We start from the raw sequence: 72,089 nt of genomic DNA, 5'->3' as shown, positions 1-72,089 counted from the left end.
GTTGACTCCTTGCCCTTCTCTGCTATTTTCTGTGGAAAAGAAGAAAATGCAGACAGTTACAAAAGATTAAAAGTATCGAGGAAACCAAGAACCTGAGCTTACAGAAGTAATGACTTATGAGGCTTCTCTGGCATAATCCATTATCATAGTTGAAGAAAAGTGTGTGTATGTGTGTGTGTATATAGATATCAGCCTCAAAGCAGCTTGCAGTAGACTTGGTGTGGCAACCTACAACCTCACTGCTCTTCTTTTATTTAATTGACATTCAACCAACCTGGGAACATTGGTTGCTTGTTCTCCAAATACAAGTTTACTCATCTAATAAATTGGAAGATGAAAAATTCGTTCCTTTGTTTGTGTTAAAATTCCCTATCTAAGCTTACAAATCTGATGACTTCTTTTCTTTGGTAATATGTTACTTTGGGACTGTATAGACCTCTCTGCCATGTGATCTCTGATATTTCTGTTATTTTTGCTGAGACATTAGATGTGGTGGAATGGCAGAATAGGATGTGTAAACTAGCCTCAAGAAGTTGAAAAAAAAAAATTTTGGCGGAGTTGAGTGCAGGGTTAAACTGGGTATTTGATGTACTTCCTTACTCCACTAGTACAGCCTTTTTTTTTTCTCACAGAAATATAGTAGCTTAGGTTTTTGACAGTGTATGATATCACTAAATTCGTACTACTTTTTACTTAGGACTTTATAGTGTTTTTGGCTACAAAGCCTTTCCCAGGTTCTCCAAATAGTATATGAACTTCCTAGAGGACAGAAATCCCTGGTTTGCAGTCATCCAGGCCAATTTCAGATGCCAAAATTTATCAGGCAGCAGAGCAAACATCAGTAAAAATGACAACCGACAGATGAACGAAATTCTCGATTTGCTTTGATCATGAAAAAGTCACTTTGTTAATATCTGGCTTCGTGGTTTTACATTCAGGAAATGAAATGAAGTACATATGCACCTTTCTGTGTTTCAGAATGTTTCTATGGAGTAGAAGCTGTTTGTTTTGATGGTTGAACTGGTTTGCAAGTGTATGGATTTCAGAATTTTATGTACTGCCAAAGTTTGTATTCTATTTACTTTGAACATTAATTGATAGAGCAAAAAAGTTCCGCACACATAATAGGCGAAGTTTTTTTGTCACGCAGGGTGAAAAGATAATCTTTTTATCTATGGTGATTTGACACTATAATTGGACTCTTAGAGCAGTGGGTTTCATCATTAACATTCACCCCCTATTGATGAAGGTCCAAAATGCTCTTCCTTGATTGAATCATATGAAATTCTTTTTCAGATGCTGAAGTAAAACAGACGCATCAAGTACTTAAACAATAACAACAAACAACATTCAAAGCCTCATCCCAACTTAATGGGGTTGGCAAAAAGATTAATGGGTTATGGCTAATTATAATAAGTGCTAGTTGTCAACTTGATACACCACTATAAATCAACCACATGCTTATAATGAAAGACTATAATAGATACTGGTTGTCTTCCTGACGTACCATATAGATCGGTCAAACTAAAGCATCATATATGCATTATGTTTGCCACCAAGACAATTCATCATCCAACCTACCTTTATGAAAGGAACAACTCGAACACACAACTTTGCATTGAAAACTACGTAATCAACACACAATTCTCCATGAAAAACTAGATAAACAACCCACAACTCGAGCGATCAAGCACTTACTATGTACAAATGTAGAAGCACATAGGCTTGATTGGGTACCAAGGGTACCTGAAGTGAATGTAATAGTTTACCACCTCAGAGGTTCATGTGGGACCCAGTGCAGTGTGAGAACTATCTAGGTCTGTAGACCCACTCCAGAACGAGGAGCATATCAAATCAAATGACAGGAAACAGTATCCAGGGTATTAATGTAATATAGCTAATCGGTTGAATGGGTAAGTTTAATTACTTAACATACACCTAAGATACTTTTGGGAGGATGTACTCCCAAAATGAAAGACACTTCATGTTGCCACCTCATCCTTTAACCTAAATTTTCCATCTCAAAGCTGGCATAAGCCCAATGCGACAATTGGCATGGTTCCTTATCTGGGCCCACTCCAGAACAAGGGGCATACCAATTGTGAGTTCTTTGCCTCTGACCTGTTGTTTTTAGACATGAGAGGGTAAAGTTTTCATCCTCCCACAGATTCTAGGTAACCGGTCTTTCAAGTTTCAACCGCATGGAAAGAATATGTGGTCGAATTGGAATCCGAACCGGTCCAAAAAGAGTGAAAGACAAGAAAACCCAATAGTCTTTCCTTTGCCACGTGGCAAATTCCAGTTACCAGAGATTCAACAGATGAAGGTAGAGATTTGGGCACATCCTACGGCTCCTAGCTTCAAGATTGCCACAACCGTTGGATCTATGATCTATTCCACTGGTTGATTGAAACTAGGAGATTCCCAATGGCTGGTTAGGATCATGTGAATCATCCAGATCTGCTAACTAGATCCTGGTAGAATGTTCTTACATGAAGAAAAAGAATTACAGAAAGTCACTTTCTTCCTAAAATAGAAACTGCATAAGGAATTCAGCAGAGATGAAGAAAGGGATAGAAAAAGGTTTTGGAACTTTGTAAGATCTGAAATAAGAAAAAATTGAAGAATGATATTAATATTATTTCCAGAAGAAAAGGATTTAAGAAATTGTGAAACTATTCTTTCAATTCCTAGCAGTAGTAATCTAGATATGAAATGGAAATGCCTCCTTCCATTTCTTCTTACTCTTTTAGTTCCATTCAGTTTCCATTCTGATCTGGAACTAAAGAATCAGAAGCAGGATAAGAAAATTGAGAAACTATTCTGCTTCACTTGCATCTCTTTATGTTCTTGATAAAAACAAAAATCCCCCAAATCTAGATTTCTGATCTTGATTTCTCCACCAAAAACTAGAACAGATCAATATTCAAGAAGATTAAAATCCAAGAATCAAGATCATGTATGTAAGAAAGTGGGAAAGATGATAATCTATAGCTTACATTTGAAAGGATCTTTTCTGATACTTCAGCTTCAGTTGCCATTACTCATGGAGTCTGAACTTCGTTGCAGAGTGACTTTCTCTTGATAATGAACTTCCAAAGTAAGCTTGAAAATGGTGTAGCTCTATAATTTGCAGAGTATATTGAAATGTTTGATTCCCCAATTAGGTCTCTATACTAATCTAGTGATGGATGTGTATATTCAAAAAAAGTAGGCTTGAAGTGACAAAATGCCATTTTTTTTCCCTTTTCTTTTTGGCTTTTGGTTTGGGTATTGTCCAGATAAGAAATCGGTTGATGGGTAAGAGTTCCTTGTGGAATAATAAAACCTTTAACCTCAAAACAAATATTATTGGACCAAAAACTCTTTTAATCATTATGCCAAAATATATGACAACATAAGGAGGTAAATTTCTGATTTACATTCTTTTTGTTTCTGAGTTGGGTTGTATGAGTACAAGAAATTGGTATCCGAGTTAACCCAATTTCGACCTTATTCCCTTTCTGATCTGATTCAATTCTAACACTCGAAAAAACAGCTTCCAAGGTCTTGTTTTGATAAATCATTTGAGCCCTGATACATTTTCGGTTCCACAAAACTAGACTAGAGTCAACCCGATTTTGCCCAAACCCTAGAAACCCTATATTGCTTTTTTTTTCTAGAATGATAGGAATTAGGATCGAGCTCGATTGATTTCAATTCAAATCGACCAATTTGATTGATCCGATTTCAATTTTTTTTAAATCCATGTTTGGATAAAAGATTGAGAGATTTTTTTTTTTCTTTTTGATAAAAAAAAAAAAATAGAGATTGGAGTTTTACTTTAGGGCTATACTTTTGGCCTTTATGGATGAAGCTCCCATTGACAAAGACAGTATTGCCATCAGCATTTTGAAAATGGTCCTCCAAAAAATAGGCATCTTTATAAGGTATATTCCTTTTGTCTCACAATGATACTTTTGTTTGATGTTTTTCACTATCCCAAAATGTTTGCTGATTTAAAACCTAATATATGAAGTTTTTTGGATTACTATAATTGTTTCTCTCTATTAGATAAAGCTAAACCAATGGTGGTAATGTTGGAACTAGGATTTGAATTAGTGGATGATTATTGTATTTAAAACAATCTTCTTAACACATGTACTTTTTTAAAAAAGATAGTTTTTTTTTAGGAAAGAAAGAACGATACCCACTAGTGTGTGTCTACGTCTAACCATAGGTCTTGTCAATATATAACAAGGGTATTTCTGTCTTCTTAGCTGGATTAGTATTATCTTTTTTTGTTTTTCTTTTTCTGATAGAGTATTAGTGTTATCATTACCTACTTGTAAAAATGTCATATCAGGAGTAAAGGTTAATTTTCTTTCTTTGTGAACTTTAGAGTATTTTCCAAGGGGGTAAGACACAAGAATTGATTAGTTTCTAAAAACAAAAGGCTATATTCAAACATGATAATGATGATGATGATTACAATATTGGAAGACTTTGAAGTTAAACATTGAAGGGTAGTTAATGGAAGAATATTTTTTTCATCTGAAAAATGTTAACAATATATCATAGGATCGAGATGGATCTATACGCTATCCTCGTATATTGACATCATTTATATTAGAAATGGAAATGTCGCTTTTGACGGATGTTGGAGTGTATAATATTAATGATAAAAGAGAGACTATGTGAGAGGTTATATATTTTACATCGCTGTTCTATTTCTCACATATAATATGAAATATGGCTCTCGCACATGTGTCATATTAATCTTTTCCCACTATATAAATTTGAAATGGAAAAGGGGGAGGAACACAAAATCTTACTCTTAAAGTGAAAAGATTATTGATAGCTGACATTCACAAACTTTTCTCATATCTTGAAAAAAATCCACATAGAATGGACATTTCCTCTGTTTTTGTTTGCCTTTTATTCTCTTTTCCTTTCTGTACCTTTCTTCTTTCCTTTTTCACTAACAAAGATTTTTCCGTGTTAGGTACTTCATCCACCACCTGTGGATGATAGTTTGGTGATGCTGTACATTCCTTGACGGAATGATCTAAATTGAGTTACAAGTTTTTGGGTTTTATAAAATGGATCTTTTCTTAAATGTGTTGTTAATATCAATTCAAACACGAAGGGCCTATATACCTCCTACATGATGATGCCTTTAGATCTGTGGGTGAATCCTTCATCGTGGCTTAAGGAAAACTTTCTCAGATTAAAAAAATGGTCTTTTGCATCTTAGTTTACTCATATGAGATTTTGACAACAATAAAGGTTCATACTCTATTTTGTGTCCCCTCATTGTTATTTCACAAAATAGAATCTTTTTAAGGGGGAAAAAAGGACCAAGTTCCTCTTCTTCCATCATGACCCATCATCTTCTATTATTGTTAGATGGGTCCGGATCACATTCACGTACGAGAATAGTTCTCGTCGCCTTATGATCCACGAGACTGAGTGGAGTCCATGTGTGGATCATAGGGCATACAAGAATAGTTCTTATATGTGAGTGTGATCTGGACTCGTTAGATGGGCCTTTATAAGGGTGTCAATTTGTAACCAAAATCGAATACCAAATCCAAAATTTAGCCTAATTAACCGAATCAAATCAATTCGATTCAAATTAAATTTGAGTATATGAATATTCATGTTGGTTCAGTTCGGTTACAGTTTAGGGTATAAAAACCGTCGGTTCAATCCGAACCAAAATGAATTGGTATTGATTTGAGTATATGAGTATTCATATATATTTTTTTTTTTGGGTGCTAAGTATTTTTTGCAATTTGTTGCACATATTCATATGCTAAGATAGTTTTGGAGTTAACAATGACCATAATGTCCATAACTTGAGCCCATTATGGTTTTTGGTCCATCACAATTATGGTCCAAGAGTGGAACCATTTATATAACCGAGTTACAAAACCATATTATAGAACCGAATTAGAACCAAAACCGAGCCGAACTGAATTAAATCTGCTTGAGTGTCCAAATATGGAACCATGTAGGTTCTCGGTTCAGTTTCAGTTTACCTCATTATCCCTCTTAACCGAACCAAAACCGAAGCGAAAAACCAAAACCGAGCCGATTGACGCTCAAGGGCAGTCTTAATAAATAGGGAGGGGGAGGGGAGGGAGGGGGAGGGGACTACGACCATTGACAGGGAATCTTTTTACCTTTTCCTTCAATGTAATTTGTGAAATTCATTGCAAATATGTTTGAAATGAAATGGACATTGTCCATTCTTCTTGCTTGGGGCAGTGTTATAGAATTAGAAGTGCAGCAAAGATGTGTTATTAAATTGTTCAAAGCAGGAGTTTCATTGTGTCCTACAAGTGTTTGTAAAATTGTTCAATAACCAATGACCAACGCAGTAGTGAGGTCAGAGGTATTTGTAGAAACGCAACCCTAAAGCGATGCAGAAGATAATGGAAAAACAAAACAAACAATACACACGGATTTTAAGAGGTTCGGCAAGGTTGCCTACGTCCCCGGTGATATGAGATATTGATTCATTATCAATGGAGAATAGGGTTACAGCGCTCGTCCTCACATCTCTCAGTATTGCTTGCATTACAAAGAAAGAAACCCTCGCTACAAATATAGCGAAAAAAACCCTAATCCGCCGTTCTGCCTGTCTAGGTGCTGCACCAGTATTCCTTGGATTAAACTGCAACAGAATACAAGACATCATACACTAACAGACATGGTGGTTGAAACATTGCTCAATAATAGCTTCATGACTAATGACTATAGTATAAATCTCTTTGTCTGTCTTGGCCGCCCCATTCATATATGCTCGGAGAGGCAGCCTTTCACACCCAAGTACCCAACTGCAAGTTGGTTTTATTTTGTTGCAGTTGCAGATTTCTTCCTCATATATTCCTTTACAAAGAAAATTTTTGATTAAACTTAAAATCATGAAAAAGCTTTAGATTTGGTCTGTGGGTTATGACTATAAGGTGCAAAGCCATCGTCCTGTACACTGGTCTCTCTTTGTGTCATTTCATCAGTAAGTGAGATTGCAGAAGTAGAACAGAGCCACTGAGAGGTTAGTCATAATTAAGACAGAGAATTGAGAAAGCCAATGACAGCCCATGAGGGAAATGGATCAAACATGAGTAATGACAAACCACATCATATCAGAGAGAGTTCATATCTTAATAATAAATATAGAAAGAAAGGGTTCTACGTAAGTAGTTTCCCTTAGCTAATAAGTGGAGATAGAGATAGAACTGGGAAGACTCTAAGAGAGGCGTCAGCTCCAACGTGGCAATTCGTCAGTAGATTCCTTATTTCTCTTCATGGGTCATGGCTGATGGGGACGAGGGGATGGTGTAGTAGCTATCACCGTCGTGGTCAGGGTAGGCCAATGGATGCCAACAACGACAACGCCACCGCCACGCCGCCCTCCTAGTCCATACTCATCGATAGGACCCTTTACCCATCTCTTTCTGTCTCTCTTTCTTTCTCTGGAGTCTGGATTCTGGACGTCCCATAGGAAGATGTCGATGTGATGATGCAAGAATAGTGACTTTACTTTGCTGTCTCCGTCACAGAGGGTGTTTGGTGGGGGAGGGATCCAGAATTCCAGATTCAAAAATCAAATTAAACCTCAAAATTGCTGGTTGTTGCGTATTCCCATTTGTCTTTGCTTGTTAATCATTCTGCTGGTGGACTACAAGGGAAAGCCCCAACAATCTTTCTACATTTCCAAGCTATAGGAGTGAACTGATGAAGCCTCTAACCAACCATTCAAACCAGATTTCTCTGTCCAACCCCATAGGATTTGCTGCTCATACGATCACCTAGTTGTATAAGTCAGCATCTAACATCTATCATACTTTCTGCCGTTACAAGGATAAAAAGGTTTATATTTGAAAATAAAAAGGACAAATGTTGAATGCTGTGACTCGTACAACCAAGTGGGTTATGGATATGTCCTAAAAAAGCCCAGTTGACACATTTCAAATGGGGACATATAGACACACTTACGTAGGGCAAGGGTGATGTGGTTGGGCCAAGGATATCAACCCAATTGGCATTTGCTCATATGCTAAGAATTCAGTCCAAGTGGTAAAGTAGAGCTCTAGAAGGTCTTGAAATATGGGGAAATGCATGGTAGTTTTTAAGTACTCCAATTATTATATGTGTGTTGGAATTAAAAAATCGACCATTGGTTGGGACTTGGGAGAAACAAGCAAAATTAAGAGAAGCTGAAGAGGGGCTTCGGGAGGAACTCTCTGATGCTAAAATCAGTATTTCAGGTAACAATAATAAGTTCGGTATTGAAAGAGTACTAGTGAGAGAGATTGGTTCAACCTACCTACCCCTTGTTCTTCTTTCTTCTCTCACAAGATAGATGTGGTGAAGCCCTAGTCCCCATAAGAGGTGTGAAATGACTTGCTTGCCCTTGAGGACAATTATCTTGAGGCGGTGGAGATCGAGTCCAAGCCTTGTCAGTGGCTTCTTGAGTACCACGTGTCATATGCCTATTGGTGGGGTGATTTTGGATATGCATGAACCGATAAAAAGATGTGGGGAGCACTGGATCAATTCAAAGTATGAAACTCAACAAGTAGCTTATTTAAACTGTCCATTGTATATCCAATAATTGGAATAAAGGATAAACATGCATGTTTCTACCAAAAAAAAAAAGATGCATGCGCATGCCCATGGATTGATAACCAAGTGATGTGGTCTCCTGGACCAAGTGGGAGAATGTTTGCAATCTCTATACGTGATACAATTATCACTGTAATTAATACACACATAGAGCTATCCATGTTCTGGCTTTATAAAATGAAATCCATATAAGAGAAATCTATATCTTTGAGGCACTAAGGAATATTGTGTGTTATATTCTCTTAAGGTTTTGATTAATTGTTTTCCTTTATAGGTTAGGAGGCCTAAAGTTATTAATATGAGGCTGGTCTCTTCTCTAACAATATTTTTACTAATATAGAGGCTTTTGATCACTCTTACACTACCGACCGGTTGGGAAGGGAAGAAGTGTCAACTTCTTTCTTGCGTTTTTCTTGTGGACAGTAGTCTTCATCACTTTAAGTATGCAACACCTTTGATTACTATCTTACAATCGTGTTTCTAATCTTGATATGATCAAGTCTGAGGAAGCTATCCCCCAAGATACGTTTAAGAAAGAATCTCCTTAATGAGCAGATCTACCTGTTTAGTCCTAATAGGTTACTTGTTTCCACTCCCCCACCCCCTCCCCCCCAAAAAAGAAAAGAAAAGAAAAATCTAATGCCCTACCCTGCCCCCCATTATAGTCTCTCTGCATTTTTTTGGTAGTCTCATATTTTTTAATTAATTGTTTCTAATGGTAATCTGAGATTTTTCAAATCCTTATTTTGTCACTTCACAAATACGGATTGGTCTTAAATTTGGTATGTGAGTAAGGGATTTTGAATTCTACTTGTCCAATAAATTCAACTGCCCCGCTGCTCTACTATATGACTAAGGCTCTCTTTGGTATGATTTCTATTTGTATTTATTAAATATTTATGGACCACAAATAGTATTCGTTTGGTTACTATTTATAAAATATATTATATAATGAAAAAGTGGGTTTCAGGTTTCACCTTCAGCTTTGAGTTTCGAGCGAGAGGTGATAGGATTTGGGGTTTTTTTATTGGAAAAGTATAAAACATACTGAAGTTACCTATTTATCTTTGATTTTGAGTAGTTTAGGACACATACTCATTTAAGGTAGTGCAAAAATCAATATAAATGATTTATTGCCACAAATCACAAATAGCTTGAGAGTAATTTGTGATTTTTGATTTATTCTAATTTATTATAAACATAAATAAGTGCTATAAATTATACCAAACACTTGTAAAAATAGAAATAAGTCAAATAAATACAAATATAAATGAAATCAAAGAGAGCCTTACTACATCCCTATTAAGAGCATTGTTTCCTTATCCATATAGTAAACCTTCAAAATTTTCAACAATTGGCTCTTCATAAAAGGATTCAATGCCAACCAGTGTGGTTTAGGGGTGCAAGTTTGGCCCTGACGGCCTGAACCCGCCCTTGGCCCGCCCTCATCCCAAATAAGTACCAACCAAAAATTTTGGCCCTGAGGGCCGGCCAACCCTGAAATTTCTGACTCTGAGTTAGAGTCAAGGCCAGTGTTATCAATTCGGCCGAATAATTTGCGAATTATTCGGCCGAACCGAATTTTTCCGAATTTTATCAAAAAATCAGACCGAATCCGAATTAAAAATAAAATTCTTTAAAATTCGCGATTTTCTCAAAAGTAAATATAAATCGCGAATAATTCGGACCGAATCTGAATTAAACCGAATTATTTGGTCCATTTAAACATTACCCATAAGTTTTTTGACCGAATCCTTAAATTAATCAATCGAATTATTCCGAATAATTCTCCGCCGAATAATTCCCGAATCCGAATTTGCTAACTTTTGGTTCTCCCTTGATTGTTTTACCAACGAGCTAAACAGATTGAAACCCGTGATTGATTCAACTGATTAATAAACTTGTTGAGCTCAAACAACCAAACGATTAATAATCAAGTGGTTCCCATGGGGTCTGATCATGAGTCATCAGACACCACCCTTGAGGACGGCTGGATCCCCCGAGAGGACATCCCCCATGGGGGATCTGATCTAAATCCGAGAGGAGAGTATCCATTGAACCAGTCAAGGCTGGCAGCTTGAGCTCCAAGTGGTCCAAATCTCTCCCCTCCTGCGAATGGTCTATGCGTTGACCACACCGCCATATCATTTACACCTGTTGACCATTTTCTGTGGTATAGAATATAAGAATTGAAAATTCCCAACATGCAACCATCGACGAGTCTAAATTCTCAGCGGCAAGTGACAGTAAGCATCCACTGACTGGGAGGCCTGGCATGCACTCTCAGCCAATTGGATGCTCACTGCTGTTCACGGCCTCTTCTCAAAGGATCTAGGCACAACCATCGCCGTTACAACTTAAAATAAAATCTTATATAGCTGAAGTTCATCCATGGTCTCATAAAGACTTCCAGGGCAGTGATTATCAGAGATCATTTGTGAATGATGCCATTCTTCATATTGCCGGTGGTGCGGCCTAGGACATTCTACCAACACTAGCTAGTGGCGTGGGAATAACAAGGGAGGGCGGAGAGAGGTGTCTCTTTCATACTGAATACAAACAAGTATTGTGAGGACATTGCCATGAATTTGGCACACCAACTATTACAATGTGTAACAGCTGGTGAATCTCTCAACACTAAGCTTAGAAATGAAAGTTCATAATTCTCATGAAAGTTGCAGTAAGAATATGTATTATCTGAACTGGAAAACAGTATTTAACCCATTGAAAAGAGGACCAAAACTATCAGAAAGCAAAACAATGCAAAATACAAAAGATTTTCATGTCCTCTAGGTAGACCCATGCATTATCATCAAGTTTTGCTGCACACCGGTACCAATAGTTGCTTTGAGTTTCTAGGCTCTAGCACCCCCCCCCCCAAAAAAAAGCTCTTTTTTAATAATTAAGGCTAATTACTTAAATTTTGTTACCATATTTACTATTTAGTAATGATAGTTTTTAGATGAAATTTTTATTTTACATTTCATCATTTAGAGGAACATTAAGAGCATAGTACTTCCCAGGGCCCACTCCAGTGTCCTTCAGATGACCTGTTCCGGGAAAAAAGTCCCCGAATTTGTGGGAAAAGAGCTAACAGAAATGAGACGAAGGAGGAGATGAGCGGGAGGGGCTTTTTCTATATGTATAAGAGTGCAGATTAAGGTCTTCTGCTGCTCAGATGCGAACTCTTCTCCAGCGTTTGACCAAATCAGATTGGATAAGTATGGATGTGAATTTGAAATCTTTACATCAAAATCATAAAATTATTTAATAGATAACCTACTCTTCAAATGTCCCACTCTAAATGGGTCTAGGCCCAACTCCACACCTTTAAGGCCCAATTAGTAATCTCAGGCAACAGAGAATTCCACAAGCCCATGATCGTTGCCATTTTTTCACAAAATTCAACCCAACCCAATCCTTGTGGTTCAACCCAACCCATACCCACCCTGATTGGCCATTAAGGGCTGGGTATACCTTGATCTGACCCTGACCTAAAAATATGAAATAACTAAAAAATAAAAAATATTAATAATAAAAAAGAATAAAAAAACATAAGGTCACAAATTATTTCCATAAGGAGAAATCTTAAAGCAAACATTCAAATAATACAAATAACTCCAACTATTATGGTAAACAAAAGGAATCATCTTAAGAAAGCAAAATCCAAAAAATTCCACTATTTGTCATGACAAATAAAGAGATCATTCTAATAAGCAAACAATCCAAGATCTCAAATTAGATGTCATGTTAAACAAAGAGGAGAACATTATTAGTGATTTCTCAAACGAGCAGAGTGATGTTGTTAAGGGACGAAGGCGTACACAATGTGCATCTTCAGTGGGACATTGAAACCCTAACGTCTGAGAATGATAGCGAATCGATTATTAAACAAAAACTTTTGCACAGAAGGAAAGCAAGAGAGATGGTGAGAGGATATATTATGGGTTTTTTAGTATGATGTCAAACAACATTAAAATTAGTTAAAATCAAGGTTAACATTAGGGTCACAACCAGGTCATAAGCAGGGTCAACATCAGGGCAAAAAAACCAAGGCTAGGGCGGGCCAAAATTGGGTAAAAAAATCAGGGTTGGGTTCAGGTGGGTTGGGCAGGCCAATGACATCAACCCTTACCCCTTGACCTTGACTCAGGGTCAAAAATTTCAGGTTGGGCTCCCTCAGGGCCAAAATATTTTGTCGGTCCCTATTCGGGATCAGGGTGGGCCAATGTGGGTTTGGACGTCAGGCCAAATTGCACCCCTAATACTGATTACTAAAATCCCTAATTATTAAAAACACACAGAGAAAGAGAGAATATGGGTCCCACAGCTCAAGTTAGATAATCTACACTTTGATAAATATTTATGGGATAAAAAGAAATGAACAAAGCAATGTAATTCAAATGATAATTTTGGACTTACAGTATATATGTTATTACAGATTTTGACTACTAACTAGATTCAATTGTGTGATAATTCAATGCAACAATGTCAAACAACGAGATTTAAGAAAAAATGGCATCAATTGACTTTATTCCTTTTGGTTCTTATTGATGTAATTAGGTATCAAATTATATGATTAACATCATCTTCTACCCAAAAAAAAAAAAATGAATAACATCAACTTTTAATGCAATATTAAGTTATAGATGGAAACACAAAGTACCCAAGAAAGAAAAAAGTCTGGAGGAGGTTAGGTTCTTGGAGCTGGCGACTCATCTAATAGGAGGGCCAAAATGAAAAGAGTATAGGAAACTTTTTTACGAAGAAGAGGAGAGAGATAAACACAAAAATGGGTATATTGTCATATTTTTCCATTTTTCATATTGGTCATATAATCTATTAATTTTTCAATTTTCTTTTAGGGGTTGGGGTTACTAAACCATGTGACTCTACACGAACACATGACATAAGGTTAAGTTTGATTTCGATTTGGTTGGTTCAAGACTGTCGAAAGAAAGGATGATGTGATTTCCTTGCATCGCAAAGAATTGACTCACTATAGATGATCAAGACCATGAAAAGAAAGGGTGATGCAATTTCCAAACCCTTAGATCAGGGGATCGGGTTCTTTTATCGCATGACAAAACGTGCAATGCACGTTCAATAACCAGGAATGTTTAAACATACAATTTAAGGTACTGGGTGTGATCGTTGGATATACATTACAATGCTTATCGTGCGACAGAGATGAATTGGGTGAAGAAAAACTTTGTCCAATTCTAGAAGAAGAAAGAATCATAATTTGGCTCAACAAAAGGAGAGAACGAGATTGAAAATAGAGAGAGGATTGGGGAAGTTTAAGACCTATTACGTGGCAGTATGTGTGGATAGCTACGTGCTGAGAGGAATTTAGAAGGGACCCATCTGTGGATCATGTCCACATTATCGAATCTGAAAAGAATTTAGGTGGGACCCATCCCACCCGACAAGAGAAAAGGATTGACGTCACCATGAAAACCGGGGACTAGCTTAAGCACCTGACGTGGCATTATTTTTTTTCGATAGTTGATGTCGGCCACGTCATTGTGACACAAACACGTAAAATTTCCGTATTTTACCACTGAAATTTCAGGGAAAAAAATATATTTCTTACTTATTGGTTAGAATAGAAATAAATAAATAAAATAAAATAAAATAAAATAAAAAATCAGAAAAAAGGCAAGAGAAAAAAACCGGACAAAGAAAGAGATGGGTAAGCCACCTTCTCGATAGAATTTCTTTCCGTAAAACTCACGGGTCATAAAGTGATCGTATGGATAGGGTGACTTGGGATGCATACTTAGGTCCTCCAAACAGTTGGATCATTCTCCGGTCTTCGACTCCATGGAAAAGAGTCAAATCCTCTTTCCATGCATTTATAATGGTCATAATCAAAATAAATGTCATCTTAAAATAAAAAAAAAAATGTGAAATAGACATGTATGGAGGATTAGGTAATACAGTCTATTGCCTTTGTACTATTCTTTATAGTAAATGCAATTTAGAATGCATAATTAGAGAGGCTATGAACTCTTGAAGTTTCAATGACTTTTCTAATGCGTGTAAGCTAGAGTTTCATTAGAGAATGTTAGGTATTTATTACATTTTTAAAGAGTTTTATTAAAGATTGTTAGATATTTATTACATTTTTAAAGGTAATTAAATAAAAGATGGAACCATTGATTAGATAGTTTATCGAATTGAATTCTTACATTTGTTTGAAATTTTACTCTACGGTCTCAATTGCATATATTAATTTGCATATTTTGTACAATAAAAATAATAGTTTATAATTATTTACAACTAATTACATGGATTTTTTTATTTTTTTTATTTTTTTTTTATAATGAGTCAGTAATGCCATGGAAGGGTTTATGTGGTAATTTTAATTTCTGCATAGATGTGGTCCTTCATATTATCCAGTTGTCATATTAATGTTCTGTTTCAACCATATGATCTATTGTTATGCATTAAACTCTCATCTTTTATTTTTTTTTATAGCCTATCTAACTTGCCAAAGAAGGGTGTTAAACGTATTATAAAGGGTTATATAATCCAGTTTGGGGCAGAGTAAATTAGAGATAAATCATTATTGAATCGTTTGATTAACGGTTTCAAATAGTAAAGTCGAAATTATTTATAAACAATTAGACTCTAAAAAATTCGGGGAATTCTTTTTACCAATCAATTTGAGGGAATTTTTTTTCCCCTAATGAATGAATGTACAATATTTGGGATAAAAGAAAGGGAGAGGGTTAAGGGTTTGCTATGATGTCAGAATGCAATTTTTCACCATTGAAGGGAGTAGAAATTGAATCATCCAGTAGAGGTTGAGTTCCAATGGGAAAAAATAAGAGCTTGTGATCTACAAGTGGGATGTGAGAGAATGTATATAATAATCTAAATTGACAACAGAGAGGAAAAAGATCTTCTCCAACTGTTGTGACGCCCAAGGAAACATTTGATGACTAGGAGACCTAGGGGCATGCACCCATGTGTTAAGGTGTGTGTCCAGATTCTCCCAGCCGTGAAATGCCTCACTAGGTGTCCTAGCAGCTCAAGAGGATATGGTTCCCGATGGAGATGATAATTGAACCATGGAAAGTGATTTTTGTATAGATATATATTATTTTTTTATAATAATCTCGTCTAGTGATCACTTTGACAGGAAAAAGATGAGGATCCGGCTCTTCTTTATAGAGCCTAGGGACCAGAGAGTTATCCCACAGTTGGGAGGACCCGGGCATGCTTCCCAAGTCACCCTAACCGTGGGATCACTCTATAGTCCCTAAGCTCTACGGAGAGGAAACTTATCTATAGAGGGATGTGTGCAGAAGCAGAAAGGACATATCAACATCTAATCGAACATAAAATGTACTCACAACTAACTAGTGAAAGAGAGGTGCAACATTAAATAACTAAGGTTGCTAGTTGGTTTGGATTTAGTTTACTACAAGAAATGATGAGTATAAACCATAACCAAATGATTTATTAAACTATTCCAAATCTCATATCGAAATCATTTGATAAATAATTCTAGTTAAATTTGTTTTGAATAAACGATTTTTACGGGTTTTGTTTCATTTTTGTTGCCAATTCAATTTAATAACTTAGACCTAATTTGGAATTAACTCATCTTTTAAGTTGAATAAAGAAATTTGATGTTGTTAAGCTTGAACCACGACATCTAGGACAAAATTCTAATTTTTAAAAAGAAAAAAAAATTTATAAAATTAAATGACATAAATCCATTATTAAAAAAAAAAAAAAAGACAAATGGAGAAAAGAAGGAGACTTTCGTAGGAATTAGTGAGAAAGTTAAGCCCATGAAAATCTTATCCGTACTGCATCAGTTCACTCCACCCATGTGAGGAAGAACCCTTGTGAAAGAATTCTGAATGAAAAATTCGCCGATGAAAAGGGTAGGAGGAAGAGCTGATGGTGGAGGATGATAAAACCATGTACAGCTCGATGCCTTTGGTTTTAAACCATAATTAATTAGTACTTTTTGTCTCTGTCTTCTGTCTTCTGATAATTATTTATTTCTTAATCAGTTTGTGAAAGAAATAAAATAATAATAATAATTATCAGAAGGAATTGAAACAACTCTGTCCATCTTGACCAATGCTTTGCTTACCTCCACAATAAGACAAGTGACTCCTACGCCATCCTCTCTGATGATCATTAATCTTTATAGAAAATATAAAATAAATAAAATAAAAATGGATTATATATAAATAAATCATTTAATCAATGAGATCAGTTCTCAGCACACTTAATGATTTTTAGGTGTTAAAGACCGACGACCCAGTTAGGCATTAGCTTCCACTGCTGTTATTGATGATGTTTAATCTTAGTATAATTCTAACAATATTGGTGAAATTTTTTTTCTTTTAAATACGGTTTTTGGGATTTGGGTTTCTCTATGTAATGCGCAAGGCGTTATATATAAGAGATTATCAAGTAAGAAGGTGTAGTTATGAGGGTTTTGTAATTCTTCATCAAAATAGTGGAAACTTTGGTTATTACTCGGTCATGAATATAATTGATCATCTTGGGTGAATCACATAAATCTATGTGTTCTATGTGTTTATATGTGATTTACCTTCGTTTTTTCTTCAAAACATAATCTATTTCATTGTCAATTCTTAAGACCCACACGGCCACACCAATATGGTCTCCACACTAATATTGCACTATGTAGGTCTTCGTTTTCATCCTCCGTCATGGGTCTCCTTCCCGATATCTACTTCCCCTACCTTGTTAGCTATGGCTCCTCTCAACCACATAGTAGTCAATGCACCATTAGTATCACTACCCCACCACCAAGAACCATTAAATCCTTAAGCTTAGGATAATGACTCTCTCTCTCTCTCTCTCTCTCTCTCTCTCTCTCTCATATGTGTGTGTTGCGTGTATAACCCATTTCAATGGGTCTTTCTAAAATTGCATGGAAGATAGAGGATTATATATATGACCAATTTGATCACTTGTCCATATCAAATAGGGGAGCTCTTGTGTGGCCACAATCCAATATTTTGGTATCCGTTGCGTATGCGGCCATTTGGTAGGCCTCTATTCATTATCACTTTATTCAAAAAAAGGTTCATTAGAGGGAATTAGTTCTCCACGATATCATTATGTATTATCTCCTTCTCACATGTTTTATATATATTTTTTCAAGGGAGAGGGGGTCTTTGACATAGATAGGGTTTGAATGAACTTTAATGTGTAGGGTTGGGGTGAGCTTACTTCAAGAAAAATCCAGACCATTCCCTTCTATTTTCGCCCTCAAAGGGTCCCACCCTAATTACCTTATAAAGCATGCAAGAAACTTATAATTAAGCTTCAAAAAGGAGGAAAGATTAAAGTTCGATTAGTTCCCATCCCTACCTAGATTATTGGTTTCCACCTTGATATTAGTAAAACCTGAACCCAACTTGAATTTTTAAAGCCTCTCTGAAGTCATAATGGGTTTGGGTAAAGGTATGCACCCTATTTCTAAATCTGCACAAAAGTAGCTGTGGATTTTTTTTTTTTGGTTCAAGAGCGAAGTGTGTTTATAGGCCATGTGGCTTATATTCTTTCTATACCCTTATATATAAAATTATAAATAAAACAAGTAATAATAAATTCTTACAAAAATAAAATAGGAAAAAAATCTAAAGTGTAATAAAATCTTTCATGCCAAGTCAATAAACACATGTAGGAGAAGACCTTACAATCTATAATTTATATACAAGAAGGTGACATTATTAAGAGAAGAGAAAACATTAATGATGAAAGAAGTTTTTTTAACTGAAAAATGCGAGCATTGTGAGGGTTTTTTTTTGCCTCTACCATGAAGACTGAAGCAATCCATAATGGTATACTCTTGGCTTGTAATTTTTCTTTTAGGCATTTGGCCATTTTCTCTTACTGTAAAATCTTGTTAATAAAGGAGAAATGAACACTCCTTGATTGCACAATTCTTGTGCCTAGACATAAAGGGTAGCAAAATGACACCCCCATAGGCCCTATCCTTGTAAAACCCAAAAAAATCCACCCTTTTCAATGCTCATGTGTACCCTGACATTGGCCCTTGCACTAACAAAAAGACTACATGACTAGGGAACGCTCTTCATCCAAAGTAAAATAACCTAGGAAAAAATATACTACCTTCTATTGGCGTTGTATACATCGTTTTACCAAACTAAAAAGAGGAAAACAAATAAAGAGAAACGGAGGTCCTAGAGGATCTCAAACACTAATGGTCAATAATGAAAACGGACGTAAAAGTAGGGTCATAGGAAGTGGTGTAGAAGCAGAAGTATGCCTTGGTTGGTTACTAGTTCATAATCAGACTCATAATCAGCTCATGAATTCAGCTAATTGAATCATAATCGGGCCATAAACAGGGTAATTGGTCTATAATTGGGCTAAACATGTTATAATCATTTTAATTGGGATGATTGGGAGGTTACCATGTTGATCGAGCACCCAGTGGGCTACAACACAACATAACGATCGAATTATATTCAATCAAAGCCTAACACCAGTCCATTTCCTAATTGATCAGCTAGATTTTGAGCTTTAACCGGTTAGTTCTTGTCAAGCCTATTGGTGCAGGTCAACTTTTGATTCCCTTCATTAAAATCCTAAAGCATCCTACTCCATTCTCTAACGCATCATATCCATACATCCATCCATCCACTTGTGTCGGAATTAGGAACACCACTTGGCACATCCAAGTGTGACTTCTGGCAAGATTGTTCTTTAAACTGTGTGGAAAAAAAACATGTCTGGGGTGATATTAGTCTTCTACTATGATCTAAGGTTATGTTTAGATGTCAAGAAAAGAAAATAGTACAAAATAAATATAATAAGATAAAAATTATAATGACACAATCATTGATTTTTTTATCTATCTCTATCTCTTCAAATTATTTTATTTTATTTTTTTTACATTTTTTTTCATTCTATTGACATCCAAACATAGCCTAGTAAAAAAAACTCCAAAAACCTATAAAAATTCATGATTTCACTAAGAAAACCATACAAATCCTTTATGAATTTTTATTTATTTATTTTTTCTATCATTCCAAACACTGCCTAACGGTTGGTTTTTCTTCTCGCAATTGGGTTTTTTATTTATTATTATTTTTTTTAATATAGAATTAGATGATTCTGAATCACGAATAATGTTGCTGACTCCTATGAAGAAACACCCCGGACCTCACCTCCAGTACCAACACTGCAGCAGCTTGCTATCACTGAGGACGTCGGAAAGATGCCAGAACGCTGACGGTGCACAGTTTCATACTTGTCAAAGGTCCCGGATTTATGGGCCCCACCCTTCTGCCATTTTTTCTCCATCCATCTTTTCCTATTACAAAGTTCTCAATGAAAAGAACAATGTGGACCCCACCTCGCTGACTATTGTTCACGCCACTCATTCTTGATTTCCATATCACAATACTCATGCATGAAGATTTTTTTTTTCCTTTAATCAACAAATTAGCATGAATTATTAAATTTCATTTTAATTTGTAGTAGTTATTTTCTATTTAAAAAGCAAATTAAAAATTTATATTTAAAATATATATTTTATCAAAAAATGGCAAAAGTTTTAGATATATATATATATATATATTTATATGTGATTTCATGAGGATTCTATTTTTTTTTTAAGACCCAACAAGGCATACATTCCCATTATCAATGTTAACTGTGATTATCGTTTCTATCAAAAAAAAAATATATAATGTGATTATCGTTTTCTTACTAAAAAAATAAAAGGAGAGGCAATGAGATAATGTGTAGCTAAATTTCCTACTTGTTTTTTTCTTTTTTTGGTAGAATTTCCTACTTGATTACATACTTGCTCATGTGTAATTTTTTTCTTTTGTACTTTTTTATGACGGTTGTGGTTTCATTTTCAATATTTTTTTCTAGAAGATTGACTTCCAATATGTCACGACTTGATCTCTATCAGGGCATTTATCCTATTAAAAACAAACCTTCATTAATTAACATTGATCCTTTCTTATCCACATAATTTGAAATTAACAAATTTTTTGGGGATGAGGAGTTGTTAATCTTGGTTTAGCAAAGTGGTTACACAAAACTATCACAAATGGTGTTAAAATAAAAATAAAAAGAATGTTTCCTATTTACGAGGCCCTCATGTCTGAACATGGGAGTTCGCAAAATTTTCTCATCATTTCCTGTAAAATAAAATAAATCGCATACACGTTGATGCCTTTACGTACTCCCTTATTGGCCCCATAGTGATGTAGGGACCACACGACCAAGCCACGACTCACTAGTCCAAAAATAAAATACTATAATAGAAAAAACAGAACACCATTATTTAACGTAAAATTGACGTGCTCATTAAATTTCAATTACCCAAAATATTTCTTATTGCATGAAGATTGAAGCAATTGTATTACTTGATAGACAATTCAGCAAAACCACCAACATAACTATTTGGTGACAATTTCATGTAATCCGTGTTTGATTACATTGAGCATGAATTTTTTTTTAACAAATAATAAAATCAAATAACATGTGATTTCTTATTAAAGACCTCGACAGAGGTCTTCCTCAGACAAAGCTTGCGCAGGACAGGGAGGAATTGGAAGTCTAAAGTGGCGGCAGAAAAGAATAAGCAAGGCCTCTCTCTCTCTCTCTCTCTCCCTCTCTCTCTCTCTCTGCATTCTCAATTTTAACTTGTTTATATTTATTATTATTATTATTATTATTATAATGTCTTCCTAGATTCCACCTTTCCAGTTTTTGTTAAAAAATCGAAGCCGATCAAAATCGATTTTTTTATTGGTTTAGTATTTTAGTTTTTGGGTTTCAGAAATCAAATTGACCAAAACCGGTTTTATTAGATCAAAAAAATAAAAGGATAAAAGATTGTCTAGCTAAGCCGATAAGCAACCGAAACCGGCTGTGCCAATTGTTATCTTTATTAGAAAAATAAATAAATAAACGAAAGTTTTTATTGGCCTAAAATGGGACCGAACTAGTATATCGAAATGCTTATAGAAACCGATTCAAACATACTCTTTGGAGTTAATTAGTTTATTTTTTTGTAAGGTTTTGGTGGTTCGATACTATGCCAAATCAAAGCCAAACCATTAAGAGTTAAGGTAAATTTTGGATTGTTGCTAGCTCGATCAATTTCAATCTGTTTCGAATTTTTCAATTCCATGAATGTTTAAACCGATTAGTATTTTTATCAAAAAAATAAATGATTAAAATTCAATTTTAGTTTTTTCTATTGGTTCAACTGATTCGGGCTGAAAATTTGATACTCTATTCGGATACCCTTACTAGCCCCCTCTCATAGTCTTATCCACAACTATATTATAAGTTTATTGAGGAAAAATGATAAATAAAAACCTACTATTCTGATCTGTAGGTAACTTCAGCATGTGGAGTCAATGAGAGAGTTTATAAGAAAATCTTCGATGCATGAGGTAACGGGTAATGTGGTCTTTTCACGTCTACTTACATGTAGGTGAAATCGTCTGGGCAACACGGCAAAGTTAAAAACCAGAAAAAAAAAAACAAAACAAAACTATCGATTTGAAATTGGGATTAGGTTAAATCAGGGGAATGTGATTTGACCAATGGCTGGGAATCCTAGTAATCACCCATTCACCCGTACTCCCACATGGTACTGGCGGCAACGCGTGGACATGAAATGACGGTCCTAACCCCACATTAGAGTGGCGGCAGGTACCATCACCTCACGTGTGGAGGACCTTCTGTGTCTCTCTCTCTCTACACAAAAAGAGAAAAGAAATTCTGCGGGATCAGAGGATGGGACTGTGACAACTATTATTATTGTCAATTTGGAAATGTGCTGTACTGATTTGATCAGTGAATTTAAAGGTTCACATTCACTGAATCAGTAGTGTAGGGCCTACCCTGAACCCCACTGATACACACCCACCGCAGTAAGCGAGCCCAGAGCAGTAGCCAGCTGCAGCGGCACCGCCACTGGCGGCACTGAAGTCAAGTCAGCCACCGCTCCCGCTGGATACGTTTGTTACCACTTTCTAAGACACGGTAACAACGACCAGTAGCCAAGGATGTCAATCAATAGTCATTGGTCCAACTCTCTCTCTCTCTCTTTCTCTCAGGGCTAGGTTTGAAAACACCCATATGGTGATTTTTTTCATTTTACCATTCCAGACGGGTATAGATCAGGTACTTGATTGTAGGGGTGTCAATTGTGGTCCGACCAATTAAATCGATCGGGGTCGATCATTTATAGATCGACTGGCCTGGACTATTTATTAAAATATCGGGTTTGAATCTGACCCATTTATAAATGGTCAGTCTCAATTTTGCTACTTGGACCATTGGACACCCGATCAAGACCGACCAAATAATGCCTGACCGAGACAGGCCTATTGTGCACCGACTTGGCCCGACCCTTTAATGATTGCAGAATACCTATTTTACACCCCAAATTAAAGAATAAAAACTAAAAAGTAAATACATGTTCACATTTTAAATAATGGTTATATTTGGTATCATTTATTGATTTATTGTCATTTTTTTGGGCTTGCAGGAGTGGGCTGGAATATAAGAGCACATTTTAAAGAGGGCCCGTTTAAAAACCGGTTAAAGCCCGTTTAACATTAAACATGTCCGTAGCCCGGTTAAGGCCCGACTAAAGCCCGATTATAGCCTGAGGCCGACCGACCGAATATAAAGTGTACCATGCCCTCAATAACTAAGCCCGATTAGTTAAATGGACGGACACGATGTAGCCTTTGAAAGTCTTCAAGCCTGATTAAGCCCGATCGAAACTGGACCAGCCCGACCGGTTGACACCCCTACTTGATTGTATCTCAGGCAACAATCAAGTTTCGTTCGTGATGAATATAACTCCTTTTAAAATTTATAGAAAATTTTTATAAAACGAATATATGATTAATAGTGACGTATAAGATTGAATGTTAAACAGTAAAGAGAAAAACATTTAAATGAATTTAATGTAATAGAAATAAAGTTTTTACGCTGAATGAATAGTAAAACTACAAAAATTTAGATATCTATTCATGATAAATTATGAAAACTCGATTTATATTCTAAGTGAAAGACTAACTAAACAAACAGTTGTTCACGATAATAATATGTAATGGTACTAGATGCTAAGTGCGATACCCCTCTCATGATGTCAAATTAACCAATATTGACTCTTTAGGGCGCACAACCCCTCCCTTCCCAAAGGCCAAAGGTGAAAAGCTTGGTACCCATGAAATTATCAACCCATTAACCCCATAAGTCCCTTAAGACATAAAATAGTAATTCCACAAACCATTTATAATCAATCTCAATAGGCCCTACCTACTAAGGTATTACCCCACACATTTCATGACGTCTGGTGTCGGCTGTTCTTTTAAACCAACTTTTTCCTGATTTAACCTAAAATTCTCTTCATTATTGAACCCAAGTCCTATGCCACAAGCAAACCAACCCCTCTCTCTCTCTCTCTCTCTCGCTCTCTCTCTTATCTGTAAGCATCACTGAGAATTTTACACGTTTATGGAGGAGCTCTTGCTCTTCATCATCTGGGCTTATTCTTATTTTACTGTTTTTTTTTCTAGAGAGAGAGAGAGAGAGATACCTTAAAATCCAATCCATTCCAATGCAAAAGCAGGACCAGATTTGCGTAAAATCCACTTTATTGCTTCGATCACCTTCCTGTGTTCTCTCTCTCTCTCTCTCTCTTTTGGAGTATTTCCATAACTTGAAACCTAAGCATGATTTTCCATCGATCAACCCTTTAAATCATTGGAAATATTTCTCGAATTTGCCACTATTGTACTGTCCAAGAACAGATCCTCCTTTATCATCTCTGGCTCCTAAGTCCTACCTTATCATGTCTTGAATCCTCCAGTTCATCAAGCAGAAGGGTTCTGTGAATCTTCGAGCTTGATCTCATTAGAAACTTGGGTTCTTTTGATCCATCATCCACCGAAATGGGGCGCCATTCTTGCTGTGTCAAGCAGAAACTCCGCAAAGGATTATGGTCTCCTGAAGAAGATGAGAAACTGTTCAACCACATCACTAGATTTGGTGTTGGTTGTTGGAGTTCAGTTCCTAAACAAGCAGGTATTATTCAATCTTCTTCATTTCTCAATTGTTCCCTTAATTTTTGAAACCCTTTGGAGAATAGAATTTGAGAGTTATATTCAAAGTCAAGGACTGTTCATGCAGGTCTTCAGAGATGTGGCAAGAGTTGTAGACTGAGATGGATTAACTACCTAAGACCAGATCTCAAGAGAGGGATGTTCTCCCAACAAGAAGAGGATCTGATTATCAATCTCCACGAGATTCTCGGAAACAGGTATTGACAAGTGACAACCCCATTCTATTGGAATTTTTAGAAGAGAGTAGTCCGATATGGAGACTTATAGGTACTTGGGTATTCTTGTCCCCTCCTTAACGGCTAGTTTTTAAGGACGAGTTCTATCCAAGTTCCTAACACATTCATAGATTGAAGAATGGGAAATCTCTTAATTACACTCTTTTTTGGAATTACAGGTGGGCTCAGATTGCAGCACAATTACCTGGAAGAACGGATAATGAGATAAAAAACTTCTGGAATTCTTGTTTGAAGAAGAAACTCAGGCAGCGGGGGATTGACCCAGACACCCACAAGCCCTTGTCTGAAATTGAAGCTCAAGATGAGAAGAAATGCAGAGAATTACAAGAACCCTACTTACAACCACCTCCACCCAAGAGACAACGAACCCTATCAAGTTCAGAACTTGGGACTGTAGTTGCCATTAACGATTCAAGCTTCTGTGATGCCAAGCCAGCAGTCTTTGATCCCTTCCCTTTGTTTGATTTCCAAGAGAGCACAAACAATCCTACGGGGCCTAACCACAACCTCCTCTATCAACAACACCAAGATTTTGTTGGTGTTCCACAGGAAAGCAATTATCCCACATCAGATCTGTCTACCATAACTTTTGATCAGAATCAGACTCAATTGGAGACGAACCCAAATTTTGGGTTTACTTCGATGCCTCGTCTAACTTCTTGCGATAATTTGACGGAGACAGATATTTCAGAGAATTCAATCTCTACATCAAGAATGAGTGGGTTGTTCTTCAATGAAGCAAGAGAGATCAGTTCAAGTAATACTAATAATTGTAACAATATGGGTGCAGTGTTCTCATGGGACTCCATGTTTCATCAGTTTCAGCTCAATGGGATAAAATCTGAAGAAATGAATCTACATTCATGGGAGGAAGAAGATCAAGATAGACAACAACAACATACACAGAGCCCAGAAGATTTTGGTACCTTTCCATTAACGTCACTTTCTGAGGATCTAACAGAGGCAAACTTCGATCTATTTGAGCAGATATAAGACTGTAAATTCGACACTGATTCCCACCGACCATAGAAAAAGAAAAAAAAAAGGAAATTCTCTTTTTGGGTTTTTTTTGGAATTTTCTCCCTATCCTTTTTTTTTTTTATCTCTCATGAACAGATACAGATGTTGACAGTACATGGAAGATCCTACTTAAAGAGATTGAGTTGGTGATCCTTTGAATTCCCCCCCTCTTTTTTTTTTTTTTTTTTTCAATTTTTATTTTCTAAACCTGTTTGTATACAGGAGGCTTGAAATAATTATGTTAGAGACATACAGTTTGTGTGAATAAAAGATTACTTTCTTTTCTTCTTCTTCTTCTTCTTCAATTCTTCAATTCTTCAATTCTTATTTTCAAAGATCCTTGTTCAGGAATCAACTGTAGTAAATTTCTGTTAAATTCTCATGAAGGGTTTAGTGTTGTTGTTGATGATGATTGGTCCTTTGAATATTAAATTAACAGAAAATTTAGTTGTGATCTCTTATGGTATCTCAATTTTTCTAGTTCAACTTCAATTCTAAGGTTATGAAGAAATAAGGTTGGGGGGGTTGGTGTTATGACTTTAAAGTTCAGAGCTGTGATTGTTAGTTTAGTTATATTTGGTACTTAGAATTATGTGGACTACAATATTCTTGACCACCTCCAGCATGAATGGTCGGACACGTGTGACCTTATCAAACCTAAATATATATTAAATTAATATATTATTGTTATTACATGATAATTCCTTCATCAATACATCATCACTGGATTATGGAAGGAGGAAACTGAAAGAGAGATTCCAACCACTCAATGTCTGTCTGCCTCTACAAATACAGCAAGGCTGAGGAACCTATATATGCCCTTTATATATTCTCCTTCTCATTCTAGATTTAGACATCTCAAAAATTCACTTTTAGTCGCTCATCATAAAGCTGGAAGCTATAGGTATAGTCATGCCATATCAGCCACTATGTCTGCCAGCATATACAAATCAGCATCAATGGACAGATAGGTTAGGGGTGCAACTGGGCGTGTTAGGCCGGATTTTTTTACAACCCTAGCTCAATCCTTGGTCCCCTTAACTTAACCTGAGTCCAACTCAGCTCAAGGTCCGACTGAAAAATCACAGTTCAGGCTTAGCCCAACTGACCATGATCGATTTTGATTGGGCTGAAATTAGCTCTATTATCTTGATTAACCCTGGACGTCCATATTCTTGTCATTTCAAGGCTAGGCAAGGCCAGCCTGGCCCATTGTTTGACATATGTATGATATTGCATATTATATAAAGGGACGGACTTGGCCCTTGGCCTCAGATTAAGCCCGATTCGACCCTTAGGCCTAGAAATCTCAACCTTGATTAATTTCGTTTGTTGAAAATCTAGCCTAGCTCCTGTTTGGACCAATGTGAGCTTCGTAGGGCTCAGGCTCACCGGATCAAACTTGCACCCTTAGGTTAAGTGATGATATCAGCAAAATGTCATAAGCATTTTGTCGCTTTATTTCAACGACTTTTTTCAACTTGTAAGGAGAAAGGAACCTTACCAAAAAAAAATTTATTTATAATGTAACCCTAAAAGGTGAGTTAATGGGTTATCATTTAAGTTGAGGTCCTCTTACAGTGAGCGTGTTCCCATTTGAAATAAGGTTCTCTTATGGTGAGTGAATCCCAAGTGGCTCCAAATTAAGTGGTCCTCTCTAACTCTTGTTATCCTATACTTAATTCCTCATATTGCAATAAAACTCTTCTTCATTTTCTATTTATTTTGCATTTTCATTTTAAACCGGATTGAAGTTCAGCCCAAATTTCATACTCAACTTCAATGAACATTTGTATTTTTTCTTTATTATTATTAGTATTTGTTTTTAAAAAGAAGCTGTTTTGGGGCCAATAAAGATGAAATTTTTACCTTAATATTTAATATGAAAAGTTTAAATAAATTTTATTATGAAAAAAATGAAAGAAAGATGCAATATGAGGAGTCAGTGTCATACACAAGGACACCTCTAATTGCATATTGCGGTCCATATATCCAGTGGTTACTATTTATGTTCAAAGTTTGAATATAGAGGTCATTTCCTAATAATGAAAGTGAGTACTTATGTATAAAATTGTAATTATATATATATATATATATTGTACAATACATTTAATACAAGGGTGATGTCAAGTTAATGCCGTACTATATAATGATAAGGAGAAGAGTTTTGTATGTGTTGTGCATGGTGCACGATCATGCACAAAGTTTGTTCGATGGGGGGATGAGGGTCTACGATGCACCCCCTCAACCTCATCCGAAGGTTAATACGGCTATGCACATAACCTTTTGTCCAATCTTTACCAAAATATAAAAAACCTTTTGCCTAGTGATAATAAGAAAATGAATGTCCTATAAAAAAGCACGTAATTTTACAATCAAGTGTTTTAAGTCATGTGAAGTACAGGTTTGGTTGAAATGGCTATTGCATTGATACTCAACCCTTATATTAGTCAATTTGTTAAGTTTTGGTTTTCATCTATGGACCATAATTAATTGTACTCTTCTTTTAAAAGAATTTATTTGCGGATATCGTGAGCTATACTTTCCTAGTTGTATTTATAGTTTGCAATAAAAGGTTGTCCAAGGCTCATTTTTCAGTTTTCAATTATATTCTACAGCTGTATTTAGAGTTAATGCAAATCGGTCGGGCCAAATTTGGGCTCCATTTTGAAACCACTTATGATAACTTGCTTGAGTTGTATTTTAATAGGCACACATTTTGGCTAACTATGGAATAAAACGTGTTTTGTGTTTGAAATTTATCATATGATTGGATAATGATGTAGACGACTTGTCTTGAAGATTTTAATGTAAAAAATTCCCAACAGATATTTAGGGTAATGTAACAAGCTTTACATAGAGTGGGCTTTTAAAGATACATTCACCCTATTTATATGGTATAATACATGTGTAACCTCCAATGCAATTTGAACATTAAACAAAAAGTGTAATTCCAAAGCATCCATTATATATTCCACAGTTTTATATTTATTATTGTTATTATTTTAAACTTCCTTTCCCTTAGGCTATGTCTGGTTGCAAGAGAAATTAGAGAGAAGGAAGTAAAATTTTCAAACTAAGAAAAGAAAATGATAATAATAATAATCATTACCTCCAAGGTTATATCTCAAATCATTCCGTATTTTTCTATTAAAATTTTCATTTTACCTTACATCAAAATCCCTTGGGTTTGAATTTTTTTTTTTTTTTTTAAGGTTACATATAAAAAAGATCCCACATGATTATATCACTATCTTCAATCATTTTATATTTGTTTATTAATTTTACTTTAGTTTCATCCAAATCCCTTGGGTTTGATTTTTGAATGCCAAAAAATATTTTTTTAGGTTTGAAAAAAAAATTTCACATCACTTCTCTTTAATTTCCCTTACAACCAAATGGAAATAAGATAAAGGAAGAAAAATGATATTTTTTACAAAATTAAAATGAAAACTTCACTAATCATTTTTTTTTTTAGATGATAATTTCACTAATCATTTTTAGTGGTTGTTAGGCTATGTTTGAAGGCCAAGAAATGGAATAAAATGGTATAAAAAATCATAATTATAAAATGATTTCATATGTGTCTATTTCTCTCCTCAAAATCAATTTTTTTTCTTGGCATCCAAATATAGTCTTTAATTTTGAGAAAAGGTTTGCTGCTCCACCCTTTTACATATTCCTTTATACCTTTCTCAGATAATAAACAGTGGGGCCTAGATTGATACTTTCTCTTTCACTTGTCAATTGGGCCATTATGAGAAATTCTCTCTTTTTTAATTCCAAGTGAAGACTCTTCAACAACAAGAGAGAGAGAGAGAGAGAGATTTCACCCACTTCAGTACTTGACTGTATCAGAGAATAAGATGTAATTCGGTTTTGTCTTAATGTAATGAATGACAGTTAGCATTTTAGCTTAGTGGGAGGGGAGAAAATGAAATCTGACCATGGGCCTTGGGCTGGGCTGTGTCTGGCCAATTGTGACATCTATGAATTATGCAGATTAATCATAAGAAATCAATGGTTTTCGTTAAAAGTAACAATCTTTCTCACCTGTGGCTATGTTTGGTTGCAAAAGAGATTGAATAGAAGGGAAATAATATTTTCAAGCATTTAGAAAATCTTCGTAATTATTACAAATCCGAAATTCTTATTTATTTATTTATTTTTGTATGTATTGTTTAAATAAAATTTTCAAACCTAAAAAGAAAATGTCCGATAATTATTAAAAGCCCTGCAACCACTCTCATTTATGTCATCTGAAATAGATCCGCAATCTAGAAGAACCTCCTTTTCAGTTTTTGGTAGCAATATTTTTTTTCTACGTGAATGTTTTGAAAAGATTTTTTCTTCTTTCTTTCAAATTTTGGTAGGTAACCTTAAGTATTAGAGCTGAACATCACTGATGCGTTATTTAAATTTATGATCCGAAGTCAAATTTGGTTAGGTGATGATGTTTGCCCTTTTCTTCCATGTGTGTGGTTCTAAAATCGATCGTTAGATGCATATATTTTGGGGGAAGAGTATTTAGCCTCCTGGTCATGGGGAATGGCTGGCTATATCCACTCACGACCGTACATGATTTTAATGATTAGCATTGTGTATATATCTACTGCATGTATGACTTCGCAATCCCTCAATTCAAGGGACAATTTTTTTTTTCCTGCAATACAGGCAGCAGGAAATTAATTGTAAGCACAGAAATGAAATCTTACTCCGACTAAAAAGGGTATTACTGACACCATAGGAGAAGGGAATTATTCTATTTTGACGTGGTGCCTACAATTAGGGGCACCAGAAAAAAATTTCTCCAATTGAAGAGCTTAAATACATTCCCTCTCCTACATTTCGCTTCCCAAAGAGAGTTCTTATTTGAACTTAAAAAACAGAAAAATCAAACAATCAAAAAAATGGGTTCCATTGAGAATAAGAGTACCACAATCATAAACAAAGATGAAGAGGAAGCTTGCATGTATGCCATGCAATTAGCCAGTGCTTGTGCCTTGCCCATGGTCTTGAAAGCAGCTGTTGAGCTGGACTTGTTTGACATCATTGCCAAAGAAGGTCATGGTGTGCATATGTCCCCTTCTGAGATTGCTTCTTACCTACCCACAAAGAACCCAGATGCACCCTTTGTGCTTGATCGTTTCCTCAGACTTCTGGCCAGTTTTTCCATCCTTAGTTATTCTTTGCAAGGCCACGATGATGCCCAAGTTGAGAGACTTTATGGTCTCACTCCTGTTGGGAAGTACTTCTTGAAGAACCAAGATGGAGGATCCATGGCTCCTTTGGTGCTTTTGAACCAAGGCAAAGTCCCCATGGAAAGCTGGTATGAATCTCTCCCTTCTTTTTTTTTTTAACGACGGGTATCCAGGCCTTTGGCTTGACTCCGTGGGCCTATACTAACCCTACAACTGTATGGATCGAGGGTTGAATGAGAATCATTCAACTTTTACTGACAGCAATGAAGAGCACTAAACTCCCTCGTGTGAGTGACCCAAGGTGTGTCTAGTGGGAGTCGAACTTAAACGTCCAAGTTTACGGTTCGTATCAAGTTCATTGCTCACCAACTGCAATACCCCCTTGGGTTCTCTCTCTCTCTCTCTCTCTAATGTTTTATTAATTATATGTTTGAATTCTTAATTTAGGTACCACATGAATGATGCTGTTCTTGAGGGTGGAATTCCATTTCACAAGGCATATGGAATGACATCATTTGAATACTTTAGTACTAAGGATCCTGGATTCAGTAAGGTTTTCAACAAAGGTTTATCAGACTACTCAAACATAACAATGAGAAAAATTGTTGAGATCTACAAAGGGTTTGAGGGCCTCAAGTCACTGGTTGATGTTGGTGGTGGGACTGCAGCAACACTTAATATGATTGTTTCTAGCCACCCTTCTATTAAGGGCATTAATTTTGATTTACCACATGTCATTAGAGATGCACCTTCTTATCCTGGTAATCACCCTTAATTGCCTTTTAATATTTCTACTACTAATAATCATTAACTTAGTTAATAATATTAATTACATGAAGTTCACCATTTTTATAGATTTAATAAATAACTATTCATAACATAATTATATATGGCAGGTGTAGAACATGTTGGAGGATGTATGTTTGGAAAATTTCCAAAAGGAGATGCCATCCTAATGAAGGTAATCCCAAGACCTACCACATTAAAAGGTAAGAGAATCCTGTCTGCTTGTGCGGCTACTGCACTAGCATGCAGGCCAATGAGAGGTCAAGCAGAGGCATCTGGGAAAGGGATTAGCATGATCTTTTTGCGTCATCCGCCTGTATCTATGTGTAGATCCACACAAGAGGACAGGGTTCTTTTCTCCCACATCAAATTAGAGTATATTAATTAGTCCCCTAATAACATGTGAAACGTTTAACCTTAATTGATAGGGATCTACGATATAAGTAAATTATTTACAAAACAGGTAGGTTTGCCCTTTCTTTTTACAACTAATTGTCATGTAAACTTACTTGCTTTATTATTATTATTTTTTTTATTTCATAGATCTAGGAAATTGTCGTCAAATCTAATTACAAAAGAGATGAAAATCTCTCTCTGAAACCACTTGGAAGCTAATTAACTAATAACAAGTCCATATATAACTAAACTTGCAGTGGACATGCCATGATTGGGATGATGAAAACTGCTTGAAGATTCTGAAGAATTGCTATAAAACAATAGAAGATGATGGGAAAGTTATCCTTATTGAATCAATAGTTCCAACTGCACCTGAGCCAAGCCTTGCTGCAAAGGTTGTCTTCCAACTTGACAATATCATGTATGCTAATACATGCGGAGGGAGAGAGAGAACCCAGAAAGACTTTGAAGCCTTAGCCAAGGGAGCTGGATTTGCAGATTTCCGAGTGGATTGTTGTGTTTTTAATAGTTGTGTCATGGAGTTACGTAAAAAGATTTAAGATTTTAAGTTTTTCTATAGCCTGAAGAAGACCTTATTTGAGGGTGATCTCACATGTATGAAATAAGCACTTCTCCATTTTTCTTAGGAATAGTTTTGTAAATTTTCAACTACGTCAACTTTTATATATGGGGTTCGTGTATAATGTAACCTTTCGTGGTGGGTGAGTATCATTTTTGGGTAAGTCAATCCCCATTTGAGTTCGAAGTTTTCTTGTAGTTAATGATATCCAGCTTGGATGAGTGAATCCCCAAACAACCCCAAAGTTAAATGGTCTTTTTTAACTCTTGTTATCTTGTATTTTTTTTTTTGGTTCAATTTATTATAAAATTCTTATTTAATTTTTCTTACATTTTCATTTTGAACCATATCACTAGGAATGTTTGGATCCAAATCCAACCAAAATTTCAATTTCAAGTTTAGTTAACATTTATATTTCTTTTTATAGAGAAGCTGTTTGGACAATGTGCATTATGGTTATTGTAAATATACTATTGAATATAGAGGCCATTTTCCCCATATATAAAAAAAAATTGAATTTACAAAACTGCCCCTTTATTTCAAGTCAGTAAAAATGTTTCTAAGGGTATATAAAATGATTGTGAAATGAGTTCATTCACTATAATATACATTTAACACGAGGGTGATGTTAAGTTAATATTGTACTATATATAATGAATGATAATAAGGAAATGAGTGTCCCATGGAAAAGCACTTAACAATACAATCCAATGTTCTAAGTCATGTGAAGTACTTAATTTATTAGTTGAAATGGCTATTGCATGGACAGTACACCCCTTATATTAGCCAATTTGTTAAAGTTTTGTGTCCCATCTCAATGGAATGAACTATAATTCATTGAACTCGTCTTCTAAAAAAAAAAAAAATTGAAAAGATCATGCTGTCCCTGTGCTGAAGATGTTTGTGTCAGCTCTCTTATTGGTCGCATGCGCTGGAGTGTATTTGTGCCAATGGGTAGATCTATCTTGCCCAAAAAAATTATTTCCAAAACCGTGTACTCTACTTCTTGTATTTATAGTTTGTTAAAGGGTGTCCCAAGGCTATTTTTTTTAGTTTTCAATCATTTTCTAAAGCTTTTATTTAGAGTTAATGGGGATGCAAATAGGGCAAAATTCGGGCTCCACTTTGAACCCAATTGTGCTAGCTGCTTGAATTGCATCCTTGTGAAGATGTTGGAATAAAATGTGTTTCGTTGTTAAAATTTATCAGATAAGTAAATGATGATGTAGACGACTTGTCCTGAAAAATTTAATGTCAAAGGTTCCTAATAGATATTTAGAATAGTGTAATAAACTTTACATAAGTTGGCTGTTAAAGAAGCAAATGATGTTAAAACAAAACTAAATTTTAACTTATAAAATCACTATTAATATGATTGTGTACCTTTATCTAAAACATTACAATCTAGTTATTATATTTACAAAGTATAATTATGAAATATGTTTACACAATTATGGTGACAAAAATTCTCTTTTTTTTTTATAGTCATTTTCATTTCCCTTCTTTTCCTTTTACTTGCATCCAAATGGAGCCAACCAGTCATGGAAATTCTTTCTCTTTTTTTCTTTGTATGTTTGTGTGTGTGTGTGTGTGTTTGAGTGTGTGTGTGTGTGAGAGAGAGAGAGAGAGAGAGTCGTTGAGTGAGTGGACCTTGGGCTGGGCTGGAAAAGTGTTTTTCTGAAACCAATCTGAATTACACTTGGGCTAAAAAACAATCACAGGAATCATGCAGCCCACAGAAACGTTCTATAAAAATACCCAATTCAGGATGGGCTGAGCTAGGTCTGAAGCTCATACCTTGCCCCACCCTAGGTCTACTATGTATACCTAAGGTATGTGTTAAACAAGTAAATTCAGGGTTATTTGGACATAATCAAAGATTAGTAGAAGTAGTGATTTGGGCAAGCCAATTTAAAGTTCAACATCTACAAATTATGTGGATTAATCATAAGATTTCAATGGTTTTTCGGCTTTTCGCTGGATGAAGGATTAATCTTTTTTGCATCCTTGGGGGTGGGGGAGAAGAGGAAAATTTATTGGAGCTTTCTCACTCTAGAGTCTAAAGAACTTCACCCACAATTTTTTTTTAACTATGTACTAATGTTTATTCCTGGTTACAATGTTGTTGGTGGGTTTCAGTATTTGGAAACTTAAGGATTTGTGTGTTATGAAGACAATGGTGCAACAGCTTCTGATTGGATTTAGGTCTGGAGACTTGGTTTCTTCCTCTTAATCCTTTTGTGTGATTCTGAACCCTTAAGAGTCAACAAAGAGTTTAGTAATGTTCAGTTCATGCTTGCTGCCCATAATAAATCATCGCTATTATTATAGGAAGCATCAATGGATGTATAGTTTGAGTTAACAGCAATAGGAAAGGAGATGGATCTAAATGTTGATGTTTCCTGTAACAGTAGCATGGTTTTAAATATCGGTGCGTATCGTGTCGTATCAGCCGATACATATCCATATCGGTAGACATCGGTAAGATACATACCGATACGCTATGGGGAATTTTGGGCCTATTTTTGTGTATCGGCCTATTGTACGTATCGTATCATGTCGTACCGTATAGGTATCGATACGTACGATACTCTACGATACGAACTTTTGAAATTTTGAAAATTCCCGAGAGTATCGATACGTATTGAAGGTATCGTGCAGTATCGTACCATATCGGTACGATACGGCTACTTAAGTGTGAATTTTTTGTTGTTTGAAACAAACACTTCACACTCTCACCAACAGTTTTCTATATTTTGCTTCTTTCTTCCCCTTTGATTCACACACCTTTTTGGAGACTCAAATGGTAGATTGAAAGAAACATTGTGAAAGTGAATGGTTCAAAGAAAGAGAGAAACATAATCCAAGAAGAACCTTGAAGGCTTGAACTTGAAAGTTGAAACATTTGAATAGTAAGTTCTTGAATCTTTACTCACTTTTTTCAACTTTAACCTTAGATTTTCAAGTTTTTTTATAAATCTAAGGTTCATCCTACTTAGAATCACATTTTGTACATCATTATTACATGAAATCATTGGATTTATAAGGATTTATAAGGATTTACAAACTTTTTTCAAGAGAAAATGAGGGTTTCAATTTTTTTCAAATTTCTTAGATCTACTCATGCTCAATGGTTAAAAATGTTTATATTTTTTATATGTTATGTAAAAACAAGTGTTCTACAACTTCCATGAAAATTTTTTAATTCCAAAATTAATTTAAGAAAAAAAAAGAAAAATCCCCCAAAATTTTTTTTTTAGAAAATTTAGTTCATTCAACTCTTAAAAATAATGCCATAACTTATAATTACTAAATACATGATTTCAAATGAAACCCACATTTTTTCTCCAAAAAAGTGAGGGTTTCAATTTTTTTTTTATTTCTTAGATCTACTCAAATATATTGGTCCACACTTTGTTATTTTTTATATGTTCTTTAAAAACATTTAATCTACAACTTCTATAAAAAAAAATTAATTTTTCTATAATGAATGGGAGACCCACTACCATAAATATTTCGACTGGGGTAAATATTGTGCCTATATTCGACAAGTGCAGAATATCATCGTAGTTGCTCCTATTGAAGAAGAAGGTCCTAGCCAAGGATTTGAACCACCACGACATTCTTCACGGCACTCATCACAGTGGCAATGGCAATGAGGAAAGAAAAAACTGTAAGAAACTCAAACCTCATCATTTTGAACATTTTCAACTCAATATATTTGTCTATCAATACGATACCTTCTACTTAAGTATTTATGCATTCTACATGTTATATATAGTTTTTTTTTAACTACTTTTTTATGCAAAAGTGTATAAAAATGTGTTCCCTATCCATTTATCGTATCTTAATTTTGACCGATCGATACGGCGACCGATACCGATACTTTAATCCTTGGTTGAGAGATTTTCACATTCAAAGTTTTAGTTATCAATCCCAAACTCAAAATTAGATTTCCAATCACGGCTTAGTGGCTACTATTTCGAAGGGGAATGAGTTTCTTGTCAGTGGTAGATTAGTAATGAAATTCCATGGGCATTTTGTCCTTTATTCTTTACCAATCTTAATCTAACACATCAAACATAATGCTTCAAATTTATTTATAAGGTAAAACCCATTTTTGGAAACTTTGGGTGGATAAAAAAAGGGGAATATATATATATATATATATATATTTGGAACAAAATAAGCAATTCATTCATTCAAACAAACAAATATAGGGAAAATCCCCCACAAAAGAATGCATCATGAAAACCTAAACAAACTGGAGGTGTGATCCACTAGACACTGCACAGTTTCAAAAAAGGGCCTCCAGATTGAGGTTAAGGGTGACAAAAGAGAAAATTATATGAAAAAAAAAAAAAAAAACTCTTAATATCATTTATAATGGTGGCTAAGCCCAATCCAAATATTCATTCAACCCTAATAAGATGATATAATGGTCTTACCTTTCAATTGAAAGGAAAGAATTTCTATCTAAATGAATATGAGTGAGAGAGAGAGAAAGAGAGACAGAAAGAGAGAGTATTAAATTGAACACGTGGGTTAATATAAAGAATGTCTCATTAGTCTAACGATCAAAATATCCAATCACTCTCCACCACATAATGATAAAATTAAATAGCCAGCAACGCAAGAAACCATTCTATCGCCAATCGCCATCGGCTGCCAAAATTTTGTTTCCCTTACAAATAAAATGAGAATGAGAGAGCCAACAAAAACATGCGAGACGCAAACCAAGTCCTGATCAGCTACACCTCATTTTTTGTTTAAATGAAAAGCGCCAAACTACTAGAGGTTGAAAGGATGATTGAGATAGTTGTTGGACCAAAGCACTCGGGGTGAAAAATGCATGGCACCTCTGGGAATCAAGCTGGTACTAGATAGGGATTCTCCTCTCTCTCTCTCGGAGGTTTGAACGTTTTACTTTCGGGAATTTCCATTTATACCTACGAAAGGGGTTGGGTCGTTTCGTTGCTGGAATCAGAGGCCAGGGTCAAAGAGAAATTCTGAATGTTTTTGATATTAGAAGGTATGATCTCAGGAGGTTCTATGAGAGTCTCATGTTAGGCAGGTGAAGATTGAATCCTCTGGAAGAGAGGTTTTCGGAGATCTGTCTGGGGCTTGTGATGGGTGAAGGAGATCGAGCGACCTGCCTGACAGGGGAAAGAAACGATGGCCGGCTGCCGGACAGAGGCAAACAACGATTGATCACGGACTTTTTGCGCCCTGCGTGTCCCTCCACTCCTGATGTGGTGCCTGGTACTGCGGTGGAGCAAGGGGAGGAGAGGGAGGGTGAGAGAAATAATGAAGATGGACAGCCTGTGGATCGGAAAGCCCGCAAATCTTATGCTACGGTGACAAAGAAGACTCTCCCTGACGTGGAGGATCTCCCAAATCCGATTCTGTTGGATCTCTGACGAGGGTAGTGATTCCACAGGAAGCGTATGAAGAGAAACTGGAGACTTTTTCCTTTGCGCTGATAGGCAAAGTAAACTTCAGGTTTGTATCTATGGATGATATAAGGCGCGAGGTGGTTGCGAGTTGGAGGCTAAAGGGGAATGTGAACCTTTCTCCCCTAGGGAAGGGTTTTATTCTATTTCGTTTTGAGAAGGAGGGAGATATGGCCTCAATATGGAGGAGAGGACCGATCAAAGTAGGGGGACAAATTATTCGCTTTCAGAGATGGCGCCCAGAATTTAATATTAATGATAATTACTCTCACACTAAGCTCGTTTGGATCCGATTCCCTGAGCTTCCCATGGAGTATTGGCATGAGAGAATCCTATTGACCATGGCAAAGGTAGCAGGAAGGCCTGTCGCCCTGGACAATAAAACATTAAAAGCAACGATGGGTAATTATGCAAGAGTCCTAGTTGAGATGGAGCTCAATGGAGTTAGAATTGAGGAGATGCAAGTGGAACGAAGACAACCGGGAAAGGAGACGATATTCTGGTTCAATCAGCGAATCGTCTACGAAGACAATATGGTTCGATGTTTCTCGTGCAAAAAACTGGGACATCATGCGAACCAATGCAGAGGTAAAACGGTGGGGAAAACTGCTGTTGAGCAGCCTTCTCATAAGGTCGGCGGCGGCCAGGAAGCTGGCAGGGACGACAATCCTTCCCAAAAGGAAAGGAATATGCGGTCTCCTACCAGAATGGTAGATGCAGCAAATGGGAATACTTCCCAAATCTGTAATGAGCCAAACGTGGAGGGTTACCTTAAGTGCCAAGATTTAGTGGTGGACTTAAATGGTGAAGAATATTTCCCAATTGAGAATATTCCTCACAATGCTAAGGCTGGGGTGGATCTGATGGGTGTTGGGCAGAGAGTGGATAATATTTTGGACGTGGATGGTCTTGGGTCGACCCGGTCTTCTAACCCGTCTGAGAATGAATTGCAGGCCTCAGGTGAGGAGAGCGATCACAGGGAGGGTGATATTCAGGTCAGGGAATCTCAGACACAGAGGGAGTACTCTCAAATGGTGCGTGCTTTACGACCACGGCGCAAAATTAACTACAAACCAGGTGGTAGGGGTGGCAGAGGGGGCAAGAGTGGCAGGGGCCAAGTTTGGGAGGGGGCTGAGAATAATTTGACTGAGCTTTCTCAATCGTGCCTGGTGGAAGGCCGAGTAGTTATTCATCATAAGGAAGTGGAAGAAATAGATATGATCATGCAGCGTGTTGAAGGGTCGGATAGACTTGGTAAGCACGTTTCTGAGACAGAGCAGAATGATGAGGCTGCTCACTACTCTGCATCCATGTAACTGATCATGAAGGTTTTCTTTTGGAACATCAGAGGAATTAAGAAGGCGGCAGGCAGGAATGCCTTACGACATTTTATTAAGGATAGAGCTCCGGACATTATATGTATAGCAGAGCCGATGATTGAGGTAAGTGCTTTTCCACATTTATTTTTTAATAAATTGGGATTCAATAGTTCTTTCATTTACAATTGTAGAGTTGGGAAACCCTCTAATTTGTGGATTTTATGGAAGAGAAATTTGAACACCCCAGCTGTTGTATCTGAGTCTGAGCAGCACATTTCGATTATTATTAAGTGGGAATCGAAATGGTTTCAGATTTCTTTCATTCATGCCAGCAGCTTTAGAGTAGGAAGAAGGGATCTGTGGTTGAAGCTAGTGGCTGATCTCCCCCAGCCTCTTCTCCCTTGGGCTATAATTGGGGATTTTAATGCGACTTTGTTCTCCCATGAAAAAAGGGGGCCAGGGAATTTTAGTATGGGTTCAGCTGCTGAGTTTGGTGCTCTGGTGGATGCTTGTGGGATGGCCCAAGTGCCATCATCGGGGAGGAAATTCACCTGGTCTAACAATAGACGTCGTGGTAATGTTTCGGCGGTTCTGGACAGATGTTTTTGTAATGAAGAATGGATTGACTTTTTCCAGGATTGTGGCCAATGGGTCCTCCCTAGAATTGCATCGGATCATTCTCCATTATTGTTCACCTCAATTTCATCTCAACGGCCCGTTAATTGCCCCTTTAGGTTCCATAAGTTCTGGATGGAACATGGAGATTTTGAGCAGGTAGTTGCCACATCATGGGAAGAGTGGGTCTCAGGGAATCCGATATTTGTTCTCATGCTGAAACTCAAAAGGCTGAAGGGTGTGCTCCGTAATTGGGGGAGAGAGGCTTTCCCGAATTTCAATAAAGCCCTTGAGGAAGCCAAGGATAAGCTAGCGCAGGTGCAACAGACTATTGAAATAAATGGCATGGATGATCATTTGTTTGGGTTAGAAGCGGATGCGAAGACCTCTCTAATAAAAGCAATGGAAAACCATGAAAAACTTTGGGCCGAAAAAGCCAAAGTTAGATGGATGAAGCAAGGGGATCGCAATTCTAGGTTTTTTCATTTTTCTGTTAAAATGAGAAGACTCAGAAACTCTATAAGAAGCCTCAAAACTCCTGATGGGACCTTGGTGGAAGGTAACGACCAGATAGGGAATTATACAGTTCAGTCATATGAGCAATTTTACAAAGCTGTGCCTTTAGTGGAGCATGACGAGCTTCTTGAATCTATACCTATGGTTCTTCATCAAGGTGATCACTATGTGCTTGATGTCTTACCAGGGAATGAAGAAATCAAAAGAGCTGTTTGGGACCTGGACCCAGATAGCTCTCCTGGTCCGGATGGATTTTCTGGAGCTTTCTTTAGAAGATGCTGGAATATTGTCGAGTTAGAGGTGTGCAATGCAGTTAAGTATTTCTTTAGTACTAGTCAATTGCCCAATGGTGTGAACAACAATTTTTTGGTACTTATTCCTAAGGAGGAGGGAGCATCTACTATCGATAAATTCCGGCCACTGTGTATGGGGAATTTTTATTGTAAAATTCTTTCCAAAATAATGGCAATGAGGCTTGCTAATTTGCTCCCTAGGTGATATCTGAAGAGCAGGGGGCATTTCAAAAAGGAAAGTTAATCCATGACAACATCAGTGTGGCCTCAGAACTGGCTAATATGATGTTTGCTTCTATGAGAGGGGGAGGTCTGGGATTAAAAATTGACATCAAAAAGCATATGATACTCTTTCGTGGTCATTTATGTTTCAGGTGCTGAGGCGCTTTGGATTCACAGAGAAGTGGATAACATGGCTGAACCAAATTTTGATATCCTCTAAGATATCGATTTTGATTAATGGAGGTCCACAGGGATATTTCGGTGTGGAAAGAGGGCTGAGGCAAGGGGACCCAATATCTCCCATGCTTTTTATTATTGCGGAGGAAGTGCTATCGCGAGGTTTAAAGCATCTGATCCATTAATCAACTGAAGCCAATTCATGGGCCTCGCGGTGTCAAAACCCCTGCCCACATTCTATTTGCAGATGACATATTCATCTTCTCCAATGCTTCTATGAGGTATGTGAGGACTCTTAAAGAATTTCTTCTAAAGTACCAAGAGTTTTCTGGGCAGGGCATCAGCTTAGAAAAAAGTAAACTTTTTTTGGGAAAAATATCACCTTCCAGGAAGCATCGAATATCTGAAACTTTAGGCATTCCCATGTGTACCTTCCCTACAAGGTATCTAGGTGTGGAAATCTTCAAGGGAAGGATTAAAAAGATACTTTGTTGCCGATTATGGACAAGGTTAAGGGGAGACTGGCGGGTTGGAAAGGGAAATTGTTGTCAATGGCAGGTAGGGTGGAATTGGTTAAATCGGTGCTTTCGGGGATGCCGACTCATAGTTTCTCTGTTTATTGGTGGCCTGCATCTCTGTGGCGATATGGAAAATGGATGCGAAATTTTATTTGGACAGGTGATGTAGATACGGTTAAGGCTGTCACAGTGAAGTGGGACTCTATGTGTAAGCCCAAGGATGAGGGAGGGCTGGGCCTTAGGAGACTGCGAAAGCAATGCTGTGCAAATTGATTTGGAGGATCAAACGGAGAAGACAGCAGCGTTAACCTTTCTCAGAGCTCGATTCCTAAAGAAGGATGGAAGATCCTTCAAAAATTGCAACACCTCCACTATTTTTGCAGGTCTCAGGAAAATGTGGTCCTTTGTGGATGACAAGGAGCGCTGGATCATAGGGAACGGTCAGCTTGCAAATTTCTGGAAGGATAAATGGTGGGGTCCAAAATCAATTATGGAACTTCTTTCGCTGGATAGTGACCATACTCTATCCACGTCAGCAAAGGTGGGGGAGTTTATCATAAATGGAGAATGGCGTCTACCTGAGGTAGTATCTCCTATGCTTAATGAAATTTTTGGACAGATTAAAAAGATTGACATTCCGAGTTTGCAGATGGAGGATTTCAGGGTGTGGTCGCTAGTTCCTTCAGGGTATTTCTCCTCAAGGTCGGCTTGGGAGGCTGTTAGTGGTCTTCTTTGATTTGGCAGAAGAATCTTCCTCCAAGATACTCCATTCTTGGATGGAGAGTGGTGCATGGTAGAATCCCAACGGACGACCTGGTTTGCCAAAAAGGTGTTCATCTCCCATCCAGATGCAACCTGTGTGGAAAGGCTGAAGAAAGTATGGTTCATATTTTTTTACACTGTTCATTCTCCATATCAATATGGAAGAGTTTTTTAGATTTTTTTGGAGTGGCGTGGGTAAATCATCCAAGCATTCAATCATTGTTCCAGTGGTGGAAGAGGAAATCTCAAGTGATTCAGCTAAAGAAGCCAATCAACTTCCCCTTCACCTCTTGAGGTTCACTGGTGTAAGCCTCCAGGGCGTGGATGAAGATCAATGTGGATGGAAGTTGCTTGGTAACCCAGGTAATGCAGGTGCTGGTGGTGTCTTACGGGATGATAAAGGCAAGGTAATCGACTCTTTTAGCATTTTTCTGGGAGTCAAACAAATATATGAAGCTGAATTTGAGGCAGTCTTGGAGGGTATTCTGCTAGCTAGACACTATCATGCTAGGGGTGTTTGGATTGAGTCAGACTCAGCGTCCGTGGTCTCAGCAGTTCAGAGAAGGGAGATTCCATGGTTTGCCCTGCAGAAATGGAGATCTGTTATTTCCTTTTTGGAGTTGGTGCAATGGAAGATCACTCACTGTTTTCGTGAAGCTAATGTAGTCGCTGATTTTCTGGCTAGGAAAGCATCTAAATCTTGTAATTCAGAATTCTCGGTGGAGTTCCCGAGACATGTAGTTGATGAGTTAGCTTCTGATGCGTTGGACAGGCACCGTTTTCGATTTGGCTAAGCCTTTGCTTGCTTCCCCTGCTGATGGCCATGCCGAAGGTGGAGGTTGCAAGTGGGTTTAGTGGGATTGGCCTGTCCTCTAGATAATGTTAGTTACTTGTTTTTTAAATTGATTAGATAACGTTAGTAACTTAACTCATGTGTGGTCTTTTTTTTTGTTTTCTTAAAATTTTTTATGTTATATTATATTATATATGTCTTTTCTTGATATTGGTTGTATGATCATGATTTCAGACATGTTTAGTGTGGTGGTTCTACTTACTAAGTTTTTTCTTAGATACTTACCTTCATAACTTATACATGACGTTGGTGAGGACTATTGTGAGAATGATGTGAATGTTGAACCTATTGTTGATCGGCAGGAGGACATTACTTATAAATTCGAAGAAGACAATGATTTTTATTTTTAGATGATGTAGACTTTTGATATATATATATATATTATTTTGGGTAAGAGTATTTGAATCTTTATTAATACAATAGTAGAGGACTACGACCATTTACTAATAGGTGTTTCTCATCTGATCTCATGAATAAACGATTCCATCACATGCATTTTTTTAATTATCCATTTGGATGCTCAAAAAACATTAAATATGAATTCGAAAATTGTAGATTTTTTTTTCTAAATATATGGAAATTTATTAAAAAAAAGAAGAGATAAAAGAAACAAACAATGCGAAATAGAATCCCCACCTTCGGCATTGCTATCTGCAGTTCTCTAAAACACTTTCAAAAAAATCTAAACCGTGATCTGGTATTTATATTGTCTAGCATCTCTTACCTGATAAAGTTTGGAAAAGGAATTTCCACACTAGACACACCTGATATAGCCACATCCTTAGCAAGGTAGACCGTAATTTATTAAGACATACAAACGATGATTAAAAGATCACATGATTGCAGAAGGCTGTTGACTCTATCTAATTATAAGTTGAGAAAATTACATGGTTATTCATTTTTGGGTTTTCATAACCAAAGTTTTAGTTAACTAAAATACCCAAAATCAGGTTTATGTGTACAAACTACCCACTCAATAATTAGGTTTAGGTTTACAAAACTATACACTCAAAGTTTTAGTTAACAAAAATACCGGATTGTATGGAAGATGAAAGAGAACCACTATTTTGGTTAGTTTTGTAAACCGAAACCTGATTTTGGGTATTTTTGTCAACTAAAACTTTGGGTGGATAATTTTGTAAACTAAAACTTTATTTTGGATATTTTTGTTGACTGAAACTTTAAATGGGTAATTTTGTATGGTTCAATCGGATCGACCGTGACCCGATGGGTCGACCCGTAATTTGTATGGCTGCAATCAACATATCATCAACATAAAGCAACAAATATATGAATGACCCATCAGAGAGCTTTCTGAAATAAACACAACAATCATATTGACTCCTGGAGTATCCAAAACTAGCCATAACTGAATCAAACCTTTTATACCATTGTCTAGGAGACTGTTTTAAACCATATAGGGACCTCTTCAACAAGCATATATGGTCCTCCTTACCTTCAATAACAAACCCTTCAGGTTGATGCATATAAATCTGTTCCTCTAGTTCACCATGCAAGAATGTTGTTTTCACATCAAGTTGCTCCAACTCCAAATCATACATAGCAACTAAAGCAAGTAGGACACGAATAGAACTATGCTTAACAACAGGTGAGAAAACATCATTAAAATCAATTCCTTGTACCTGACTGTAGTCCTTTGCAACCAAACGTGCCTAGCATCTTCAACACCTGAGGCAGATTCCTTCTTCTTGAAGACCCATTTGCAACCAACAATTTTCTTCCCTATTCTCGGCTTCACAAGCTCCCAAGTCTGATTTTTATGAAGAGATCCCATCTCCTCATTCATGGCAATCAACCATTTTGTAGAATCAATTGAAGCAACAGCTTCAGAATATGTTGCAGGCTCACTATTTTCAATTGTATCTGCAACAGACAATGCATAAGTAACAAATTCAGCATGCCCATACTTTTGTGGTTGTCTAATATTCCTCCTTGGTCTATCCTTGGCAATGCTGTACCGTTCTTCTTCTTGATTCTCTTGAGCATTATCTCCTTCAGTAAAAGTAGGTAGTTGGACTAAAGTAGATTGTGCTTTGTTTGAAGATGAATCACCAATTTCACACTCCACCTTCTCTCTAGATTTTTGTTGACCGTCATCACAATGAATAGGAGCTTCTTTCCTAGGATGCAACATAGTAGATTCATCAAAAGTAACATCTCTGCTAATAAGAAATTTTGGAGACTTTGGATCAGAACACCACAGCCTGTATCCTTTCACTCCAGATCCATACCCAAGAAAAATGCATTTCTTAGCCCTAGGTTCCAACTTCCCTTCATTTACATATGCATAAACAAGACATCCAAATACTTTTAAATTTGAGTAGTCTGCAGGTTTACCTGACCAAACTTCTTTTGAAGTCTTGCACTCAATAGCTGTGCAAGGAGATCGATTCACCAACAAGGTTGCTGTGTTAACTGCTTCTGCCCAGAACTCCTTGCCCAATCCTGCATTTGATAACATACACCTTATCTTTTCTAACAAGGTTCTATTCATACGCTCCGCCACTCGATTCTGCTGGGGTATTTTAACAACTGTATGGTGTCTTGCAATACCTTTATTTTTGTAGAACTCATTAAAGTCACCTTCACAAAACTCTAGGCCATTATTGGTTCTCAACCTTTTAATTTGTTTCCCGGTTTGCTTTTCAAGCAAATTCTTCAACTGTTTGAAAGTGACAAATACTTCATTTTTGTGCTTCAAGAAATAGACCCAAACCTTCCTAGAGAAATCGTCAATGAAAGTAAGCAAGTATCTTGCACCAGCCCCCTTTGAAGCAACCCTGGAGGGCCCCCATAGGTCTGAATGAATGTAGTCCAAAGTTCCCTTGGTCCTGTGAATAGCAGTACTGAAACTAACTCTTTCTGCTTCCCAAACACACAATGCTCACAGAACTCCATTGCTCCTGTACTCTGACCACACAACAAGCCCCTTTTACTTAATGATGCCATCGCTCTTTCACTCATATGGCCTAACCTCATGTGCCATAAATTTGTGACATCTGATTCAGACATAGATGATGAAGCTGCTGCAACAGACCCAGTGACTGTAGTACCCTGCAACACATACAAACTGCCAACCTTGATTCCTTTCATCAATAAGAGAACTCCCTTGCTGACCTTCATGACTCCACCTTCAATTGTATACTTGCACCCATTTGAATCAAGAGTGCCTAAACTGATGAGATTCTTCTTCAAATCAGGGACATGCCTGACATTGGACAAGGTTCTGACAATGCCATCATACATCTTGATATTGATCGTTCCCATTCCAATAGTCTTACAAGAAGCATTATTTCCCATTAACACAACTCCACCTCGAACTGATTTGTATGTGGAGAACCATTCACGATTGGGACACATATGGTAGGAGCAACCAGAGTCAAGAATCCATTCATCCTGTGATCTAACTTTATCATCAGTCACCAAAAGCATATCAGATCCACTCTCATCTTCAGCAATACTGGCTTCTGCAGAATCATCTCTTTTCTGTTGATTTTGAGCACCACCACCTGCCTTCTGCTTATTTAAAAGCTTATAGCATTCAGATTTAATATGCCCCTTTTTCTTACAGTAATTGCAGGTTAAATTCTTGTGCTTAGATTTTGATCTAGCCTTCTTTTTGTCACCATTTCTGCTTGCTTTGCAGATTCGTTTTGACATCCTCAATAGAGATTGTCTCTCTACCATAAATCATGGTATCCCTAAAGTGCTTATAAGATGGAGGCAGAGAACATAACAATAATAGGGCCAAATCTTCATCGTCTATTTTAACATCTATCCTTTTCAAATCAGTAACAATAGAATTAAACTCAGATATATGGGATTTAATAGAAGTACCTTCACCCATATGAAGGGTATACAGTTGTTGCTTCAATCTCAACCTATTGGTAAGGGATTTGGTGAGGTAGAGGTTCTCTAACTTCACCCATAACTCTGTAGCCGTTTTCTCTGAGAGAACTTCCTGTAGAACATCATTCGAAAGACACAACTGAATAGCTGAAAGGGCTTTATCATCCAAATCGCTCCAATCATCATCGGACATAGTTGCAGGTTTCTTCGCCTTCCCAAATAGGGTTTTCTTCAAACCCTGCTGCGTGAGAACAGCCATCATTCGAACCTGCCATAAACTGAAACTGATGTTGCCGTCAAACCTATCAATATCGTATTTCGTTGAAGCCATGGATCGAAGTAACCAAGAGCTCTGATACCAGTTTGTTAGATCAAACACCAAGAAACACGAATAAAGAGAGACAATAGATCCGTACGACACAGAGATTTAACAAGGTTCACACACCAGGGTGGTGTACTACGTCCTCGGGCGAAGAAGAAGATGATTCACTATGTAGAAGAAGATTACAATCTAGCAGCGGCGAGGAAGAACTCACCCTGAAACCCTAGCTTCATGAAAACCCTAGAATACAATGACTCTCAACAAGCAACAATACATAATCGGATCGGGTCAATCTTCAAAACGGGTCAAGAATTCCCATTCGGGTCGCCACCAAAATATGTCGGATCGGGTCAATCTTCAAAATGGGTCAAGAATTCGAGACAAACTTAACAACTCTGCATAAGCTCTCCCGACTTGAGAACATTCATTGTCTCTGATAAACGAGTGAAAGACATCTGACACTCATATAAGTCTGGGTCGAGCCATTTGAAGTCATTTGAATAGATATATGTGAACCCATACCTTTGATGCCTCTTTCATTTGATGAAGAATGATAACCTACTGTACATCAAGTCGTCGCCTACTTTTCATGTAAGAATTACTTAATCTCATTAGCATTTGGTGGCTCCAATTGAAATGATCTCAACATATGCTCAATGTCATTCTCATTAAAATGATGTCCCAAGTATGGATATAGATCAGTTACGTTGAAGACTATTCTTACAGTGATATCATCTAACAACTCTAATACAAAATTATTTAGTCTTACTGTGAAGACCAGTGGGGTTTCCTGGATCTCCTTCCCCTATTTTTTCTTATTTTGTAAAATGAGTGATTTTGGTCCAACGATCTCTATTAGATAGGAGTCACAACCTAGATTAGAGTCTAGAGCCCATTACTAATTGAAATTGAAAATGATTCCATCCGAACTATCTAACCACGGATTAGGGTTCGTGTGAAGTTTTGATCCGAGGAATGAGTTAGATATCTCGATCCACCTGGTAAAATCCAAACTTCAACCTTAGGTTGATACGTAAGTTAGTGAATAGGCAATCTAGGTTCTAAAAATACATAAGCACAAAAATCACACATGCATTTAAAATAAAACATGGTAAAAAATTTAGGGGGAAAAAGTTCAAATTCATATACCTATATCCAACTGCTCTACACGAAAATACCCAAAACATATTTGATTATTGCAAAATACCCCAAAAATCTCACATTTTTGACATTTTTATCCCTAGTTATTTTTGTTGATTTATTATTCCTGTTTCTACTCATTATTTATTTCCTGCTACTACTAAAGACTTTAGCATGCTAAGAAGAAATTGATTTATCTCTCTTGTTTTCAGTCAGCTTGGCCTGAAACTTGGGGATTGGGATCCTCTTCAACACTAATGACTCATCCAAGGGCTGTTGTTGGGATGTGTGATTAAGTCCTCCCGGCCCTTGGAGTGTTATTAAAAGGACGTTAGAAGGTACAGCCGTTGAAGAAGAGCCCGATCTAAAACTTGGAGAGTTGGATCTCTGTCCTATACTAGTGCGACCAAAACCTTAGCTAGAGTTCTATTTCCATTAAACCTTGCTGATATTAGATTTGGACCTGAACTCTAACCTGCTCTTGTAAACTAATAAATAGGGAACGATTAGATACCAAGAAGGCCACTCTTGTCTCATTGGATGATGATGGAATTATTTGATTAACCAACTTAATTTGTTAAGATAACTATAACCATCAATGAAATGACAACTTAGTGTAAGAAGTTAAGAATATCTTTATCACGTAGATTTAGGAAGGTAACTTTTTCTAGACCTAGTGTGACTCAATATCTTAATCGGTGTGACATGTGCATGAACCATACCCTTTATAAAGGCAACGAACTACTCTATTCTACTATTCTGCTATAAAAAAAGGAAGGTTTCTCCTCTTCATTGTTTTTTTTTTTTTGTTTTTTTCTCAAGTTCTTCTTCTTCTGGTATATAGTCTTCCTTGTAATCATTCATGAGGTTTCCTTTGAATCTAGGGACGCAATAAAGGATGATAAATAGCATGACCAGCGATACCTTCTTTTTCAATGATGATGAGTTTAAGGTTGCTAGAATCTTGCTCCAACTCTCATAGTTGATAGCCCAAGAGAGAGATGATCATGACTCTCCATTTCCATTATCATGGGGTGGTAAAAAAAGCGATTTGCAACCGATTTACCTCTAATCATCCTTCGTCTTCGACTCCACCTCCTTTCCCTCCTTTGGTTCCTCATTCCTGCAGCTCCAAGCCTATGTTGGTCTATAAGAGAAAGAAGATGATAAGTAAAATTAAACTCCTGGTTGTCTTTTTTATCTTCCCAATCGTTATTTATATTATTAACCTGTTGGATTTCTCTTGTGGGATTAGGGGTGCAACATGGCTGGGTTGGGCGGGGTTTCTTAAAACCCTAGCCCAACCCTGAGTCCCCTTAACTGGGCCCAAACCCATCCTAACCCTTACTCAGGGTCGCAAAACTTCAACCAAGCCCAACCTTTCAGGGTTCAACCCAACCTGGCCCTAATTTTTTAGGGCCGAGCCGGGATGACCCTGAACCTGATTGACCCTGGTTTGCCATCAAGGGCCGGGTATACCTTGATCCTGACCCTGCAAGATATGAAATAACTAAAAAATAAAAAATATTCATAATAAATAGGAGATAAAAGAGGAGATCATCGTCAACATCAGAGGCAAAAACCAGGGCTGGGATAGGCCAAATCAAGGCCAAAAGTCAAGGTAAAAAAATCAGGGCCAGGTTCAGGGCGGGTTGGGCAGGCCAAAGACATCAACCCTTACCCGCCCTAACCCTGACTCAGGGTCAGACCGGTCCTTTGGGCCAAAATTTTTGGGCCAATACTTGTTTGGGATCAGGGTGGGCCAAGGGCGGGTTCAGGCCGTCAGGGCTAAACTTGCATCCCTATGTGGGATGCCCAAAATGTGAGTGGAATCATATATTTTAGCCGAGGAGACTTCTTCGACACCAATGCATGTATGAGAAGCTTCCAAATGAGGGTGTGATCTCCTTCCATGGTTAGAGAGATTTGGGTCTATTTATGGGAAATGTATATTTCTATATTTTATAGGGTGGACAATTACTATATTTGTCATGTGTGTTTCTAGAATATTTTATTGTGCCCTAGGGCCAGAGTGTGTGTATAGATACATTTCTTGGGTGTCAAGTACAAGATTTGAACGAGATATAATGGAATATTCACCAAATCCCTACAAACTCGCAGCAACTGTCATAATTCGCTCTCTAGCTAATATAGTTGATCATTGGCCGACGTTGGCCTGGGTACAAATGGAATCGGTTGGAGAGCATCTGTCGTTGGCCTGAGTGAGTACAACTCTTGCTCGAGTTAACTCAGGGGGTTTGGTCCAAATGGATTTTTGACTCAATTTAGGACTAGTCTACTGGGTGGTCTTGGTCAATTCTAAGCATGTCAAAACCATTAACTATTTTTGAAAATATTTTATTTAATTTATTCACCATCCTATGCCAGCATTGAAGCAAAAGTACATTGCTTAGGTTTGAGAGAAGATAGATTGTCCATAAATACATAGTCCCTATGCGTCTCAGGGGTTCCAACTCATCATTGCATAACCCTTCCAAGGGTGACAAAATATGGTATCTACATTCACCTTTTTCAATGTCTTGTAATGATCCATCTTCCTCGGGTGGAGCTTTGGGTAAAAACTCTCTAAAGCAACATGTACCATCACCAGGTCATGGTTATTACCCTATTGGAACTTCATATATCGTCGATAATGATCAACTGTAACTTTGTAAACATTATTGCCAGAGCACTCCAGCATCCACACATCCGCATACACCTTTGTAATGCGGCACAATAACTCATCTACTTTAAGACAAATACAAGCTTGTGCTAAAAGACTAATACGTCATCTATATCTTCTTGTAATCTTGAACAAGACATCTAAACAAAAAAAATCCAAAATTTTCTTAACTACCTTTGTCTAACTGTCATTTTTGGGTCAAAAGCCATCGAAAACTGCAACTCTAGAGTCTTCATTAAGTTTTCCTGAAGCAACTCTTGAACTTCTTGAACTTGATATCGGTTTTTGGTTGACCATACAGTTGGACCACTTCTTTAAAGAACACGATAGTCATATGATAAGCATTAAAACTTTACCAACATGGAATGAAGTGAACCATCTTTATCAACTAAAACCATAGTAAAATTTTACTTCTCTGGGGTAAGAGGTAATTTGAGCGCAAAATCCATGCTTATATGCAACCAAGGTGCATGGGGAACAAGTAAAGGCAAGTACAAACATGTGTTCTATTTAGTTCCCATAGCAAGATAGCATATATAACACCTTTTGATCATATGATTGGCATCATTTGACATATGCGATCCATAGTATGAATTAGTGAGTTAAAGAAGGGTCTTGTACTTCCCGAAGTGACATTCTAAGCCTCCTCCATGCACCTCTCTAATAATATTGTGATTTCACTAAGAGAAACAAAGGATGTATAATCGAGCCCCAAGAATAATAAATATTGCAAATGAAGGGTCCGTTTGATTTTGTTTTTTCTGTTTCTGCATCTAGAAATAATAGAAATGGTTTTTTCCATTTGTGCTAAGAAACGATTTTTGGAATTGTAAAAAGGTGTTTGATTTTTCTGTTCCTTGAAACGTTTTCATCAATGTAATCAGGTTCAAGACATGAGTGAAGGCACGACGTTGTAGGTATGCAACTCACGAGTGAAGGTGCGAAGTTGGAGTTATAGGTATGGTTTGTGGAGATGAGCTTCAGAAGGATAAAGGTAAGTCCGGAATTGTAAGCTTTGCACAATCTGGTTCAAGTCACCGCTTTTGGATAGCGAGAAGTTTTAACAATGGGTTGGGGTTGGGTAGATCGAGTGAAGTATTGAGTTTTTCACAATTTTTGTCTCTCCCACTTGTTTGTAGGAACAAAAAAATAAGTCTGACTTGTTTATCCATTCCTGTTTTTAGACACAGAAATAGTCGTAAATTTCTATTTCGAAAAACAAGTGAAAAACGAAATAGAAAAATGAAAGGTTTTTGGGATGTTTTTCCATTTATGAGCACGTAAAAAGGGGAAAACACGTTTCTGAAAACAAAATCAAACGGGTCCGAAGTGTTTGGGTGATGTTCTCCTTATAAATGCTAATAGATTTTTGAGAAGTCCTTGTCCACTATATATTCTCCTTTGATCGGATCAATTCTACCTATTAGGGTTGAGAACTTAAGAAGATTTAACAGCTTGTGATTCAAATTTTTTAATTCCTTAAATTAATTTAGGATTTAATTCTTGAATTTCTGATATTGTAACTCCTTGAATTAATTAAGGATTCAATTCTTGATTCATGGCATTGTAACTCATTGAATTAATTAACTTTGAATTCATTACATTGTAACTCTTTGAATTTATGATATAGAAACTCCCTAAATTTATGAGACTAAAGTTTATTCTCTCTCCTTTCGTAGAGAAGACATTTCCTTTCTCCTTGTGAATAATTGTTATTGCTATCATCTCTTTTTCCCTGTGGATTCTAAACTTGTTCGAGAGCTGTATTACCTAGTAGTATTTGCACTTCTCAAACATCAAGTAACTCTGAGCCTCATTATGTTATGTATTGAATACCCTAACAGTACATGATCGAGGTATGATCAATGAAATAATTTTATTTTAAGATGATAATCTATCATAAAAAACACCAATAAAAGTATCATTCAAACAACCTCAACAACAATAAATGTATCATTTGAACAACCATTATTTATTTATTTTTAAATAAAAAAAAATAACATTATTCTTTGGAGTTAGACACAATATCCATATTATCAACGCTACAACCATATAATAAGTTATTTGCAGTTGATCCTGTGAATTTAATAGGTTCGGAATAACTAGATATTACAAATTAACTTGATCGGATTGATCTGGTATCGTAGGTGGATGTTAGAAAAAGTTTAAAAGATAGCCATGAGTGGCCAAGTTCTTCGAGCAAACAACCTCTGTGAGAACTTTGGAGAAAGGTCTTTGTCAAGTCAGATCATGACATTTGGTGTCTTTGTACCTGAAAACAAAGACATGTGGTGTGTTCATGTACAGGGGTCGGAACTTTGGAGAAAGGTTAAAAAAATTCCATGTGTTCCTTTGAAACGGCCAAGCACTTTAGTAAGTGGGTTTGGAATGTTTGACTTCATTTTTTTTAAAAAGCTTGAAACTATCTGACCCCTAAAGTCCAAACACAATCAAATGACTGTCCACACCTTTTATGAAAAGAAAAAATTTCACCCTTAGTATGTTTTCGTGCATGCTCCTAGCATGGGGCCACACAACTTTTTAAGAGCACACCACTCTTATACCTTAAGTTAGCATCTGCTGTGTCATTACTAGTTTATTAGAGAGAGGGTGTGCCTATCCTTCTCCTTTCTAATTATTATTATTATTTTTTTTTTAGAAGAAGGTCCGTATAAGTCATTGTGGCCTTTGCATAAATGCGTTGCCGATATGAACACAAATAAAAACATAATAAATTTTCAATTTTTATCTTTCACGGAGGATGGAGAAGTCATTTTACTTCTCTATACGAGGGCAAAGAGGTCATGCTACCTTTCGGACTTTTTTTTCCTATTATAAAATAGTAGTGACAATGTTGAGAAAGCATGTTGAAGGGTTACTCTTATTTTTCATCTTTGTACCTCCAATTGGAATCAGTCAATCAAGACTGGAAAGAGCCAGAAACTGTAAATGTGGGAATAGAAATTTGGTGATGTCAAGAGGCAGCACTAAGCTTGGACGGTGGTGGAGTGGAAGTTGATGGGTCCAGACATAGTGCGTAGTGTCCACCATACACTTATCTTTAAAATATTCGGAGTCACTCTTATACTTCTCGTGGACGATGGCCTCACAAGCTCTCTAATCCTACTCATCCTTTACGAGAGAGCTCATCAATTCTTGAACTTTCAACCCCAAGATGTTAACGGCTCTGCTACGGTAAGCCTTCTACCCTCACCCTTTTTGATTTGAATCCTCAATGCTTCGAGTACATTTTGCTGTTTTTTCTGATAATTTCAGATTCTTTCAAGGACCCACTTGAGGCTAAACACAGTTTGTGAAAAATTTGCCAGTTTTAGTTCAAAATCTGGAGTCTCCAGACATTGTTTATGAAAGATTCTTGATACCCACTTCTGATTTTGTGTGATTTCTGAGACCCATCTCAGATTTTTCCATGGGTACTCTGCTAAGAACACACAGTAAGCTTGAATTGGTACACCCACTTCATGGGTTTGCTAAAAACCGCTATCTTTTAAGCTCTTCAAAGCTTCGAAACCAATTCAAATTTGGTCCCAAGAGGTCTATTGGGAAGTGGTGTATGAATGGTTTTGTTAGAGCCCGCTGTACTGCTCTGTTGGAGCTTGTTCCGGAAACGAAAAAAGAGAATCTTGAGTTTGAGCTTCCCATGTATGATCCATCAAAGGGCCTTGTTGTGGACCTTGCTGTTGTTGGAGGAGGTCCAGCAGGACTTGCAGTTGCACAACAGGTCTCTGAGGCAGGCCTCTCCGTTTGCTCAATTGACCCATCTCCAAAATTAATCTGGCCTAACAATTATGGAGTCTGGGTTGATGAGTTTGAAGCCATGGACCTGCTTGATTGCCTCGACACAACCTGGAGTGGTGCCGTTGTGTTCATCGATGAACAATCTCGGAAATATCTGGATAGACCCTATGGTAGAGTCAATAGGAAGCAGCTGAAATCGAAAATGATGCAGAAGTGTATATCAAATGGTGTCAAGTTTCATCAGGCTAAGGTTATTAAGGTTATTCATGAGGAATCCAAGTCTTTTTTGATTTGTAATGATGGGGTCACAGTTCAAGCAACTGTAGTCCTTGATGCCACTGGGTTCTCAAGGTGCCTTGTTCAGTATGATAAGCCCTATAACCCTGGGTACCAAGTCGCTTATGGAATACTAGCGGAGGTGGAAGAACACCCCTTTGATTTGGACAAGATGGTTTTTATGGATTGGAGAGATTCACATCTGACAAACAAGAAAGAACTGAAAGAAAAGAAATGTAGGATCCCTACATTTCTGTATGCAATGCCTTTCTCATCTGAGAGGATTTTTCTAGAAGAGACTTCTCTTGTTGCTCGACCGGGAGTATCAATGGAAGAGATACAGGAAAGGATGGTGGCTAGGTTGACACACATGGGTATAAAAGTGAAGAGCATTGAAGAAGATGAGAAGTGTGTCATTCCAATGGGTGGCCCCCTTCCTGTGCTTCCTCAACGGGTTGTGGGAATAGGTGGAACTGCAGGGATGGTACACCCCTCGACTGGTTATATGGTGGCAAGAACTCTTGCAGCTGCTCCCATAGTTGCAAACTCAATAGTTCAGTACCTCGACTCTAAGAAAGAAATTTCAGGAGATGAATTGACTGCAGAAGTTTGGAAAGATTTGTGGCCCATAGAGCGGAGGCGGCAGAGGGAGTTTTTTTGCTTTGGTATGGATATTTTGCTTAAGCTTGATTTACCAGGCACAAGGAGGTTCTTTGATGCATTTTTTGATCTAGAGCCACATTACTGGCATGGATTTTTGTCATCCCGATTGTTTCTTCCTGAGCTTCTATATTTTGGGCTTTCTCTATTCTCTCATGCCTCCAATACTTCTAGGATAGAGATTATGGCCAAGGGCACAGCTCCTTTGGTAAACATGGTTGGCAACTTAATACAGGATAGAGACTAGTGGAAGATTTCCATTTGGCATCTAAAGTTTTATCTCTATTTTGTGCAACTTCTCTTGAGTTTGCAGTTATGTGATTTTCTTATTTAATCTTGTTAACAAACATTAGGCATCCTCTACTTGAATTATTTATAGTGGAAGGATCCAAATACCCATCATTTCTGCTCATCTGTGGTACAACATGTATGTATTATGTAAATAAATTCTCATTTGGACTATTTTGACAAAGTATTAATGGCTGTTGAGAGTTTAATTTTTGTGTATATTTCCAAAGACTGAACTGTTATGCTTCAGGAATTTCATTGTACATTTTGAATCGATTTAGGATTCCTACAATGAAAACAGCTCAAACCATGTAGCATGATGGATATAACGGCAAACATATATAAGAAAATTCCATAGAAATGTTACAGATTATTAACCTAAATAAGGGTAGACTGATTGCATCCTTCTTGATGAGGTCATGTACATCATATGGTCATGAGATATATGTGAGAAACAGAACACGATTTATGAACTTTTATAACTCAACCTATTCATTCCCATTAACATGGTTCCAGGATAACTTGAATTACCATTAATCCTAAGATCAGATGCCAAGCAAGAAACCTATGCCAGCAATTGATCTACATACTTATAGAATCCTAACTGTTCTAGCGAGAGTGAGTTATGAGGCTGACATACTTAAGGAATCCTAAGTTTGATAACCTAGGATCCAAACAAAGCATTTTGGTTATAGTTGCTATTGCAACAGGAAATTACTGTTGCCTTGGATCCAGGATACATAATGCCCAGTAAGTAACTGATATAATACCCTCTGGTTTCAATTGATGGAACTACACTCTGTTTTGCTAGCATAATTGCCCTGTCAGATCTATTTGGTAGTGGTAGCAGGTTTGTCTTTGTTCTTGTCTTCTTGAATGTTTGTTTATTGGAGATGACTTCAAGAATTAAAAATTGTGGAGTGGAAAGTATTGGGTGACATTTTAGTCAAATCAATAAACTTGTTAAATATTTTTTTCTTACTCAACTGAGTCGTTAAACCGAAATTTCTGAAATTCCATTCATGTTGGAATGAAAAAACTTTGGATTCATGACGCTTTGAAAAGATTTTCTGTTAATATCATCTGATAATAACAATAGCAGTCCAGCAACAGCGAGATTTTTACCAGGATCTGTAATTAGCAAGGAAAATCTCTTGCAGCTCTAAAGGTTGCCTAACATCTCATTTTGAAGACCTAAGTGGAATATATAGTTTGTTCTTGGTGGTGCCGTGGTGGTCACTGAAACTTGTGCAATATTCAGGATGATGGATATCAAGATAGAATTTGTATTTATCTTGAAACTTCTAAGTGGAGGTACTTTTTCAATGATAAACTGCAAATTAGCCTGTCCAAAACTGTACTCCCATTTGGTAAACCAATCCTCTTGTCATGAGTACAAAATCTACAACTCTGTCAGTGTTAAGGGAGTTACCTGATTTGTGTTGCATCATCAAGAGTTCAAATGATCTGCCTTGTCTACTCAACCCTGCTACACAATATGAATGAAAATCTCCACCTTGATGTAGTTATTCTAACATAATGCAACTTTTATATCATCACTATGAAGCTTAAACTGCAAATAACAGTGAAACATATTGATATTTTAATTACTCATGCAAGTATAATGTAGGGAACTTCCCAAGTTATAGTATATGATCAACTTGTCTGAAAGAAATACTTTTGTGCATGAACCCAGTAAAACAAAGTATAGAAACTTGACCTTTTCAACTCAAAGTTTGGCTTATTCAATGGATAAACTTCTAGGTTCATACTTTAGAAGAAATTTAAAATACATGCAATCCACACAAGAGAGAAGATAATAAATAAGCTTTTCCAACAGTTGGAGAAAGTTCCAAAAAGACCTATGCCAAGAACACATCATATGGAGAGCTCGAGAATTTTATTGTGTGATGACGAAAATACTTGCTAATCTCTTCTGTATTTGTTGCATCATGATTACTTGTAGTGAATCTTCCTTGAGGGAGTTGGTGTTTTCCGTTCTCCTCCACCTCCTCTGGGGAATATGGAAAAGTAGGTCTGTGCAAAGGTTACAAGGATAATACCACCTGCAACAAAGAAGGCAAAAATAGTCCAGGGGCTACTGAAATGTGTCCGCCGAAAGTCGGTCATCCATATAGAAAATTTCTTGTCGCAGTGCTTTTCAATATTTCTCTTAACTTCGAGATATTCAGAAGGGCTTGGCACCAAGTTGATTGCCAATTCATTGAATAGATCAGCTACTTGTTGGTCACTGCCAAGTAAATTTTGGAGTATGCCCTTAGATCTCAGCTCCTTCACGTCTTCGGAATGATCGATAAGTGCATCCAGTAAAACAATGTACGAGGCGACCACATAGTCACTTGGACCATCAGGGCTTGCTTCATAAGCTACCAAGTTCAAGAGTATGGACTTTGTTGAATCATCAATGAAAAGTTGAGGAAGGAACAGATCTCCACTGACACGATGATCTTCAAACTTAACATCTCTTAAGCTCCCACTGTTGCTCTTCTTGCACTTGATCCCTGCTTTCTTAAGTTCAATGACTGAACGAAATGAGTGCCAATCATCATCTTTCATTTCTGAAGACTTTCTCTGTTGGTGACCAATGGGCTTCTTCTTGTTTTCTGAAGATTCAGGTGTTCTCTCTTCACCAATGAGCTTCTTGTGGAGTTTGTCAAGGAGGTGAGCAGGTTTATCATCCTTCTCTATAGATGTTGTGCTTTGGAGCTTAAGTGGTAAATCTACAAATTTGTAGATGAGACATTGCCAATCGTTCTCACTGTGTCTGAAGCTCATCAATGCCTGAAGAACCAGAAAGGGCAGTTGATTCTCCAGCAAGAACAAGTCCCTTAGTATGAAAGCTATTTGATCAGTCTTCATCATTGTATCACCGGGTCTGCCATTGACGATGCAATCAATGAAATGGAGAACAAAACAACCATCCAGGAACATCATGCGTGTGAATTGATCATCGCTTAAATCTGCTGTTGAACTCTTTGCATAATATCCCCTTGCATTGTGCGAGACATCGTCAAATTTGACTAAGTTTTCAATCTCTCCACCAGTGAACTCCTTTGATATTAAAACCTTGAGCTTCTCCACTCGTGCAAACTTTGGGTTTCCATCTTTATCTTTGTCCTGATAATGATAAGGACCAATGGAGACCACCATGGGATCAAAGCAATCTTTGTGTTGTTCAATGTCCCGCAGTATTGCTGGAACCTTACCAATTCCAGCCATTGTTTCAGGTTGAGCGGTTTCTTGCTCACGTATCATGGACAGCAACCACTGCGGAGTGGACACTGATGTCTCTGTGATCACCGCAGACTTTTCACGCACATCAACTATAATGTCGGGCTCGGTACTGCCTCTGCTAGCTTCGTCGAATCCTTCTGTGACCATCGTCCTCTTCTCCGACCTCTCGATTAAAACAGAACGTGCTTCATTGGTGCTGGTCATCACTGGAACACAAAACAAGAAGTGCAATCAATATTGTAACTGCAATGGTACATTTACATATGTCATTATATATGATGGCTGAAAGTAGAAAGATCTTTTACTTTGCTTATTTATCAAGCTTGGTTTTGCATAGGAATTCCTAAGGTTGTTTTTGGGAGTCTCTAGTTTTCCTCTTTGTTGAACTTATTATGTTCTTATCCTTCACAGATTTAAGGGATGTAGTTCCAAGGAAAGTTTAAAGAGTCACTCTATAGTTGTGCCTTCTTGATGGGCATCACGGTCTATAGTGTTCATGGTTCCCCAAACTTCAGACATCAGGCATTTTCATGAATTCCTTCACCAGGAATTGATATTGCTTTCTCCATCTGTCCATTATTCCTTTGCTTCATATATTGAAACCTCTTTCTTCATGGTGGGTCCATGGAGAATTCTCTTGCTTCCAGATTGTTGAATCAGTTACAATCACAGGCCTAGAATTAGATGCTCTTTGGATCAAGTAATTAACCAACACTCCCTTGTTAGAGTTCAGACATACTCTTTCTTTCTTTTCTCCAGTAACACACTTCTTCAATCCTTTCAACCAGTAAAAGAGTAATGCTCAGCTAAGTCATGTCTCAATTATTTGGACTTCACATACCCCTTTATTCTTTGTTGGGAAGAAGTGCTTTGTTTGTTAAAAGAGAGAGAGAGAGAAGATTTCCTCTTAGTGCTGAACAGAAAAGCATAAATCTGTTACCCATCTAAGCTGTTGGGTCTATAATCCACAGTGACAAAGGACATAGAAGATTTGGCTAACTAGCTTCCTTATCGTAGGACCTTTTCTAAATTAAATTAAATTAATTAATCAAAATTATATAAAGAAGATTCTGTCCTATGTTTCTGGAATCAATGACCTTTAACTTCATGCCTATTCAAGTTATGGCCGATCTCTTGCATAATACTCATGGGCTTCAACTTTTTCTTCTTTGTCAAGATGAAGATTCAGGTGGAACTTCTTTTTTTTTTTTTTCAAACCCAAATTACGGCAAAAGGAACAACCAATCACTTTATCCTACCCTGCCCCCCCACCCCCAAACAGGAAAAGGGCAAATTAAAGATTGGGAAAATGAATGTTTTCTGGTCATGTGGCCCCCGCACCTAGACACAAAGGGCAACAAAATGATGCCCCCACTTTTTGACCGAATCCTTAAATTAATCAATCGAATTATTCCGAATAATTCTCCGTCCGAATAATTCCCAAATCCGAATTTGCTAACTATGGTTGGAGATAATATTTAATCTCATGTTACGTCATCGCTTAATTGTCTCTTATTAAAGTTATCTTCTTCTATTCACTTATAAACGCACTACAACTTTGAAAACAGTAGTGAATACTCAAAACTAAGTTATATATATATTAAGGCTTGCATTAAGTCTCAATTTCATTGAATTGCTCATTTTTCGTCTATGGTATACCAAAGATCGATTCCTATACTAGCTACATATCTGTGTGCTTAACATAAGATAGATGTATGAGATACTCGACATGGTACCCACTTCCCAAGGGTAGAACATCTTTGACAGAGTTGTCTGACTTTGATTGGATGAAAATTGTGATACCGGTGTCAGTGTTGTAAATAATTTACAAAGTGATTTAAATATAAAATTATACTTTAAAATTATTTACAAAAATGTTTTATGTCGAATCATTGGTAGACTCTCGAATAATGGACATTTGATGTATTAGGGGCGATGACCGTTTTCATGCTTGTATGTTTGTTGTGTGATATTGATAAATACATGAATTAAAATGTAATAAAAGTTTCTATCACTTGGGCTAAATGATTAAATCACATGGATTGACCTTATGTTTGATAATGGATAAGCTATTATTATTATTATTTGGTAACAAAGGATTTTATTTAGAAATAAAACGGTCACAACCATGGTTCTAAGTATTGAGATGGATCGTCATATTGTATTGGTATGGCCAACTTTACTAATATCAATCTTGATTTAGAGGTAAAATAGTAAAGAATGTATATCTTTGTGAAAAGAAAGGCAAAATTATCAATACGAACTGATCTGATATGATCTAGATCGATATCGATAGAGAAAGAAAACGGTACTGATGCCAAGAACTAAATCCTTGGTTACAATCCGAATCCTCCATTCCACATAACTGGAGTAACAAGAGTGGAATGAGGCAAGATGTCCTACATCGAATGAACATGCCCTCCTGCTAGAAAGGTGTCGGAATTCCTTAACATCCCCCAAACATGAGTGAAAGAACACTATATGCTTACAACAAATAAAACGAAAGCAAAAGAAGGATATGACGTGACTGAAGTCTGGAGCGATTAAAAAATCTTGCATAACCTAGTCATGAAAACTAATAAATACCTAGTGAGCTTTAAGCAACACATCGTCATATCTCCATTAAATGCAGTGCAAAGGAATCGAACTTTGATGAATTAAACATTTCTAATACCACGGCAGAATTCTTGATAATAAACTTCAGCCACGGAGATAAACTCTTTCGCACCCCAATCCTGTCAAAGATACTTTAGATCACACCATTTCGGAATCCAGGAGTGGATGAGGAGGGAGTTATCTGGAATTCTATGCGAAAGGGAAGGCCAAACCAGACCGCTATGGCAAAGGTGCAATGGAGGTAACATGGTCGATGGATTCCATTGCTTCACCTCAACGGGAACAAGTAAGGTGGATGGGAAGCACTTGGATGTGTGCCCAGATGCTGCCAGCAATCGGATATGCATTGGACGCGCTGGCTTGTTGGAGAGGATAGGTTCAAGTGCTACATTCATTTGAAGGATTTGCTTTTGTGAATCTCACGGTAAACCTAAACCTTCTTTATTGATTTAATGGCAAATATCCACAATGCATGTGACAGAAAATGTTGATTTAGAATTCTTCAATGGAAGAGATACAGGAAAGGATGGTGGCTACGTTGAGAAACATGGATATAAAAGTGAAGAGCATTGAAGATGAGAGGTGTATCATTCCAATGGGGTGGTACCCTTGCTGTGCTCCTTCAAGGGGTTGTAGGAATATGTGGAACTGCAGGGATGGTAAACACCTCAACTTGGTATATGGTAGCAAGATCTAGAGCCATATTACTGTCATGGATTCTTGTCATCCCCGATTGTTTCTTATTGAGCTTATATATTTTGGGCTTTCTCTATTCTCTCATGCCTCCAATACTTCTAGGATAGAGATTATGGCCAAGGGCACAGTTCCTTTGGTTAACATAATTGGCAACTTAATACAGGACAGAGACTAGTGGAAGATTTCCATTTGGCATCTAAAGTTTAATCACTATTGTAACTTCTTGAGTTTGTAGTTATGGGATTTTCTTATTTAATCTTGTTAACAGACATCAGACATCCTCTGCTTGAATTATTTATAGTGGAGGGGATCCAAATACCCAACATTTCTGCTCATGTGTGGTACAACATGTATGTATTATGCAATAAATTTCTCATTTGGACTATTTATATGAAGAATTAGAGGCTGTTAGACTGTAATTTTTGGATATGTTTCCAAAGGCTGAACTTTTATGCTTAAGGAATTTCATTGTAATTTTTGAATTGATTCAGGATTCCTATAATCAAAACAGCTCAAACTGTGTAGCACAATGTACATAAAAACAAACATAGATAAGAACATTCAGTTGACATGTTACATATTTGTAACCTAAATAGGTAGAGTGATTGCATCCTTCTTGAAGAGGATGAGTACATCATATGGTCATGCGATGTCTGAGAAACAGAGGACGGTTTATCGACTTCTATTACTCAACCTATTCATTCCCATTAAATGATGCCAGGAATACTTGGGATTGTACTATGAGTCCTAAAATATGATGCTAAGCAAGAAACCTATGCCACCTATTGATCTACATACTCATGAAAATCCCAACTGTTCTGACAAGATTTAGTAATCAGGCAGACATAATCAAGGAGTCCTAAGTTTCATTACCAAACATACAAATAAAGCATTTTGGGTATAGTTTCTATTGCAACTGGAAAAATTGCTGTTGCCTTTAGATCCAGGATACATAATGCCCAGTAAGTAATTGCTATAATACACTGTTTTCAATCGACGGAACTACACTGTGTTCGTTAACACAGTTGCCATCAGATCCATTATGTATTTTTTCTTTGCTTTCTAAGTGGTAGCAGGTTTGTCTTAGTTCTTGTCTTCTTGAATTTTGTTTATAGGAGATGACTTCTAGACTTAAAAATCATTGAGTGGTAAGTTTTTGGTTATATTTCAGTCATCACAAAGTATAATGTAGGGGACTCCCTAATAATAATATAAGATCAACTTCTGAAAGAAATAATTATGTGCACGAAATGTTCCATGTCTGGTAAAATAGAATACAGAAACTTGACCTTTTCAACTCAAAGTTTAGTTTATTCAATGTGTAAACTTCTAAGTTCAAACTCTAAAAGAAATTGAAAATACACAAAATCCTCCCAGGAAAGAAGATAAAGAAGCAGTTCCAATGGTTAGAGAAAGTTCCAAACAGACCTAAGCCAAGAGCACATCATATAGAGAGCTTGAGAATTTTATTTTTTGAAGGCCAAAATACTGGCTATATTTCTTTATTGTTGCATCATGATTAATAGTAGTGAATTTTCCTTGAGGGAGTTGGAGTTTTCCGTTCTTCTTCGCTCCTCTGGGGAATATTGAAAAGTAGGTCTGTACAAAAGTGAGAAGGATAATACCTCCTGCAACAAAGAATGCAACAACGTCCAGGGGCTACTGAAATGTGTAGCCGAAGCTGGTCATCCATATAGAAATCTTCTTGTTGCAGTGCTTTTCAATATTTCTCTTACTTCAAGAATTCGAAGTGCTGGTACCAGGTTGATTGCCAATTCATTGAAAAGATCGGCCACTTGTTGGTCGCTGCCAAGTAAATTTTGGATATGCCCTTAGATCTCATCTCTTTCACGTCTTCAGGATGATCAATAAGTGCATCCAGTAAAACAAGTATGAGGTGACCACATAAGTCTCTGGGACCACCAGGGCTTGCTCGTAAGCTACAAGTTCAAGAGTATTGACTTTGTTGAATCATCAATGACAAGTTGAGGAAGGAACAGATCTCCACTAATAAAGTAATCTTTATACTTAACATCTCTTAATGTCCCACCACAACTCCTCTTGCACTTGATCCCTGCTTTTTTAAGCTCAATCACTGAACGAAAGGAGTGCCAACCATCATTGCACTTTTCTGGAGATTCAGGCGTTCTCTCTTAACCAATGAGCTTCTTGTGGAGTAGGTCAAGGAGGTGAGCAGGTGTACCAACATTATCTGTAGATGATGTGCTTTCTAGCTGAAGTGGTATCTTTACAAATTCGTGGATGAGATCTTGCCATTCACTTTCATTGGGTCTGAAGCTCATCAATGCCTGAAGAACCAGATAGGGCAGTTGGTTCTCCAGCAAGAACAAGTCCCTTAATACGAAATCTATTTGATCAGTCTTCATCTTTGGATCCCTGTGCTTGTCATTGACTACACAATCAATGAAATGGAGAACAAAACAACCATCCAGGAACATCATGCGTGTGAATTGATCATCACTAAAATCTGCTGTTGAAGTCTTTTCATAATATGCCCTTGCATTGCATTGCAAGAAACCTCGTCAAAGTTGACAAATTTTTCAGTCTGTCCACCAATGAACTCCTTTGCTATTAAAGCCTTGAGCTTCTCCACTCGTGCAAACTTTGGGTTCCCATCTTTATCTTTATCCTGATTGTGATAAGGACCAATGGAGACCACACTGGGATCAAAGCAATTTTTGTGGTGATTAATGTCCCGCAGAATTGTTGGAACCTTAGCTATTCCAGCCTTTGTTTGAGGTTGAGGGGTTTCTGGCTCACCTAGTATGGACAGCAACCACTGTGGACAGGACCTTTCACGCTCATCAACTATTATATTGTCAGGCTTGGTACTGCCTCTACTAGCTTCATTGAAATTTTCTATAACCACCATCCTCTTCTCCGGCCTCTCAATTGAAACCGAATGTCTTTCATTGGCGCTGGCCGCTGGCCATCATTGGAACACGCAACAAAAGGTGCAGTTAATATTATAACTGGAATGTACATTTACATTTTCATTTTATATGATGACTGAAAGTAGAAAGGTCTTTTACTTTGCTCACTTATCAAGCTTGGTATTGCATATGAATTCCTGTGGTTGTTTTTGTCTCAGGTGTTTCTCTTTGTTCAACTCATTGACATGGTCTTATCTTGGAGATTTTAGAGGGATGTGGTTACAAGAAAAGTATAAAGAGTCACTGTAGTCGACCCTTCCGGATGGGCACCAGGTTCTATGGTGTTCATGACTCCACAAACTTCAAACATCTGGCTCTTTCTGTGGTAGAGACTTGAGTTGCAATATGGGAATCCTTTTTCTGCCTCTCAATTCTTCCAAAGCTTATTATATTGAAACCCCTTTTCTCATGGTTCAATGGAGAATCCTATTACTAAAAGATTGTTGAATCAATCATGATCATATGCCAGAGGACAGGTCTTGAATTAGATGATCTTTGGTATCAAGTTGTTAACCAACTTACTGTTCTTCAATACTTCCAAGCAGTATAACAGTAGTAATCAGCTAAGCCATGTCTTAGTTATTTGGACTTGCACTTACCCCTTCCCTCTTTGGTAAGCATTTTGTTTGTTACCAACAAGATGAAAGAGATGAAACAAGGCATCATTCTCTTAATGCTGAACAGAAAACATAAACCTGTTATTCAGCCAACAGTGAAAGTCCCACCTAAGCTGTTGCCCAATTTAGAAAGCTACCAGGGGCCTATTAAGGATAATCCACAGAGACAAAGTCCATAAACAATAAACAATTCTGTACATTCGTACAGAAAAGTAAAATCAAGTCAGCTAAAAGTATATAAAACAGATTCTATCTTATTTTGTTGGAATCAAACACCTTTAAATTCATTTATGGATGATCCCTTGCATAATACTCTTTGGCTTCAGCTTTTTCTATTTTTGTCAAGTAGAACTTTTTTGATTCCTGTCCTTTTAAACCCAAAATGACCAACATAGGAACAACCAATCACTTTACTCTCCCCTAGTACCTGAACAGAACATAGGACAGATTAAAGATAATATTTAACTTCATGTTACTTCATCTGTTAGTTGTCTATCTTATTAACCTTATCTGGTATTCACTGATAAATGTGCTACTTTTGAATACGATTGTGCATACTCATAGCTGAGGGTAGTTATCATATGTCTAACTATTGGTGTTGAAGACAATTGCTAGTGTAAGTATCCCAAAAGCCACGAATTCGACTCCTGTCTTCACCTTGTACCTTAAGATACCCTTTTTTCCAGATCCAGCTCCTCTCCAACTACTTGGCCGTCCAACCATTTACCTCCCACCCATCCAACGGTTGTGTGTCCAAGTCCGCCCAACCGTTGGATGGGTGGGAGGTAAATGGTTGGAGTTGGAGAGGTTCTTTTTCCCTCATTCCTTCCCCCCTGCTCTCTAGAAGGAATTAGTGCTGGTCAAGGCTGGCCTTGCCCTCCTAGTGCACTTGCTTGAACCCTTCTGAGGGATCTATCGAACCTGCCATAGTTCTTAAGGGATCTATTGAACCTATGGGAGAATTATATGTTGGATATTTTATTTGGTGTGCATAACACCATTTCATTGTGTGGCTTTAGCAACCTATCATTTCAATGGTTGAATGTTTTGATGTTTTCTACCAAAAAACAAAAAAGTTTTGATGTCTATGTGAGGCCATTTAAACATGTCAATAATCATGAAAAACTACATTGCGAGGGTTTATTGTGATCCCCAAAAACAATTGTGAGAAGTCTAGTGGAAAGTCCAAATGTGTGAATATCACTTGGCAGTAGATATTAGGCAAGGATTATAACTAGGATCCGTAGAAAAAAGCTGTTGCAACCCTGAATAAGGTAGCAGCTTAACGTCTCATTATGAAGACCTAAATGTTTCATGCAATATTCACTGTGCTGAAAGTCAAAATAGCATTGATATTATGTTAACTTCCAAATGGAGGAGATGTTCACTGATAAACTGCAATTTTACCTGTGCTAATTGTACTTTCATCTCATAAAATCTACAGCTCTTTCCATGTTTGGTTGAGTATGGATGATTGGAATTTTTTTTTTTTTTTCTGCTAAAAGGTTAATTTGTATTAAGAAGGGAAAAAAGGGGAAAACAGGAACAAGAATACACAAGAGATTACAATGGACAACCAAAACAAAGAAATATATAGAAAAGAAAGGGAAAACCCCCACCTTCGCCAAAGCCATCAGCTGGGGTCCCTCTCACTTAAAGGCTATGAGAGTTACTTGATTTGTGTTGCATCAAATGGAGTTGTCCTGGTGTGTGCAAATGATTGGCCTTGAAAAAAAAGATATCTGTGCATGAGCAATGCTTATGCACATGTCTAGTAAAACAAAATACAGAAACTTGACCTTTTCAACTTGAAGTTTTCCTTGTTCAATATGTAAACTTCTAGAGTTCAAACTCTATAATAAATTTAAAATACACACAATCCACATGAGAGAAAAGATAATGAAGCAGTTCCAATGGTTGGAGAAAGATCATAACAGACCTAAGACAAGAGCACATCATATGGAGAGCTTGAGAATTTTATTTTGTGATGACCAAAATACTAGTAGCTAATCTCTTCTGTATTTGTTGATCAATTGTAGTGATTTTTCCTTGAGGGATTTGGAGATTTCCGTTCTCCATCGCCTCATCTTCCTCCTCCTCCTTTGGGAAATATGAAGAAGTAGGTCTGCGCAAAGGTGAGAAGGATAATACTACCTGCAATAAAGAAGGCAAGAATAGTCCAGGGGCTACTGAAATGTGTATGCCAAAGTTCGGTCATCCACACAGAAACATCCCTGTTGTAGTGCTTCTCAATCCTGCTCTTAACATCAAGAAATTCGGTAGGGCTTGGTACCAGGGTGATTGCCAATTCATTGTAAAGATCAGCCTCATGTTGGTCAGTGCCAAGTATATTTTGGAGTATGCCCTTAGAACTCAGCTCCTTCACATCTTCAGCATGATCCATAAGTGCATTCAGTAAAACAATGTATGAGGTGACCACATAGTCTCTGGGACCATCAGGGATTGCTTCATAATCTACCAAGTTCAAGAGTATTGACTTTGTTGAATCATCGATGACAAGTGGAGGAGGGAACAGATGTCCACTGATATACCAATCTTTATATTTAACTTCTCTTAAGGTCCCACTGTCGCTCTTCTTGCACTTGATCCCGGCTTTTCTAAGCTCAATGACTGAATGAAAAAGTGCCAATCATCATTATACTTTCCAGAATTCAGGCATTCTCTCTTCACCAATGAGCTTCTTGCGGAGTAGGTCAAGGAGGTGAGCATGTTTATCAATCTTTTCTTGAGATGTTGTGCTTTGGAGCTTAAGTGGAATCCTAACAAAGTTGTTGATGAGTTCTTGCCATTTACTTCCATTGTGTCTGAAGCTCATCAATGCCTGAAGAACCAGAATGGGCAGTTGGTTCTCAAGCAAGAAGAAGTCCCTTAATACAAAAGACATTTGATCAGTGTTCATCATTGTATCATTGAGGCATTGAGCCTGCCATTGACTACACAATCAATGAAATGGAGAACAAAGCAACCATCCAGGAACATCATGCAAGTGAATTCATCATCACTTAAATATGCTGTCAAAGTCTTTTCATAATATGGCTTTGCATTGCGAGACACTTCCTCAAATTTCATTAATTTTTTTCACTCTCTCCACCAATGAACTCCTTTAACATTGAAGCCTTGAGTATTTCCACGTGTGCAAACTTTGGTTTCCCATCTTTATTTTTGTCCTGATTGTGATAAGGACCAATGGAGACCACCATGGGATCAAAGCAATCCTTGGGTTTTTTCATTGTCCTGCAAAATTGCAGTTATATGATGACTAAAAGTAGAAAGGTCTTTTAATTTCTTTGCTCACATATCAAGCTTGGTATTCCATGGGAATTCCAGTGGTTTGTTTTGTGTCTCTGGTTATCTTCTTCGTTGAACTCATTATGATCTTATCCTTCAGGAAGATTTTTAAGGGATGTAGTTCCAAAGTATAAGGAGTCATTGTAGTTGACCCTTCTTGATGGGAATCAGGGTCTATTGTGTTACTGTTTCCACAAACTTCAAACATCAGATATCCTTCTCCAGGAATAGTGTTAGATCAAAAACCAAATAAAACATGAAGAAATGCAAAACAGATTCACACAAGACACAAGATTTAATGAGGTTCACACACCGATATGGTGTGCTATGTTTTCGGGTGAAGAAGAGTGTGATTCACTATGTTGGAAGAAGATTACGATGGAGATCTCTCGAGAACACTCAAACACGCGACAAGAACACTTGCCCTGAAAACCCTAAAAATCTCACAATACTTGCTCAATAAGATGATATTACATGTATATACTCCTCAAAGTCGGGTTGATCTATCAGTCCAATCCCTTTGCTATCATCATAGGCCTCAGAAAAAATCGCCTTCGAGTTACCACCAAATTATGTTGGAGCGGCTCAATCTGTTTTGCTCAATCTTCAAAACGAATCAAGAATTTGAGACAAACAAAACAAATAGATATTGTCTTTCTATGATAGAAACTTGAACTTCAATATGGAAATACTTTTTCTGCCTCTTTATTCTTCCAAAGCTTCTTATATTGAAACCACTTTTTTCTTGGTGGTTCCATAAAGAATCCTGTTGATATCCTGCCCAATTTATACCAGGGGCATATTAAGGATAATCCACAGTTCAAATTACATAGACAATAAACAATCCTGCTACTCATGAGATTTTCTAAATTAATTTGGTTATTTTGAAAAGTTCTTAAGGAGATTCTTTTTGATTTATTATTGATGACATCAAGAACTATTCAATAAACAAGTCTGCTGTACATCCATATGAAAAATTAAAATCAAGTTAGTTAAAGCATGTAAAGAAGATTCTCGGCTATGCTGTTGGAATCAATGACCACTTATTTCATTTACTGCTGCTCCCTTGCTTGAAAATCTTAGGCTTCAGCTTTTTCTTCTTTTGTCCAGACAGACTACAGTAGATTTTTTTTTCTTTTAAACCCAAAATGACCACCAAAGAAACAATTGAATACTTTACTCTCCCCTAGTACCTGAACAGAACATAGGGAAAATTAAATATAACATCTAACTTCATGTTACTTCCTCTCTTACTTAGACAAACTTAATTGTTGACCTCTCTAATTACTTAGGAGGGGTTCTGAGTCAGCCTGGAATCACTGAGTTTACTCACCAAACTCGTCCTCGCAAAGAACTGGTTCACTCACCAACTGTTCTGTAAAATTAGTAATCAGGTAGACATAATCAAGGGCTCCTTTGTTTCATAACCAAGCATCTTGATTATAGTTGCAATTAAAGGGCATACCCGTGCACGAGGCTTTCTCATGTGTGAGGTCAAGGGTGAGAACTACGCAGCCTTACCCTGAGAATGTTGAGAGACTGTTTCGACCGCTTGACCACCAGGTTGCAACATTCGTACTTTAACTTCTCTAATTATAGTTGCAATTGCAGCAGGAAATTATTGTTGCCTATCCAAGATCAGGGTTTTAAGAATCCGACCGGATCAGCCGAACCTGATTCTCCCCAATTCAGTTCTTCCAATTGCAAGGTTGATCTGAATCTGCGTTTTTTTTTTTTTTTCTTTCTCCTCCTGGATCAGAGGAACTACACTGTGTTCATGAACATAATTTCCCATCAGTTCTATTAAATATTTTATTTGTGCTCTCGAAGGTAGCAATTTTGGATTTGTCCTTATCTTCTTGAATGTATGTTTTATCCTTGGCTATGAGATGAATTAAAGAACTAAAAATGATTGAAAGGAAAGTTTTGTGTGATA

The 72,089-nt window shown here is 37.0% G+C and overlaps 5 protein-coding genes and 1 long non-coding RNA gene across 9 annotated transcripts in view; 4 read left to right on the top strand and 2 right to left on the bottom strand.

The window, feature by feature from the left end:
- The window catches only part of LOC122061851 (titin-like), a 16,856-nt gene extending 13,557 nt beyond the window's left edge, over positions 1-3,299 (bottom strand). For 3 of the 4 annotated variants that reach the window (XM_042625356.1, XM_042625358.1, XM_042625359.1), the window contains exons 1-2: positions 3,000-3,298; positions 1-29 (exon numbers count right to left, since the gene is read on the bottom strand). The exon at positions 1-29 is cut by the window's left edge and continues 1,810 nt beyond it. In XM_042625356.1, coding sequence (XP_042481290.1) covers positions 1-29; positions 3,000-3,041 — 71 coding nt within the window. In that variant the 5' untranslated portion in view covers positions 3,042-3,298. Of the gene's footprint in view, positions 30-2,999 lie in introns of all 4 variants that reach the window. The other variant, XM_042625360.1, reaches the window with a different exon arrangement.
- A 20,805-nt stretch (positions 3,300-24,104) lies between these two features.
- On the top strand, positions 24,105-26,302 carry LOC122061428 (transcription factor MYB92-like). Its single transcript, XM_042624678.1, has 3 exons — positions 24,105-24,723; positions 24,829-24,958; positions 25,156-26,302. Exons 1-3 carry the CDS (start codon positions 24,591-24,593, stop codon positions 25,988-25,990), a joined length of 1,098 nt encoding a protein of 365 aa, XP_042480612.1. The 5' UTR covers positions 24,105-24,590; the 3' UTR covers positions 25,991-26,302.
- A 4,617-nt stretch (positions 26,303-30,919) lies between these two features.
- On the top strand, positions 30,920-33,217 carry LOC122062008 (caffeic acid 3-O-methyltransferase-like). The gene is made up of 4 exons (XM_042625629.1): positions 30,920-31,346; positions 31,666-31,979; positions 32,115-32,179; positions 32,658-33,217. Exons 1-4 carry the CDS (start codon positions 30,928-30,930, stop codon positions 32,958-32,960), a joined length of 1,101 nt encoding a protein of 366 aa, XP_042481563.1. The 5' UTR covers positions 30,920-30,927; the 3' UTR covers positions 32,961-33,217.
- A 21,560-nt stretch (positions 33,218-54,777) lies between these two features.
- On the top strand, positions 54,778-56,922 carry LOC122061986 (lycopene beta cyclase, chloroplastic/chromoplastic-like). The gene has a single exon (XM_042625596.1). The coding sequence runs from the start codon at positions 55,154-55,156 to the stop codon at positions 56,663-56,665; it is 1,512 nt and encodes a 503-aa protein (XP_042481530.1). The 5' UTR covers positions 54,778-55,153; the 3' UTR covers positions 56,666-56,922.
- Positions 56,923-58,662: 1,740 nt separating this feature from the next.
- On the bottom strand, positions 58,663-60,165 carry LOC122060715 (UPF0481 protein At3g47200-like). The gene has a single exon (XM_042623824.1). It carries the CDS (start codon positions 60,163-60,165, stop codon positions 58,663-58,665), a length of 1,503 nt encoding a protein of 500 aa, XP_042479758.1.
- Positions 60,166-62,644: 2,479 nt separating this feature from the next.
- On the top strand, positions 62,645-70,162 carry LOC122061052. The gene is made up of 3 exons (XR_006134549.1): positions 62,645-63,001; positions 63,098-66,248; positions 68,884-70,162. It is a non-coding gene; the product is annotated as an uncharacterized LOC122061052 (long non-coding RNA).
- The last annotated feature ends 1,927 nt before the right edge of the window (positions 70,163-72,089 follow it).

The sequence above is a fragment of the Macadamia integrifolia genome, chromosome 14 (genome assembly GCF_013358625.1).
Source record: "Macadamia integrifolia cultivar HAES 741 chromosome 14, SCU_Mint_v3, whole genome shotgun sequence".
In the NCBI taxonomy this organism is placed as follows: Eukaryota; Viridiplantae; Streptophyta; class Magnoliopsida; order Proteales; family Proteaceae; genus Macadamia; species Macadamia integrifolia.
This window is presented reverse-complemented; position numbering and strand designations above follow the sequence as displayed.

Coding starts and splice junctions, on each gene's coding strand:
- LOC122062008 (XM_042625629.1), top strand. CDS start 30,928: ATGGGTTCCATTGAGAATAAGAGTACCACAATCATAAACAAAGATGAA. Junction 31,347..31,665: donor AAAGTCCCCATGGAAAGCTG/GTATGAATCTCT, acceptor TTCTTAATTTAG/GTACCACATGAATGATGCTG. Junction 31,980..32,114: donor AGATGCACCTTCTTATCCTG/GTAATCACCCTT, acceptor TATATATGGCAG/GTGTAGAACATGTTGGAGGA.
- LOC122061428 (XM_042624678.1), top strand. CDS start 24,591: ATGGGGCGCCATTCTTGCTGTGTCAAGCAGAAACTCCGCAAAGGATTA. Junction 24,724..24,828: donor TTCAGTTCCTAAACAAGCAG/GTATTATTCAAT, acceptor CTGTTCATGCAG/GTCTTCAGAGATGTGGCAAG. Junction 24,959..25,155: donor CACGAGATTCTCGGAAACAG/GTATTGACAAGT, acceptor TTGGAATTACAG/GTGGGCTCAGATTGCAGCAC.
- LOC122061986 (XM_042625596.1), top strand. CDS start 55,154: ATGGGTACTCTGCTAAGAACACACAGTAAGCTTGAATTGGTACACCCA.
- LOC122060715 (XM_042623824.1), bottom strand. CDS start 60,165: ATGACCAGCACCAATGAAGCACGTTCTGTTTTAATCGAGAGGTCGGAG.